The sequence below is a fragment of the Dasypus novemcinctus genome, chromosome 12 (genome assembly GCF_030445035.2).
Source record: "Dasypus novemcinctus isolate mDasNov1 chromosome 12, mDasNov1.1.hap2, whole genome shotgun sequence".
NCBI lineage: Eukaryota > Metazoa > Chordata > Mammalia > Cingulata > Dasypodidae > Dasypus > Dasypus novemcinctus.
Genome location: NC_080684.1, coordinates 26964133 through 27036221, shown reverse-complemented (window position 1 = coordinate 27036221; position 72089 = coordinate 26964133). Strand labels below are relative to the sequence as shown.

The window sequence follows — 72089 nt, the reverse complement described above, 5'->3', positions numbered from 1 at the left end:
TCCTTTATTGATTCTCTGTTGACATGTTCTGCATAATGGTGATAATGTTGTATTAAATTCCTCCATTATACTTGTAGAGGCATGTATTTCTCCAATTAGTTTTTTTTACTGTTTGCCTTGTGTATTTTGAGGAATTTTGGTTAGGTAAAAATGTTTGTGATTGTTTTTCTTCTTGATAGATTACACCTTTTATTAATATATAGTATCCTTTTAATCTCCTCCAGTAGTTTTGCATTTTAAGGCTACTTTGTCCAATATTAGTATAGCTACTCTACATTTTTTGGTTATTATTTGCATGTAAAATTATTTCCAACCATTCACTTCCAGTATCTTTGTCCTTGCATCTAAAATGAGTTTCATGCAGATAGGATTTAGATGGGCTATATTCCCTTATTCATTTTGCCAATCTGTGCCTCTTGATTAGAGAGTTGATTCCATTAATATTCAATATTATTGTCAAAGAATTACTTATGTTAGCCATATTTTCTTTACATTTATATATAGCATATGTTATTTTTATTTCTTTTTTCATTATTTTAGTTGTTCTTGCACTGTCCTCCAACTCTCTCCTGTTTTATTCCTTTCAACATACAGATCTCCCTTTTTTCTTGAAGGGCAAGTTTCTTATTGACAAACTCTCTTAATTTCTGTTTATCTGTGAATATTTTGAACTCTCCCCCATTTTTGAATACCAGCTTAACTGGATGGAGAATTTTTGACTGGAAGGTTTTTCTTTAAACACCTTAACTATGTCATACCACTTTCTTCCTGCTTCCATGATTTCAGATGAGAAATCAGACTTAATCTTATTGAACTTCCCTTGTAAGTGATGGATTTCTTTTCTCTTGCTGATTGAAGTATTTTCTCTTTCTCTTCAGAATTTGACAGCTTGCCAGGATATATGTTGGATTAGGCCTGTTTCATACTGTTTTGATTTATAATGTTTAGGGTGTGCTGTGCTTCCTGGACATGTACATCCATGTCCCTCAATACAGTTGGGAATTTTTCAGCCATTATTTCCTCCAACACCCCTTCTGCCCCCTTTCATTCTCTTCTCCTTCTGGGATCCCTATAGTGCCTATGTTTATTCATTTCATATTGTTATTCAAGTCCCTAAGCCTCTGCTAGATTTGTTCTATCTTTTTATCTATCTGTTCTACTATCTGCCTGATTCCTCAAGTACTGCCTTCCAAATTATGAATTCTTTCATCTGTTTGTTGAAATCTGCTGTTATGTGCTTGCAGTGTAATTTTGATTTTTTGCATTGTGCCATTCATCACAGTCATATCTGTTATCTTTTTATGCATGTTTACAATTTATTTGGTATGTTCTCCCACTGTCTTCTTAACATCCTTGATCTCTTCCTTAACTTCATTAAGTTGATTCATGATAAATGTTTGGACATCTTTAATTAGTTGTTCCATGTTCTGAATCTCCTCCTGTTTTTTTAGTTTGTCTGTTAGACTGGGTCATGTTTTCCTGTTTCTAAGTATGGCTTGTAATTTTTGCTGGTGCCTAGGTCTCTGTTTATCTTCATGGATTTATTATTATTATTTTTCTTAGGTCTTCTTTCTACTCCAGAGTTTTATTTTACTATTGTTTGTGTGTGTGTGTGTTTGGTAAGGTTTCACTTTGACCCCTCATTCCTTTTATTCTCTTTGCTTGTTGTTGTCTATCTTCCCTTGGGAGGGAAAAATGGAATTAGAATAGAGTAAAGGATAGAGATAAAAAGAGAAAAATAAAAATAATAATAAAAAAATGTAGAAGATGATCCACACCAGACCGAAGAAATTAAATATTTAACATGTGTAAAAAATCATAAGGAGTACAGAGAAATAAGAATAAAATAGTGGAAAAGAAAATTTTTTTTTAAATGAGAAGCAAAATAGGGGAAAATATATAGAATGTAATAAAATGCTGGAATCATGAGAAGAGAGGAAAATAAAAAGGAAAATAAAATAAAAACAACAAAAATAGAAAGTATAAAAAAGAAAGAAGAGAAAAAGAGAGAAATAAAAACAAAAGAAAAGAAAACCAAAGAAAAAGAGATGAAATTTCAAATATATATATATAATAATGAAGGAAGGAAAAATGATGTAGGTAGAAAAAATAATTAAAAGATAAAAAGGGGAAACAAAAAAAGGCAAAACACAGCAAATAAAAAAGAAAACAGCAAGAACTGAGAAAAAAATCTTTCCTCTTTAAAAAAAAAAACAGGTCAAATAATACCTAAAATAAAAATAATGTCTATATATTACTTGTCCTGAGGTATCAATGGGAAGCCTGATAACCCATACTGGGCAATCAAACCAGGGGCCTGGTGTATGTGAGGCAGGAATTCCTCCACTGAGCCAAATTGTGAACTTAATTTTATTAAACTTAAGAAAGCTGTCCACCCTCTTTTCTCCCAGGCATTTTAGATTACAGTTTCCTAGAGTCCTGCTAATTAGGCAACTGTCCAGCTCCTTTCTAATCTAGTTCCTTTCTCTCCCTGGGCAGCAGGGCTTGAGCACCTGCCTTAGCAGGTACCCTCCACTCTCCCCATCATGCTGGGGTTCCTTCTGAGATTGAAAGGGGGCTCAGCTGGCCAAACTCAATGCCAAACAAACCACTCTTCACCCACAAATTCTAATAAACAAAAAACAACAGCTTCTTTAGAGCAGGATTTTTGTGGAAAAATCATCAAGAGTGATACAAACAAATAACACAAAGGAGGAAGATGTGTATTGGAAACTAGTAATGACTGGTTGGGCATTAGCTAAGATCACACATGTCATTTCCCTCCCAATATACAATGGAATTTTCATTTACTTCAAAAAGAGACAAGTCTTGGTATCATATGCCTGCTACATTCTTCACATGGTGGTCCCTTAGGGTGTAAATGAAAGGGTTCAAAAATGGGGCAAGAGAAATTTGGGAACATGGTATCAGATTACCAGATAAGGCTCAGCATTCTCACAAAAGCAATGGAGAAAGCCTAAACCTGCCTGAGAGACCTGCTCTGGGATCAGTAGATCAGGACAGGGCTTCACAACTCCCAGCAGGGAGAGCAGCAGAGAGAGGAAGAAGTCAAAACAACAAACTTTAAGTTATTGGACCTCCCAACCACCAGGATAGGCTCCCCTCCCCCACCCCAGAGGTATTCAGTAGCAGTAAAATCCATGGTGCATGAAACTGACTGAAAGGTAGCAGAAAGTCATCCTCCCTGCCATCTGTTACAACTGTTACAAGATAAAAGGGAGTGGGAGTTGGGGGCTTTTCTAAAATAAATTATGGCAGCAGGGCCCACTTTGAATTGCAGCTCTGACCAAAGGAAATCAAGGGACTACTGAGAGAGATACACCTCTGTGGAAAAGTGCACAAACAAGTGCCATCTGCTGGCCAGTCTGGAAATTACATGGACAGAAACTGCTTTTGGAGCTCTCTTTCCCCACCCCTGGGAGAAAGTCTGCATCCATTAGTGAGTCCCTAGCATGGTTTTTGGTAACTTAAGTTAGGCAATTTTAAAGACTTACGATAATTTGAACCAAATACCAAAGAGCTATGAAAAAATGAAACAGGGTCTCAGGGAATGGAATGACAATGTGAAATGCAAAATATACACATTATCTGCATTCTGGCAGTAGAAGATGAAAAAGGAACAGAAAGAATATTTTAGGAAATAATGACTGAAAACTTCCCGCCTTTATGAAATAGATAAATATCAATGTCCAAGAAGGACAATGCACTTCAAATGAAATAAACATGAATAATCCTACCCTAAGACACCTACTATTCAGAATAGCAAATATCAGAGATAAAGAGAAAACTCTGAAAGCAACAAGAGAAAAGCAAAGCATCACATAAAAGAGATACTCGGTAAGATTAAATGCTGATTTCTCATCAGAAACCGTGGAAGAGAGAAAAAATTAGTATGATATATATATGGTATTGAAAGAGAAAAATTGCCAACCAAGAATTCTGTATCCAGCAAAGCTGTCCTTCAAAAATGAAGGGGAGTTCAAAGTCTTCACAGATAAACAAAACCTGATAGAATATGTTACCAAAACACCAGAATTAAAAGAGATACTAAAAGGAGTACTACAGTCTGAATGGAAAAAACAAGGGTGAGAGACTTGGAGAAGAGTTTAGAAATGAAGACTATTGGAAAGGGTTAAAAAAATAAGCTATAGTATGATGTGACAATTGAAAGCCAAAGTACAAAATGTATAAATTAGCAATGCCTTTACAATTATAACATTGAATGTTAATGAGATGAGCTTCCCAATCAAAAGATGCAGACTGTTAGAATGGATTAAAAAATATGAGCCATCTCCATGTTGTGTATAAAAGACTCACCTCAGATATAAGGACACAGCCAGCTTAAAAGTGAAAGGTTAGAAAAAAATATTCCATGTAAATAGTAAACAAGAAAAGAACTGGAGAAGTATACTGATATTGGAAAAAATAGATTTTAAATGCAAAACTATTATAAGGGATGAAGAAGGTCATTATTTATTAATTAAAAAAGGCAATTCAGCATGAGGAAATAATTATTCTAAATATTTATGCACTTAACCTCAGTGTCCCAAGATATTGAGGCACATACTGGCAAAGCTGAAGGGAAAAATCGTTTTCTTTACAATAATAGCTGGAGACTTCAATACATCACTCTCAGTATTGAATACAACATCTGAACAGAGAATAAAGAGAACTTGTAATATGATAAATGAAGTAGAACTAATACACATCTATAGGGCATTGCACTGCAAAACAGCAGGATATACATTCTTCTCAAGTGCTCATGGATCCTTGTCCATGAAAGACCATATGTTGAGTCACAAGACAAATCTAAATAATTTTTAAAAATTGAAGTTATAAAAAACACTTTCTCTGATCATATCAGAAAGAAACCAGGAATCAATCATGGACAGAAAAGTAAAAATTCATGAATATATGGAGATTAGTCAACACACTCTTAAATATCCAGTAGGTCAAAAAAGAAATTGCAAGAGAATTCAGCAAATATCTTGAAATGAAAGAAAATGAGAACACAGCATATCAAAACCTATGGAAACTGCAAAGGCAGTTCTCAGAGGGCAATTTATAGCCCTCAATGCTTACATTAAAAAATCAGAAAGAGCTAAAATTGAAGATCTAACAGCACACTGTTAGCACTAGAAAAAGAACAGCAACTAATTCCAAACCAAGCCAAGGAAAGAAATAGAAAAGATCAGAGCATAAATCAATGAAATCAAGAAAAAAAGAGAGAATCAAAAAAGTGAAAAGTTGGTTCTTTGGGAAGATCAAGAAAATTAAATACCCGTAGGTAGGCTGACAAAGAAAAAGAGAGAAGACAGAAACAAGTAAAATCAGAAATGAGAGTGGGAACATTACAACTGACCCTGTAGAAATAAGAAAGATCATAAGAGAATATCATGAACACGTTACTGTATGCCAAAAAATCCTAGAAAATGTAGATAAGATGGACAAATTCCTGGAAACACATTAACCACTGACCTTTACTTTAGAAGAAACAGAAGACTTCAACAAACCAATCACAAGTGAAGAGATTGAAAGAGTCATCAAAAACCTCCTGAAGATGAAAATCCCAGGACCAGATGTCTTCGCAGGGGAATTCTACAAATCATTGAAGTATGAACTACTACCAATCTTGCTCAAGCTCTTCCCCCCCCAAAAAAAAAAAAAAAATTGAACAGGAAAGAATGCTACCAAACTCAATCTATGAAGCCAGTATCACCCTAATATCAGAACCAGATAGTTACTACAAAAAATGAAAATTACAAACCAATATCTCTAATGAATATAGATGCAAAATTCCTCAACAAAATTCTTACAAACAGAATTCAAAAGCACATAAAAATAATTATATACCATGATCAAGTTGGTTTTATCCCAGGTATTCAAGGATGGTTCAACACAAGAAAATCAATTAATGTAATAAATCCCATTGACAAACTGAAGAAGAAAAATCACATGATCTTCTCCATGGATGCAGAAAAGACTTATGAAAAATTCAGGACATTTTCTTGATAAAAAATATTCCAAAAGCTAAGAATAAATGGAAGCTTTCTCAATATTATAAAGTGCATATATGAAAAACCTCAGCTAGCATTGTACTCAATGTTTAAAGAATGAAAGCTTTTCCTCTGAGGTCAAGAACACTGTCACCATTATTACTCTACATTGTACTAGAAGTTCTAGCTAGAGCAATTAGGCTAGACAAAGAAATAAAAGGCATCCAAATAGGAAAGGAAGAAAAACTTTCACTAATCACTAATGACATGATCCTATGTCAAGAAAATCTACCTCTTATATTTTTTAATGTAACACTTTTTGTGATCTATGTATCTTCAAAAAATACAATTAAAAAAGATGGGGGTGGGGGCATGGGGAGTGGGGTAATGGGAACGTTTTATGTTTTATAATGTAGCATTTTGTATGATCTAATAACTTTAAAAAAGATAATTAAAAAATAAAATAAAAGTTTGACAAGTGTATAATTAAAAAAATAAAATCCTGAAAATTCACAAAAAAAGCTACTAGAATTAATAATTTCAGCAAAGTGGCAGGATACAAGGTTAATATTCAAAAATAGACACCATTTCTATGCACGACTGATGTTCAATCTGAGTAGGAAATCAGAAAAAAAATTCCATTTATAATAATGACTAAAACAATCAAATATTTAGGAATAAACTTAACAAATGACATAAAGGACGTGTATTCAGAAAACTACAAAACATTGCTAAAAGAAACTGAACAAGACTTAAATAAACGGAAGGATATTCTGTGTTTGTGGATTGGAAGACTAAATTTTGTTAAGATGTCCATTCTACCAAAACTTTTTTACAGATTCAATGCAATCCCAATAAAAATTCCAATCACCTTTTTTTGCAGAGATTGAAAAGTCGATAATCAAATTTATTTGGCAGGTTAAAAGACCCTGAATAGCAAAAATTATCTTAAAAAAGAACAAAGTTGGAGGACTCTCACTTCTGACTTGAAAGCATATTACTTAGCTACATTGATAAAAACAGCATGATACTGGCATAAGGACAAACATATTGACCAATGGAACAGAATCAAGAACTTAGAAACTAACCCTCACATCTACAGTCAAGCAATGTTGACAAGGTTGTTAAGCTCACCCAGCTGGGCCAGAACTGTCTATTCTACAAATGGTGCTGGAATAACTGGATAGCCATATCCAAAAGAAATAAATATGACCCCTATCTCATGCCCTATACAAAAATTAACTCAAAATGGATCAAGAACTTAAATATAAAAACATCAATTATTAAAGTCCTAGAAAAAAATATAGTGGTAGAGATCTTCAATATCTTCGTGGTTATGCCCAAAGCAGGTACAACAAAAGAAAAAAGAAAAGGATAAATGGGACCTCCTAAAAATTCAGCACTTTCACATCTCAAAAAACTTTGTCAAAAGGGTGAAAAGGAAGCTGACTCAATGGCAGAAAATATCTGGTAATCACATATCTGATAAGAGTTTAATATGAATGATATATAAAAAGATCGTATAACTCAGCACTGAAATACAAAACTATCTGATTTTAAAAATGGGCAAAAGACTTAAAAAGACAACTGTCCAAAGAAGAAATCCAAATGGCAAAGAAACACATAAAAAAAGATTCAACATCACTAGTGATTATGGAACTGTAAATCAAAACTACCATGAGATATCCTTTTATACCTAATAGCCTGGTCACTTTAAAAAAAATGGGAAAAGTTTAAAGGTTGGAGAGGACATGCAAAGATAGGAATGCTTATTCACTGTTGATGGGAATGTAGAATTGTACAGCCACTGTGGAGAATTGTTTGGCAGTTCTTAATGAATTTGAATACAGACTTGCCATGTGACCCAGCAATACCAGTTCTAGGTATATACCCAGAAAAACTGAGAACAATGACACAAATAGACATCTGCACACCGATGTTCTTAGATGCATTTTACACAATGGCTAAAAGTAACAAACAACCCAGGTGTCCTTCAACTGATGAATGGATGAACAAAATGAGGTGAATACACATGATGGAATATTATGCTTTTGTAAGAAGAAATGAAATTATGAAATATATGACAATATGGATTAACCTGGGGGACATTATGTTGAGTGAAGGAAACCAGACATAAAAGGAAAAATACTGTATGGTTGTGCTTTTATGAACTAAATATATGTAAACTCTAGAATAATTAGAATAATTAGAATATAGGTCTCCAGAAAATAGAATGAAGGGAGAGAATTGAAATCCAAGTGTTAATCTTTGCATTATTAGTTAAGAATTGTTTGCAAATTTTTGGTAATGAATTGAAATTGTGAGTGCATATCATGGTGTTTGTGACTAACACAGCTATTAAATGGGTATGACAGTGGTTGAAAGGGAAAGTCTAAGGACATTTACACACTAAAAGAAAAGTGAAAAAATGTAACAAGGGATTGTATAACATAGTAAAACCTCTTGCAAAATATGAAAATTGGTAATACTGCATACTAACACTGTTTTAGAATATGTAAATGCAAACAAACTGGAAAGAAGGAAAAAGAATAGCAGCTATATATTTTAGGGGAACCAGAGAGTCTGAGAGTTTCATTTCTTTGATTATTTTGTTATTATTACTGTTATTATTATATAATAATATAACATATAGTAATATAGTAATAATATTACTATATATACTAATATAGTAATAATATTACTATTATGCTCTAGTAATATTCAAATATGACTAATAACTATTGAAGTGATGGTTGCACACTATGTGATTATACCAAATAGCATTGATTGTATACTTTGGATGGATTTATGCTTTATTAATATTTATCAGTGTAATTGATTTGTTTAAATAATGGGCAAAGACTTTAAAGACAATTGTCCAAAGAAGAAAAACAAATGTGAAGAAACACATGAAAAAATATTCAACATCACTAGGGAATAGGAAAATGCAAATCAAAATTACAATGAGGGGAGCAGATGTAGCTCAATTGTTGAAACTTGTTTCCATGTACGAATTCCTGGGTTTGATCTCCAGTACCTCCTAACAACAAATCATACAAACAAATGCAAAAATAAAACATAAACCTCTTATTGGAAAGCAGACGGAGTTCAATGGTGAGTGCCTGCTTCCCATTTATGAGGTCCTGAGATCAATCTCCAGTACTTCCTATAAAACAAACAAACAAACAAACAAAAAACAAACAAAAAAACAACAAAATGCTACAATGTGATAACATGTCACTACTATTAGACTGGTCACTATTAAAACATCAGAAAACTAAATGCTGGAGAGGATGTGGAGAGATAAAGATGCTTATTTACTTTGGTGGGAATGTAGAATGGCAGTCACTGTGGAAGACTCTTTAGCAGTTCCTAAGGAAGCTAAATATAGATTTGCCATGGGACCTGGCAATACAATTATTAGTTTTGTTCCCAGAAGAATAGAGAGCAGTGACACAAACAGATATCTGCACACCAGTGTTCACAGCCCCATTATTCACATTTGTCAAAAGCTGGAAACAATCCAGGTGTCCCTCAACTGATGAATGGATATACGAATTGTGGTGTATATGCATTATAGAATACTGTGCAACAGTAAGAAGAAACGAAGTTGTGAAGCATATGACAACATGGAAAACCTGAAGGACATTATGTTGAGTGAAGCAAGTCAGTCAGACACAATTGGCCAAAGGAAATCAGAAAAACAAACATTCACATATAAAACTAAATTAAATGTTAAAGTTTTGGAGCAGCCTGAGCAAAACCCTCCAGCAAAAGAGGGAACCAAGGAAAGGTAAGCCCTGCAGGGCCCCTAGAAAACTTCTAGGCCCCCAGCAATGTGCTTAATGCAAAGGAGGATGGGCATTGGAGATGAGGATGCCCCAGTCTTATAAGGAAAGTAGTCCAAAGACCCCTAACCCCGCAGCCCAATAGCCACAATTTTCAGGGACAAAGAGAGCTATCTAGAGTGTTGGTCCAGGAGTACTTTGTACCAGTCTGGAAAGGACCCTAGTCACCCATATGGAACCTCTGTTCTCTTTCCAAGTGAGTAAGGAATTAGTAACTTTCCTGGTGTATATTGGAAAAATATTTCAAGTTTGAATCAAAAGCTTACTCCTGAACTTCGAGTCTGTTTGTTGGATATACTCCTGAACTTTAAATCTGTCTGTTAAGTGTACAAAAGTAATCCAAAATATATGTGTGTAGTGTCTTCTCTTAAATGGTGTGTTTTACTTAGATATAGTAAATATTCTCTCTATATAAACTGCTAAATTAGTGTTTAACCACATTTATCCTGCTCATGTATTCCTACTTGGTTGATGGTTACTCATAAAAATGTTTCCAAGAACGAGCTTGCAAATTACAAGCAATGCCGATCACAGATGAGATCTTAAAAGCATTAAAGACCAGGGATGTGAAAAGATGGAAAACCTGGAGACAGCCATACCAAATGAGTGAGAATTATGAGTCAAATTTGTGAGTTTTAAGTGTCTGTTCATGTGTTTAACTCTATTTGTGTCTCTCTGTTTGTGCAGTGTATACTTTCATACCTTAGATGGAAATATCAAAATAATAAGTGAAAATTCTTAAAACAGATCTATTCAAATTGCTGCAAATTAAATAAGTGCTTATATATGAAAATAACTATTCCTGGAACCCAAATTAAGAAAGCCAAACAGGATGAAAATGATCATATAAACTGACTAAATAAACTATTTGAAGGAAAAAAACAAACAAATCAAAAATGTTGTCCTAAATTCCTCCACAACCTTTCTAAAACCTATCCTACCCCCAGGTTATTCTCCTAATCTTGACTGAATTCAAGAGACAGATAAAGTATATACAATCCCAGGTATTGGTTCTTCTGAGGGCTACGGAGACCCACACGTTCTATGGTCATGGCAGATGGAGTTCAGTGCCATGTCAGTTGGCCCTACTTTGGAGTTTGTGTTCCTGAGTGTGATGGAGTTGGATTCAGATGTGATCTTTGTTCACAAGCCTCTCCTGTTACTTTTACCAGACCTGTGGTTGGCACTGGGGTTTAGTGTATGCTCAGGGGATCTGAATCTCTGGACTGTCCTTGTGATAGCCAGGCCCTGAGCCACAACAGACTTGCAACTCCTATGCTCTGGTTTATTGGACTTACCCCACTCAGCTAACATGGAGGTGAAGAAGGTCAACCCCCACACCAGGGATCCAAGAGTGCCTACAGCTGAAAGCAGGAGAATTGCAACTATAATACATGTGGAATCTAAGTCCCCTCTTGATATAGATGTGGAGTGGACATAACCATTCCAGGGTCCACAGGATAGAGGAATAGAGCATGGATTAGAGTGGACTTATTGATATTCTATTCATGAACTATTGTGATTAGTAATTGAAGAAAATGTAGCATTGATGTGGAGAAAGTGGCCCCAGTAGTGGCTGAGGGTAGGGAGTGGGAAGAAAAGATATAATGTGGGGCATTTTCAGGACTTGGAGTTGTTCTGGATGGTACTTCAGGGACAGTTACTGGATGTTGTATGTCCTCCCATGACCCACTGGGTGGACTGAGGGAGAATGTAAACTATGATGTGGACCATTGACCCTGTGATGCAGCAGTTCTCAGAGATGTATTCACCAAGTGCAATGAATGTCCCATGATGATGGAGGAGGTTGTTGATATGGGAGAAGTGGGGTGAGGGGGGTGGGGTTTATATGGGGACCTCATTTTTTTAAATGTAACATTAAAAAAATAAATAAAGACAAAAAAATTTAGGTAAGTACAAGCAAAAAAAAAATGTGATTACACTGAATACCATGGATATAAACTTTGGATGGATTTATGCTTTATTAATTTGTATTAATAAAATTGATTAAAAAAATCTGGTGGAGGGAAACTATAGGTGAAAGGCTAGCTGATGGGGTGAGAAGTGAGTTTAGCTTGTGAGTCTGTCTAAAAGGCATAGAAACTAAAAATGACAAGGACAGTTGGAATATTACAAAAGAAACCTTGTTTTGCAATTTGTCTTGTAATTCCCCAAGTAAATTTTAACAGCCTTGAGATGAGAATAACTGATACTTCAATGTCCAAATTTCAGTAAGTAAAGAAAAAATCCTTGAAATCTATGAAAAGGCATTTCTAAATTATGATTAAAACTAATAAAACAATGATAATATATTCTCCAGAGCCTGATAGTTATTGTGTTTGCGAGGTTATTTATAATTTTAAGGTACTATGAAAAAATAAAAATTTTAACCTCCTAAGGGAAAAAAGGAAAAAGGAAAACATTTCTTACATAGTATAATTATCTTAATTTTTTCTGCTTAGTGTAATCTCCCTTGGTTTATGTGGATACTAATAACTTAACATTAAGTCTATCGAATCTGTAAGATGATGAAAATTGTAAGATTTAATTAATGAAATTATTATTATTACAAACATATATTTTTTAAAAACACCAAAAAACAGTAGTTGTTAGTAGTGAAGTTTCCTCAAGTGGTGAGAGAATAAAGGTAATCAGTAGAGTAGTAGATGTAGCCAAAAAGGAGATACATTGGATAATTGTTTACTCTGATTTCAATTGTTTTGAGGTCCAAATACATCTATTCAAGTATCATAATTTAATTTTTCAATTGTCCTTTAGATATTAAGGGCCAGTAGATTTTCTTTTGGCAATATGAGTTCAAGTTGATTTTCTATCATTTGTCACCAAGAGTCTTAACTCATGCAAAACCATTAGAAAAGGAATGGTTCAGTCATTATTCTTTAGCCAATTTGGCAATCCTGGTGCAAAAACGATGAGCTGCCATGGAAGCACATTTATCATGCATTTTTAAAAGTATTAAAAAATATGTATGTAATGGTGATGCCCACTGTGTTTTGATTAAGAGGGGGGCTTAGAGCTAATAGGCAGCCATGAGGTAGATTTATTGTTATTCTAGTACTGGAAGAACTTCTAACATTGATATAAAGAAAATGGTCACCAGAGGTTCTAAGGGGAAGGGGTGGGAAGAATAAGGGTAACATGGGGCAATTTGGGGACATTGATATTGTTCTGCATGACTCTGCAATGATGGATACAGGGCATTATATATTTTGTCAAAAGCTATAACATTATGCTGCACAAATGTAAACCTTAATGTGAAATATAAACCATGGTTAGTAGCAATAAGCTAATATGTGTTCATCAATTGTAACAAATGTACCACACTAATGAAAGATGCTGTTAATGGAGAAAAGTGTGGGAGGGGGAAGATGTGGGATATATGGATATCCCCTATATTTTTTATGTATCATTAGTGTAATCTAAAGCTTCTTTAAAAGTAAAAGAAAATAAATAATTGTTTTGCCTAAAGTAAATGACTGGTTATTCACAGAACAAAATGAGGAATATGAAACAAGACTTAAATGAATGACATGGAAAGAAGTAGAATGTTTATGAAAGCTTGTTTACGTATGTCTTGTCTTAAGAGAAGATGGCTGGTTTTCATATAACCAGGGTAGAAATATGTAGGATAAGACTTGAATGGATATATAAAGTAGTATAAGTGTTGTGGAAGTACATTTCACTAGATTCTGACTGTAATTCATTAAGCTTATTTAAAGGTGAAATTTATCTTAAGGTAAGTAACTAGTCTATGGTTATAAAAAGTTATGAGAGGCTATGGGAAATTATAAGTAGTAATAGCATTTTCTAAACTGAGAGATTTCAATATAAATAGCTAACTCTGGGAAATCATTATCAAGTAGCAATCTAGAAGTTGATATTAAAAAACAAAATATAACTTTATAATAGAAGAGTCATTAGACATCACCTTAATCTATTAAGAGCTTGCCAACTAGGTATGTTGGTTTTACCTTATCTTTAACGGTTTTAAAAAGAGAAAGGTGCTGCTGTTTTGGAAGTTAAATCTTTTCCAAACTATCTTACAAATTTAATCATCACTATGATAAATAGAAGTATTTTAAATATAATCAGACCTGTCTAATTTTAATATTCAGATAATACCCTTAAGGATATCTTTAATTTCAAACTGTTAAAAAAAAGTTCTTCTTTCACCTTGTAAGAAGTGAGGTGCTAAAATATCTACTTTTATAAATATTTAATGTTATCAATATATCTGCATTTTAATTCACAATGGAAATATGTATTTCCAAACAGGAGACTCATAATACCTGTGTAAATTGTGAAAAGTTTAAATGGGGTGCTATTTTGAGAATGTTTTAATAAATTTTAGTCACATTTTATACACATTGGAATTTTTATCAAGATGTTAAACTTCTGTTTTTTGCGGGGGGGGGGGAAATCAGTGTGTCATGAAATACTGTGGATAATCACCGCATTTATTTCTTAAAGCAATTATGAATATATAGACTTATGTTTACAGCTAAGGGAAATATTTATAAATTGTTATCAAATCTGGTATTAACTACCTATATCAGACACTTAATACTTGCAAAGATCCATATTGTGTTTACCACTCTGAAGTGTTAAAGACTCACCCTCATTGTTGAAAGTAATATATTCTTAGAGTGGGGGTTGAAATATTAATGTCCAATAAATATACAGTATTACAGTGGTCACAATTATAATACAAAAATAATCTTGATTCCATTGGAAATCTTAAATTTTCATAAGTTTGCTAGAAAAATAGTTTCTTCCTGTACTGATGAAGCTTCCCTGTGGAAAATAATGTTTTTCTAAAAGAGAAAGCATGAAGGAGAGCCTCCCAGTGCAAAAAAAGTGCAGCCTGCCCATGAATGGCGCCGCACCCACCACAGAGCGCTAACACAGCAAGATGACTCAACAAAAGAGACACAGATTCCCGGTGCCACTGACAAGAATACAAGCAGACACAGAAGAACCACAGAGAATGGACACAGAGAGCAGACAACTGGGTGGGGGGAAGGGGAGAGAAAATTGTTTTTAAAAATCCTTAATGTCCTATGCTATTAAAAATCTGCATTTTAATATTTAATATTGTTTGTTATAGTTTTAGTTATTCCTGGAAATATGTGATGTTATGAAAATAATCAAATTCTATATCAGTTACACTGTTTTTTTCTGATGCTATTCCAAATGACCTTGCAGTCACCCCATCTTCAATAAAGCAACTTCAAAAAAAAAAGCAATACAAGTCCATAAGTTATGTCTTACCTGTTGATTAACATAACCTTGGTAAAAATTGTTAAAGTGAAGCAAAACTCTTACTATGATCTGCAGTTAATGATCTCTAGAAACAATTTTTATGTTTTTAAACAAATCAACTTATTGATACATATTAATTAACCATACAATTCATCCAAAGTTTACAATCAAGGGTATTTGTGTGTGCACTCATCACTTCAATCGTTATTAGAGCATTTTCATTATTTCAATAGTAAACAAACAGACACACAAAAAGCAAACAAGAAAATTCCTCACCTCTCAGTCTCTCAGTTTCTCCTGCTGTAAATAGCTGCTATATCTGGCTATTCTTGTACAATTATTTATTTGTTTTTTAAGCAGTTTTATTGACATAAAATCATATACCATATGATCTATCCAAAGTGTATAATCAATGGCTTTTAATATATTGACAATGTTGTACATTCATCACCTTGAAAATTTTAGAACAATTTCATAACTCCAACAAAAACGACTCCACACCCCTTAGCATTCCTTTTCCAGTCCTACATAACCACTAATCTAATTTCATCTTTATAAATTTATTTATATTTACATTTTAGATATATGGAATCATACATATGTAATACTCAATGTCCAGTCTCTTCCACTTAATATAATGTCTTTTTTGTCTGATATTGACATTTTGTTTTATTAACCCACATTTTTTAGCTTCAAAGAAAGATGGTCTTATATATATGTAATTTTACCCATATTCATATTTCACATAAGGTACTTATGTTTCACATAATATATTTAGTTCAAAATAGTGCAATCATACAGTAATTGTCTTTTTGTGTCTGGCTTTCTTCACCCAACATATGTCCTCTAGATTCATCCATGTTGCTATATGTTTCACAATTTCTTTTCTTCTTACTGCTGCATAATATTCCATGTGTGTATACACCACAATTTGCTTATCCATTCTTCAGTTTATGGACTCCTGGGTTGTTTCCAACTTTTGGCTATCATGAATAACATTGCTGTGAACATCGATGTGTAAATGTCTATATGTGTCACCGCTCTCAGCTCTTTTGTGTATATACCTAGCAATGGATTCTCTTGATTGCTGCTTGCCCACAAAACTGGGAAGAAGTAATTAAATGACTTATGTTTATTAATATTTTGAAACAATTTTAACTAAAATAAACATTACATATATTGAACAGGGACTTTTATTCTTGTACCAGAAAATGTCCAATTTCTTGCACAATATAAGTAGTATGCAATGCCTACAATAAACAGAACATTCACTACATAACCATAAGGCAACCTTCAGTATCAAGACCTTAACATATATTACTTATGTTTAATTCCCCAATTCTATCAACTTTTACCAGTTATCTCAAAATTGTCCTTTGTAATAAAAGGATATTGTTTAGAATTACATGTTTCAATTAAGTGGCATGGCCCTTTAGATTCCCTTAATTTGAAAGATTTAGTCATTCCTTCATTTTCATGAATATCGGGAATACATTTCCAGTGAATATAAACATCCCTCCATTTGTGATGGTCTCACATTTCTGCCTGAATTTATTCACTTTTTTTGGGATTATCATAGATGCCTTGCAGCTTTCTCATTGAGTCCTATCAGGTATCACACTATTTTGTTGTTTTTACAGTTGTTATTAAAAATGTTTCTTTGATCTTGATTCATGTGATGATTGGAGGCTTCTTAACCATAAATCTATTCTATCTTCATAACAAATATTCTGGTTAGGTAGTTTGAATATTGTGTAAATATATCCACCACCAGTGAACTTCAACTTTTTTATTAAATACATTTTATCATTCTAAATTCATGGTTTCCAATTTTACTCATTACTGACATTATTTATTTTGAAGATCAAATTTCCCCAGAGTCAGTCAATATAGATTCTTTCAATTTTCTTCATGTGTCTTTTTGAAATGCTCCCATGAATTTTAGAGGACTTCTTTACTTCCTCACATCACAAAGTTCCCCGGCTCATCTTGTAATTTCTCTTCAACAACGTCAAAATCGACCATTTCTGGAAAGAGTCCTTGTTCTTGATAGTGAAAAAGGGTTTTTCCAGAGCCAAGATCTGGATGTTATATGCGCTCTTTGTTACTAAGATCACAATTTCCATGTCCTGGGCAGTGGGCTGAGATGTATCTACACACACACATTTTCATTTTATTTATATTTATTTTATGTGTGTGGCCTAAGATGACCATATTTCCTCTAGAGTTATTTAAGTTTTAGTTCTTCCAAGCTCCTGAGTCTCTTAGGAGCATCTCAGTGTAGACTCATGCATTAAGCAGATTGGAAGCTGAACCTGCATCAGCCGACCACAGGTTTTCCATTCAAAGTTGGAGGTGTTCACCAAAGCACCTGTGATGGGCCTGCGGCTACAATCTCTGTCTCTTTGGACCCATTAAACAGCCAAAAACCCTGATCACTTCCACTGTTCCTCAGGCAATGTTTCTGAATGAGCAGTTCCCAAAGGAAAAATGGGGCCCAAGTCCAAACTTACTTCCCTTTATGTCTATTCTCCCTTTTCCCTAATTTGATAATCCTTCCCAATCTGTTATTTCTACAATTAAAATCAAGTACATGTTTTACATATGTTTCACCTCATCTGGCTGATTTCCATGTGAGGTTGGCACAGATTTCATTTCTCTGAAATGACTTTCTTCATAGTGATGTTAATTGCAATTTCCAAATTAATAATGAGGTAGAAACGGATTTTTAGATGTTTTTTTCACTGTGAAATAAGCCAATCTTAAGTAGTTATTTATCCATTCCATAGGGTTTCACAGGACATCGTTTGCCTGAAACACATATTAACATTTATGCCTGCAAATAATGTCTCTCAGTTCATGGTTTATAATTTTCCTAATCTACTGGTGTTTCTGAAGAACTGATTCATTTAACTATGTTTCTTTTTACTAAAATTCCTTTAAACTCCAATTCTTAAATTATAAGTTTCCTCCATATTCAAATTTAATTTAGCAATAGTTTTCTCAATATTTTGAGATATCAAAATTTCTGTTGAAAATTCATCTCCTGGATGTATGTAGAATGTTTAATAAATTCAAATGTAAATATGTGATATTGATTGGACATGATGTTAACAGATTATAATGAACATAAAAAAACTGTTGATTTATGGATATGATTGAAACTGAAATGTGGAGGCTAACGAGATTAATTTTAGTTGGAGGACTGCTGAAGGATAATATTGGGAATGATTTGTGTCAGTAGATGAGGATTATGATTAATAATATAAATCTAGGTAAGTTCTTGTCCTGCAGGGCGTTAATATGTGATGATATATGAGAAAAATATAATAACTATAATTTATGGGTTATAGTTAACAATACTATGAAGTTTTTGTATCAAAAGCAAAGTTGGTAACATATTATGCTAATGGTCTAAAAAGAATATGGGGTTTGATTTCTTGAAATATGGATACAATTAAATATGTTTTTCTCTTCAATTTTTTTCATTAGCAAGGAGCTCTCTTTACTAAGCCATTTAACTAATCTGTGTTCATCTGTGTATTTTCCTTTAAAAAAAAAAAAACTCCTTTTGTAACTAATCTATCTTGACCTTCAGTTTGACCATAGGAACTTCTCTTGGTCTTTGAGGTTTCAGCAGTTTCATTATTATATGTTATAAAAGATTGGGAAAAAACCTCCACAACTTTCAAAACTGCTTCCCACACCAACTGCAAATACAGCAGTAATTCAGTCTAATCTAATTCTGATTCTACTCTGTGTTAGGCAGAAGGCAGCAGGTAAGGAGATCGCTCTATAAGACTGCCCTGCAAGCAGCAGTCACAAATTTGGGGACCTAAGCTACCTGCACTTCTGTAAATTTGGAACTTTTCACCATCCCCTTAAGTAAGAAAATTTGCTAGAAAAAGTCACACAATTCACTAGAAGTGCTATACATATAATTATAGCTTTATTATTTTAGAAGGATACCTAAAGAAGTCAAAAGAAGAGAGTCATAGGGTGAGATCTGGGAGAGTCTCAAATGCAACTTGCACATCCTTTGCAATTGAAACCAGAACACCTCACCCTCCCACCACAGGGATTTATCTTATAATCATGGAAGCTTATCAGGATTCCAAGAGTACTGAGTTTAATTGGGGTCTCTTTAGGCAAGCATGATTGATAGAATAAATGTCCACATGGCTGATTGCAATCTGCAGCTCCTCTCCCCTGCCAGAGGTCAGGCATTTAGGTTAATATGACTTGGCTCAAAGCCCCAATCGCCTAAGCACCTGAGTGATCTTCCTAGTTAGGACAGTCCTACCCTAAAACTGAAGGTTGGTGGCCTTTCCATGTGGTCGTATTATCATATGAACTATCAGGTGTAGTCTTGTTCCCACTATGAAAAACAAAGAACACTTCTATTTGCTGTTTGTCCATTTGTTGTTGAGTTGTAAAATTTCTTAATATATTGTAGATATTGAAATCTTATTAGATATGTGGATACCAAATATTTTTGTCATTCTTTTTACTTTCATGATAGGTCCTTTGATGCATGAAAATTTTTAATTATTATGAAATCACATTCATTTATTCATTCTTTTTTTGCTTGTGTTTTTTGTGTAATGTCTAAGAAACCATTGCCAAACACAAGGTCCTGAAAATGCTTCACTATGCTTTCTTCTAGGAGTTGTATAGTATTAATTCTTTTCTTTAGGTCTTTAATCCATCTTGTGTAAATTTTTTGTAAATGGTGTAAGGTGAGGACATTACTCATTCTTTTTCATATGAATATCCAGTTTTCAGAGACTACTTGTTAGATAGGCTATTCTTCCCCAATTGAGTAAACTGGGCACACCTATCAAAAATCTATAAGCTGTAAGTATGAGAGTTCATTTCTGAACTTTCAATTCACTTGCATTTTCTATGTATCAGTCCATATCCCAGTACCATGCTGTTTTGACCCCATGGCTTTTTAATAAATTTTGAAATCAGAAATGTGAATACTCCTATTTTGTTATTTTTCAATATGGTTTTGGATATTTTGGGTACCCTTATCTATTCATATAAATTTGATGACTGGTTTTATCATTTCTACAAAGAAAAGTGTTAGAATTTTTATTGGAATTGTGTTAAATCTTTAAGTCATTTTGGGTAGAATTGACATCTTAACAAAATTTAATCTTCTAAACCATAAACATGGAATGTTCTGCCAATTTATAAAAGTCTTTGATTTATTTTACAAATTTAGTAATGGTCAGTGTATATTTTCTTTACAACCTTGGTTAATTTATCCTAGGTATTTGATTTTATTGTTGCTCCTATAAATGGAATTTTTTTCTTGAACTCATCTTCATACTGTTCATTACTATTATATAGAAACAATACTCTTTTGCATGCTGATTGTACCACACTATGTTCTGGAACTTGTTTATGAGCTCTCATAGCTTTGTTGTGTATCTTTTTCAGGATTTTCTGTATATAGGAACATGTCATCTTCAAACAGGGAAACTTTTATTTCATCCTTTCCAATTTTGATGACTTTTATTTCTTTTACTTGATTAATTGCTCTGGCTAGGACTTCCAGCACAAGATTGAATACTAATAAAGTAACCACATGAAGTTGATGAGCACTTGAAATGTGGCTAGTGTAAACATGGAATTATTTATTTAGTTTTAGTTATTTTAAATTTATATTGTCTTTGGTAATCAGTGGAAATCAAATGGAGAGCACAGATGTAAGTAATCTTACCAACAGTCTACTAAAAGGGGGCAAGTTATTAATACATCCAAATAATTTTGATGTAGAAATTATTGAGGTAAATTTAAGTACAGGAAGTTCACACTTTTGGGACATATAATTTATGAGCATTGGCAAACATGCGTCATGCAACCACCACCATAATAAAATGTAAAATGTTTGCATCAATCTAAAATATTCCCACATCACACTTTGCATTCAATCCCTTCTCTTTATCCTCAGTCCCTGGTCAAATTTCTGTCCCTATAGTTTTAGATTATTTTATTCACCAGACATTGGATTGGTGTTCTTTACCATTTGGCCATTAATACAAAAATTAATGTAATAGATAAAACTCAATGCACTTGAAGAATCAAACAGTTCTCACCAACAAGCCATTCAAAGTCTGACTTTAAAGTAGATTACAATAAAATTTAAGCTGCTTCTGTTGCTTATGTGAGCCCCGACAATGGTGCCAAGTGGGTCATCCCTGGGAGTCATGTCCAATATTCAGGGGATAGATATAGAGTTTATTTGCAGACTTTAGCTTAAAGAAAGGCTACCTTTGAGTAACAAGGAAGTTTTCAGGGAGCAAATCTCATGCATTAATTATACTTAGGCTTAAATTCACATTACAGGAATAAGTTTCGTAAATGAAAACCTTAAGATCAAAGACTTCATTTATTGCCCTGTTTTTGGTTATTAGGCATGGTGTATATAATCCAGAGCTTTTAGACATTTTATTTGAGAAAGAAGCATAACTTTACCAGGAGGGAAGTTTAATATTATGCTAGTTAGAGTGGGGGCCTTTATCTTTCCAGCTCTTGCAGAAATAAGAAATCTAAACATCACTTTTATATGTAAAGGTAGACAAAGACATCTTGAATAAGAATAATGAGGTTGTAAGACTCACACTTCTTGACTTAAAAGTAATCACAAAGCCATAGTAATCATAACAACATGGAACTGTCATAAGTATACATAGAGAACAATGGACTCAACTTGAAACCTCAGAAATCAACTCTCAAATTTTGACCTACTGATTTTTGACAAGGGACCAAAGACCACTCAATTGGGACAGAATATCCTCTTCAAGAAATGGTGCTGGGAAACCTGGATCTCCATTTGAAGGAATCTGTTCTGCTGAGAAATGACATGGCAGAGGAGAGAGTTGTATTTTTTTGATGATGGAGCCACAGGGAGTAAATGCACAGGAGAAGAACAAAGAAGAATAGAGATGGCTTTATAGACCTGGCAGAGGCCCTGCGAAGAGAGAGATCCTGATAGTCTACAGCTGACATTGTGGAGAGAACAGAGCATCTGATCCTGGAAAGGAATGTTCCCTGGGAGAGAGATGAGACTTATCCCAGCCTACAGCTGACAATGAAGAATCTGGGACCTTGGAGCCTCAAGAGAAAGAGGGAGGCTGAACCCTTGCAGATGTCAGCAGTCATCTTGCTCCATCATGTGGCAACAGAATTTGGTGAGGGAAATATCTTAGGCTTTATGGCCTGGTAAGTGTAAGCTTCTACCACAAATAAATACCCTTTATAAAAACGAACAGATTTCTGGTATTTTGCATCAGCACCCCTTTGGCTGACTAATACAAAACCCTACCTCACAACTTATAAAAGAGAACATAAATGTAAGATCCAAATATAAATATAATATCAAAAACCTTAATATAAAAGTAGAACCAGCAAACTCTTAGAAGAAAATATAAGGCAGCATCTACAGGAGTTTGTGTTACACAATGATTTCTTAGATTTTACTCCCAAAGGACAAGCAACAAGAGAAAAAAGCAGATAAACTGACCTCATAAAAAATAATAAAAAAAAAATACTTTGTGACCAAAGGACTGTATCATGATAATGAAACATCAACCTATACAATGGGTAAAAATGTTTGGGAACCACATGTAGTGGTTTGATATTATTGATAAAATCCAAAAAGAAATATTGGATTATCATTGTAAATTGGTCTTTTCCTCTGGGTGTATTAGAGTGTATTGGATTCAGAGGTTTTACTTTTAATGGATTAAATAATTATTAATGCTTTGACTGGGTCATGTAAGTAGGACATTGAGTTTCTGCCCCTTGGTGGGCAGGTACTCATAGAGAAACTGCACTGCAGAAAAGGAAGCTTGAAGCCTTGAGCTGGAGCCCCAGGAAGTAAGCACATGGAAGAGCTTGGTTGTTAGGGAAGAAAAGGAAGCCCTGGGAAGAGAGGAATCCTGAGCCTGGAGAGTAGCAAGCCCTGAGGAACACTGAACCTGGAGAGAAGCAAGCCCCAGGAAGAGAGGAACTCTGGGAAGCCTGAACCCTGGAACACATCAGCAGCAGTTTTGTTCCAACATGTGGCAAAAGACTTCGGAGGGGGAAGTAACTTATGCTATAAGCCTGGCAATTGTAAGCTCCTACCCCAAATAAATGGCCATTATAAAAGCCAACAGATTTCTGATATTCTGTATCAGTGCTCCTTTGACTAATATATCACATATCCAATAAAGGTTTAATGTCCAGCATATGAAAAGAAATCCTTCACCTTGACAACATAGAGAAAAACAACCCAATTTAAAAAATGGACAGAATCTTTGTGTAGAAATCTCTCCAAAGAAGTACATAATTGCCCAGGAAACACTAGAAAAGATTCTCAATGTCATTAACCATCATGGAAATGCAAACTATAACCACAACATACCATTTCACAACTTTTAGAGTGACTACTATTAAAAAATGGAAAATTATAGCTGTTTGGAGAGAATGCAGAGAAATAGGAACGCTCATTCATTGCTGGTGGCAATGTAAAATGGTGCAACTGCTTGAAGAGTTCAGTGGTTCCTCAGAAATAGAATTACCATATGACCCAGATAACCCACTAGTAGGTACATACTCAAAAGAATTTGAAACAGGGAAGCAAACATATTTGCACATAGATGTTCATAGCTGCATTAGTCACAATTGCCAAATGATGAAAGCTGCCCAAGTATCCATTAGTCAAAGAATGAATAAACATAATGTAGTATATACTGAATATTATTCAGTTGAAAAAGGTAATGAAGTTCTGTTACATGTGACACAATGAATGAACCTTGGAAACATCATGTTTGGTATAATAAATCAAACACAAAAGATCAAATATTGTATGACCTCACTGATATGAAGAAATTAGGATAAGCAAATTCGTAGAGTAAGAATCTAAATATAGGTTACCAGGGCATGGGCTATGGAGAGGAAATGGGAAATTAAGGCTTCAAATATACAGGCTGACTATGTGTAACAATGCAATTCTTTTGATAATGAATGTTGGTTATGGTAATACACATTGTGAGTACTTAATAGCACTGAAAATATATCTGTGTGGTTAAAGGCAACTGTTACATTGTATGAATATAACAGAATAAAAAATATTTTAAAAAAGACCATGGAACAGTACTACACATCACTAAACACTGAGATAATCCATGGACTATAGTACTAGAAAAATTATAAAAATGTTCTTTCATCAATTGTAACAAATGATCCGTATCAATGCAGATTGTAAATAAAAGGGTGGTACCTGAGAATCTTGAATTTTATGCATGATTGTTCTGCAAACCCATTAATTCCCTAATAAAAACAATAAATAACATAAAAATGGGAGAGTATAATAGTATACATTTCCATTTGTTTTTATTGTTAGTTTTCTCATTCTTCATCTCTGTTGCCAATCATTACAGACACCACTTTCTATTTAAACACACATGCATTATGCATGGGTGTTGGAGCTGATATTGAGAGCAAAATACGATATTTCTTCTGCTTGTTAAGATTTTTAAAAAGACAGGATCAAGCAGAGTGAACGTGAAGATAAAGGGAAATAAAAGCAGATACATATAAAAACAATTTTAGGAACGGTTATGAGTCTGAATAATTAAAGTGAAGGAAAAGTTAAAGGGATATGGAAACCTGCAGAGAAATAAAATAGTATTTTCAGATTGTGATAGATTATTAGGGGAGTAACTTCAAGGAAAAATAAAAATATTTTAATTATTTTAGAAAATAATAAGAGGGAAATGTTTAATATGGAATATATTATACACTTATTAAATACCAACTGACTCATTTTCTAAAACAGACTATAAAACCACGACTAAATTTAAAATTGGCAAGATATAAATGAAGAAAAAGAAAGAGTTTTGGTAACTGTCAGACTCATAATGAATGGTAGGACTGGTGTTAAGATAAATTTTAGATGGAATAAATATCTATTGCAATAAGGACATCAAAATGCTAAATGAACAAGTAATTTCAAAGTTGTGATCTTAAAATTACCAATTTTTTTTACAAGAAGTCAGGTCCAAATTACCTGGATTTCTTCTTTGAAAGAAAAAGGTAGAGTGATACCTCTAGGGGAAAATTCTCTTGTGTTTTTGTCATCAAAACAAAGTCAAAGTGATTAGACCCGTTTTTATTAAAGGTCTCTGAGTAGGACCATTTGTTTGCATCAAGGATATAATCAGAATCCCTTCCATGGTATAAAATGTAAATTATCATTCAGAAGGCAAAGCATGTGCAAAAATAAACATACAAAATGCAAAGCTAATTGATAAATGAAACGTTGAGTCCAATATTATCTGGTGAAATTCACTGGCGTAGCTATCTGAGAATTTGGATTCTAAGATGGTGACTAGAGATAGATGAGAGAAGAGGCAAGATATTCCAGGAAGACAAAGCAGCAGAAGCAGAAGGAAAGGGAAAGGCACATGAATGATTTAGTTGAAACTAATAATCAAAGCTTTCCTATCCAGTCATTTGTGATAAATATGGAATCACAGTCAAGAGCAAAGAGAGTCCTCCCCACTCCCCATGACAGTTCTTTAATACAGCACATTTGTAATTACAATGCAATTACAATTATATAATATAAAAATTTCCCAGTAACACAATCCCCAATGGTAACATTGGTACAAATGCATAATTATAATATGTCTAAACCAGAATTTCATCCTATCAAACCTTGCTTTATCCAACTTCAACAATCACATATACCAACTATAGTCTCCTAGAAAACAACAAAAATCATTTAATGAAATCATTAGAACACAGGTAATAAATGAATTTATAATTAGTTTTGTTACATATTCTTTATATGAGATAAACATTAAACATATCAATCTTTCAGTAATAAACCTTTATTGAATCACACATAAAGTTTTTCCTAGGTAACTCCATGTTTAACTGTAAAAAATGCAAGAAAGCCTACTTACTGGCTTAAAAAGATTAAAATTGGGCCAAAATATATCTACTGGGAAAATTATCTGTAACTTTAGGAATATTGTTATTTTCAACATTTGTAGACATAAAGCAGTGTCAAAGTATTGACAAAATTCAAATGATTTATTTAATGTACCAATGTATATAGTATTGTAAGGTAATTTCATGAATCCTATATAAAGAAGACATGGTTTTGTGCTTTACCTATGTAATTGTGATTGATAATTTAATGTGAATAATTATCTTACTAATATTAGGAAAACTATTTTATAATTTAAAAATAAGTTTGGAACAATTTTTAAATCTTAAACAAGGGAATAAAGGTGATGCAGAAGTAAGTTATGATACAGAATCGAGTATATCTACTGGAACAGCAAAAAAAAATAAGAGAATAGAAGGTATTTCACAAATTTCATGATTATTGGGAAATAAAGCATTTATTATGTTCAAATAATTTAAAGATAGTAAAATTTAAAGACAACTTTCTCCAGAGTTTCAGGTACAAATATTAGAATTCAGGACATGTCAGACAGAGGGATTTAGGTGATGACATAAAAATCTTGGCTGAAAACATTGTTATAGGTAGAATGAACAAGATATTTTGAGCTTTACCAGGATTGCAATAATAGCCTTGATGTTGCACAGACTCTGATAGGATGAAGATAATCAGTTACCATTCTATTTACCAAGCACAAAAAGTGACAGACATTCAATAGAGCTGTTAAAGTTTACATTAAATATATCTATCATTCATTACAAAGACTCAAGTCAGAACAAAATACCAGACCACATGCTCAAGAACCAATAAAAAAAAATAATACAAACAGACCCAAGGGTTGCTTAGATTTTAAGGAGGCTAGAAAGGTCTTTTACAATCTTATGAATAGTATCTTCTTATAAATATATGAAAGGTGAGCAAAATATACATAAAATTGAAATATTTTCCGCAGATTTACAATTGCAACAAAATTTTTAATTTTATAAACAGCTAGTTTTAATAGAAAATTGGCCACAAGTAGAAGATAATAAAAATTAATTAGGCATAAGTTGCATGGGAAATACATACCAGGAAAGCACAAAAGGAAATATTTTTTAAGTCCAAAGGAGTGTTTGAGAAATATGGGAGAGTGAAAACACCTAAAGTATGTTTACATGAAATTCCACAACACTGAATTATATAGGTGAATGTGGTTAAAAAGGGACACTATAAATCATATACATTGCTAGAATAAAAATCAAAGGATAAAACAAAGAACTCTACAACACAGTGGACTCTGTTGTAGATGATGAACTTTCACTAATAGTACAAGAGTTAGGATGCACGTTCATGAAGTTTAACAAATATATATGACACTAATTCAAGCTATTAATTATAGGGTGATATATGGGGGAAAATAAATCTAATATAAACTATTGAGGATACTTAATCATACTATTTTGATAATCTTTTATCAATTTTAACAAAGCTAACTACTGTTTTAAAAAATAGTACACTTTTTTTAAGTGTTATTATGAATTGTGGCAAATGTTCTACACCAATGCCTTGGTGGTGGGTGGTATAATGAAATCCTGTGTTTTATTCAAGATTTTCTGAAACCCTACATCTTCTCTAATAAAAACGTGTTTTTGAAAAAAGCAATAGTAAACTACCTGGAGATTCAAAATTCAGGCACCAGTATTTCTAATAGACATAAGGTGACATCAGATGTCTTACACCCAGGGAAGTTTTATAGAGAACAGATATGAAACTTTAATAATGACTTTGGTTGGGCAAGTCTTAATGTAAAAGTGTAATACCCTACTGAGAATTACAGAACATCCTCTCTTGTAAATAACTTGTAGAAATAGACACTTTAAAATGTATAAATAAACAATTTCAAAATAACTTGATGATAAATTGATTGTTTAATTTGGGCAATATATTGAATGGGAACTCATCCTGAATGTCATATCACAGAATCCAACCTACTAGAATATTGATAGCATCTTGTTTTTATTTTTAATATTTGTCTCAAAATGTTCTAATTTTTAACTATTTTATATTTTATGAATTTACAATATGAGAGTTGGTTGATGGGATGGGATTATTTATTCTACATTGCCTTCCTAAAAGATCTGGGAAAAATTAAGTAATCATTTAAATAATATGTTTTCTTTTCTGAAATTATTTTGCTCACCCATATTTTCAAGATCCAGTTTATGGTACAGATAACACAGAAAAATTATCTGACCTACTACATGTTCCTGAACTGTGCACAAACATATGGCTATGTTTTATTCTCAGCCTCTTAAAAAAGTATTTTTATTTAACTCGATGCGTAGTTTAAAAGAAAAGAAAAGATAAGAAAAAGAACATTGTGGCCTTACATACTTATACATTTAATAACAATTTCATGAATTACTCTGTGTCTATGTGAAAATATTTTCTATTAATTCCATTGCTTATTTTTCTTGTTCTGATGAGGATTTTTATTCCAGAGACCCAAATATACTTTAACTTACAGTTATATAAAACTTGAAAGAAGATGAAGGGCTTGAAACAATTTTGATTTTCCCTTGTTTGGAATGGCTATATTAGGCTTAAAAATTTCTGAGAAAAAAATGAATTAAGTTACAGTTGTTTCCGTATTTAACATTTTCAAGGTTACCATAAAGTTTCCAGTTAGCTTAAAGAGTATCCAAAATGAATGAAGGTTATTTCCTGGTATTGTTTCAGCAATTGTCATACATGTATTTGTTGATTTAAGAACAGGAATGCAAGCTTTTATTATATTAGAAATTACTCATAAGTTCATTTTATATAATCTTTCATATAGAAACAAAATATGCTTACTTTCTATAAATATACTCTTAAAAAATCATAAACTTTTAATAAATATCTTCCAAGATAGCAACAGTAATCGCTATACGCTATAAAAAGCTTTTAGTACTTTGAATGGAATATGCATCTAGTATAGTCGTATTACACAAAGTGTATAGAATACTATCTGAAATGAGATTAGAAGGAGATAAAAATATTATTTCTTATTTATAAAGGAATATAAGCTCTGAATTATATATTGCATTAAATATAATGATAAGAAGTAATATTTTACAGTCCTAAGAAACTGGAATATTTAATAGACAAACCTGCACATTTGAAAAATTTAATGGCACTTCATTCTGATATCCAAAATATATGAAAAGAAAAAAATTCCCTAATGAAAATATAAATAAACTGAGCATTTTAGTAATGAAAACTTGAATCTACAAATAAAGTTTAACAATAAGGATGACAGCACTACATTTGAATTCAGCAATGAATTATGTACATGAATGTGGTTAAAAGGGAAAAATTTACCTGGTATGAATGTTATTAGAATAAAAATACTTTTAAATGTAAAATTGAAAAATTAAGGTATAATTAAATGAATGTGATAAAAGTTGAAAAAGTTTATAGATTATTTTAATGGATAATATGAAAGTATTCCGCTGGCTTTCAATAACAAAATTATATATTCAATTTTTTGATAAAGAGACAACCTTGTACATCACATTCATGAAGGCTTTCTTCACCTGTTGATTCCTTAGAGTATAGATGAAAGGGTTCAAAAGTGGGGCAACTGAGGTATAGAGCAACGCAACTCCCTTGGAAAAAGAAATTCTTTGTTTGACTGAGGGTTTAACGTACATGAAGATGCAGCTGCCATAAGAAAAGGAGATGACAATCATGTGGGAAGAACAAGTGGAAAATGCCTTTTTCCTCTGATTAGTTGAAGGGAGTTTCAGAATTGTCAATGTAATATAAGTGTAAGATATTATCACCATGACCAACGTGACCACGAGTGTTACTGAAGCTGAGATGAAGCCTATCGTCTCAATTAGTCGTGTTTCTGAGCAGGAGATCTGCAGGAGGGGAGTAGTATCACAGAAGAAATGATCAACAATGTTGGAAGCACAGAAATCAAGGTTTAGACCCAAGGCGAGTGGTGGAAAGATGGTAAAGAACCCAGCAAGCCAACAACTGAGGACCAGCTGTGTGCAGACTTTGCTGTTCATGATGGTTGTGTAGTGCAGGGGCTTACAGATGGCAACATAGCGGTCATAGGACATGGCTGCCAGCAAGTAAAACTCAGATGCTCCAAGAAGGATGGCAAAAAACAATTGAGTGACACAACAATTGTAAGAAATGGTTTTGTCCTCAGTAGCCAGCATAACCAGCAATTTAGGCATACATGTAGTAGTAAAAGAGATTTCTAAGAGGGAAAAATTCCGAAGAAAAAAATACATAGGAGTCTTCAGGTGAGCATCCAGCAGGGTAAGTGTGATGATGATTAAATTGCCAGTGATACTGAGCCAGTAAGTGAGGAGCAGGACGATAAATAGCACAACTTTCAATTGTGGATCATCAGTCAAACCTGCCAGGATAAACACAGTCACTCTTGTATGGTTTCCCATTACTGTCCTCTGAGTTTCTTGATCCTAAAATGAAATAAAACGCTTTTTTAGATAATCACCTTATGTCAACTTGTGGAATTAACAATTAGAATACAGATTTCCAGAAAATAGAATAAGGGCAAAGAATGGAAACCTGAGGGTTAAAGTTTGCAGAAGTGGTTAAAACTTTGTAAATTTTTGGAAATGAATGGAAATGGTGATTGTAAATCATGGTGTTTGTGACTAACAGAGCAATTATATGGGTATGACAGTGGTTGAAAAAGGAAGTGTAAAGACATGAATATTAATAGAAGGAAAGCTAAAAGAATGCAAAATGGGTCTGTTAAACATAGTGCAACTTTATATAAAATATAAATATGTGTGATATTGCATATGTAAAACTTCTAACAGAATATAAATACAAATAAACTAGAGAAAGGAAGCAGAATAGCAGCTATGTACTGCAGGGAAAGCATAGAGGCATTGAGAGGTCATGAGTTTTGTTTAGTTGGTTTTTGTTTTGTATTATTGTTATTAATATTATTACTAGAATAATGAAAATCCTCTAAAATGATTGAAGTGATGAGTGCACTACCATGTGATTATACCAAATTCCATTGTACACTAAGGATGAATTTATGCTCTATTGATATGTATCAGAAAATGGATTTGTTAAAAAATGTTTTTTAGAGAGTTTTGGGATTAAGTTTAAGGAAAAACAAAAAGAAAACAAAATTATGTAAATAAGTAAGGAAGGCAAAAAGATTATTAATGGGGAAAATGTTCTACAATGAACATGTTTTTATTACTAATACATATTTTTGCTCTTTATAAAGCAAACTAAAAAGCATGCTCAATTTTGAGTAAGAATAGTCTAAATCAGAGGAAATATAATTTAATAAATTTCAAAGATATAATGTGTGCTAAGAGCTATGATGATAGATCTGTGTTTCAGATCTTATCAAAATGATAATATTCAAATATACAGAGAATTGCTAACTAAAGTTATCACAATCATAGATACATTGAATATATTGATCACAAAACATTTGCAAACATTATTCTCAAATCTTCATGCATATGATATGAGTCACTGTGAAATATATTACAATATGCAAAGTGTATTCAGGTTTGCAAACTAGTAAGCTTCAGAGTAAATATACAGATTGAGAGTTTAATTTCAGAAAGTATGACTTTAAATTATAAAGTTATATATAAGCAGTTAGAGCCTAATTGTAGTACATATCTCTTCAAAACAGAGTGGTGCCTCACACATGGAAAGCTGATGCAGCAAGATGACGCAAAAAAAAAAAAAGATGCACTTTCCCAGTGCCATGTGACAATGCAAGCAGACACGGAAGAACACACAGCAAATTGGACCTAGAGAGAAGACAATGGGAGGGGGAGGGAAAAGAAATAAATAAAAAATAAATTTTTAAAAACAAACAAAAAACAATATCATTGTTATCTCTAGGTTAAAATTCCTTCATAAGTATGTGTCATCATAAAACCATAAAGTAATATAGTTTATTTTTAATGGTCCCTTTATAAGACAGTGCTTTTACTTTGAGATTTATTTCTAACTTCGAATTCATCAATTACAACACATAAGTAAAATGGACCATATGATGTAGTAAAAGCTAATTGACAGAGGAGAAGTCTCCAGTATTATCTATATATGTTTATAGAAGGATGTGTTAGAGAAGTTGCATTCTAAGCTGGATTTTAGAGGAAGTAAAAATAGAGATAAGCTATAACAGGCAGAAGAAACTCTTTAAGCAGAAGCAAATTCATATCTGATAAAATGTAAACAAATACTGAAGAAAAGAAATGCTTCCTGCTTTCTCCACTCATCCTTCAGGGTTACTTATTTTAGGACGTCCAGATAATTGAAAGGGAAACATTTAAAATTATTTTTCTGATTTACACATTACCCAGTGGCGACAGTGATAGGAATGCATAAATAAATAACTTCTAAGTAAGTATTTCATTATATCAAACAATTCCTTTTTTCCAACTTTAATCCTCTCATATACTAATTATTAACCCAAAACATACTGTAAAGAAAAATAACAAAAGCAAAATTATGAAATCATTAGAACTTGGAAGAAAACTTGAAATTATAGTAGTTTTGTTAGATATTGTGAATATCAGTTAAATACATTAGAACTTGCAAGAAAACTTGAAATTATAGTAGTTTTGTTAGATATTGTGAATATCAGTTAAATAAGAAAAAATGAAATATTTTCAATTCTAAATCATCATTGAATTCTATTTTCCACCTCTGATTTTATCCAGAAACCAAAATGCAAAAGGTAGAATAAAAGAAGATGAATCCTATAATAGTTAAGATAAGAAAGAGAACTAAATTTAGTTATAAATATATGTAATGGGAAATAATAATCTTTACATTTAAAATTTACTATTATTTTTAATTAAGTCATTGAACTACTAAACAAATACATTTAATATACTAAAAAGATTTCTGTAATAAGGTCTATATACTAACTTACTCAGAAAAAAAACTCCTACCAGACCTGCTGTGACATCATCAGTGTTAAACATGTCCCACCAAGACCACCCTAAAGATGTCATGAGAACATCACACACCACCTGCTTTAGTTTGCCAAAGGGCTACTGGGGCAAAGTACCAGAAATGGGTTGGCTTTTATAAAGGGGTTTTTATTTAGGGTTAAAGCTTACAGAACCACGTCCATGTCCAAAATCCAAATTGAGTCACCATAAGAAGTGCTTCCTCACCAAATTCAGCTACTTTTTGATCCTGCTGTCCAGACACTTGGCAAAGGAAGATGATCACCAATGTTAGCTGAGGTCAACCTTTCCCTCAGGGCTCACCATATCTCAGAACCCAGCTCCCAGAGATAAACTGTGAGCAACCAGACATAGGGTTTGTCTCTTTCCTGGCCTCCTTTACTGTCTTGGCTGCTCTGCTTTCTTCTTAAATTCAACTGTAAGCTATAGAAATATGGCAGCTTTCATCTCCTCTTGAACTGATTCATTGACCCTGCTTCTTGAAGACTTGATGCTTAAGGGATCTTCTAATCCTCTCTCACATGGCAGGATCAAAAACGGTGGCTTCTTTTTTCTGTGTCTCTGCCTGTCTCTATGTCCCTGTTTATATCAGACTCAGTCAGAGGGCAGAGACGCAAGCTGGCTCATTTTCCAATCAAAAGCATTAAATAGATCTTATCAAGTAATCTAATCAAAGGCCCCACAACTGAATTTAATTTAATCACAGATATCAAACACATAGGAATAGAATAGTTTAAAAACAAAATATTTCTCTTTTTAGGATTCAAAATAATTTCAAACTACCACACCACCTAATAAGGCAAGTGGACAAAATTTTTTTTTTTTAATTTGAAATCCCAGATACATAGAAAAGAATTCAGAAGCAGGAAGAGGTAAAGTAGCTTAAGTGTTTATATAAGCCAGAGAATATAACTTGTCATAAACAAAATCGTATTCAGGAGAAATGTGTCATTACCAGTGCTCCAGAAGATCTTACACTATTTGAATCTTATTTAACCATCACAAACAGTGTTGTTGTCAACTTTGATCATTTGGTTATGAAGAGGCCAGCCAAATTTCAACATCGCAAATTTACTAATCTTTTCCCTTTAAAATAAATAAGTTATCTCATGTGGAGATATTTTCAGGCTATATAAAATCCTATCACTCCTCAAACATAAATTCACTAATATCAGCATCCACTGATGATTCTTACAAGAATCAATTAATATTATTATTATGACTGCATAATGGTAAATTCCAATAGTCATTCATTTTTCCAATATTTGTTAGTTGGCTTTCAACCATAAAGATGAGTATATTTGTATATTAGTATGTAAGAGTGGGCTCATTGATTCCTAGTTTATCCAATGGTTTACAATCCTAAATTGTCACTCTTTATGTTCATCCTAACATTGTCTCAGACTTGAGTCAATTTGAGGCCAGTGAGCAAACATTTTAAGTGAGTCCTGTGCCTTTTACTGTCTTCAGCCTCCTGTGAGCACTTCCTTATTTTTTAAGGCAAAAAGATTTTCTAGGTTTAACTTTCACTATCCTTGTGTTAATATCCTTGTATTGTCCTAAAATGAGCCATTTCTCTAAGAACGTTTCCTAGAAATGAAGAATGAAATTGGAAAACCAAGATAGACTGAGTTCCTTCCTACTGAGGTGTCTGTTCCCTGGGCTCTCTCAGTTAAAATAATTTTAAAATGATATATGTGGAGACGGGGCAACATATCTTCACACCAATCCCTGTTTAATTCTTTGTCCATACTTCCATATCAGAAACATTCTTCATACTGATAGCTCCCATTCAAACCCACACAAGATCTATTCAATCTCTCTACTTTCGTCTTTATAATTTTTATCACTGACAGTGAGAAAACTGGCTTCCATTATTATTTTATATTTAACTATTTACTGAATCATAGAAAAAATATATGAAATGGAGTTTCAAATTGCTGCTCATATCTTTGTTCAAGTGAAGGCTAGTGATTGGAGTTAAACGTTTTAGAGCTTTTTTCATCATGAACTTAAAATAATTTGGTCCATACCATGGTAAAAAGTTGTTTGGATTAGTTCTTTTTATTTTCCTTCTTTAGGTTCAGCATATTATTTATATGAAATATTGTTTGGTCTATATGTATCATTATATTAAATATTAGGAATATTTTGTCTTTTTTTTAATGTTGCATTAAAAAAATATGAGGTCCCCATATACCCCCCATGTCCCTCACCCCAGTCCTTCCATATCAACAATCATGGGACATTCATTGCATTTGGTGAATACATTTTTGAGCACTGATGCACTACAATAATGGTTTACATTATAGTTTACACTTTCCCCCAGTCCACCCAGTGGGCCAAGGCAGGATATACATTGTCAGGCAACTGTCCCTGCAGTACCACCCAGGAAAACTCCAAGTCCTGAAAGCACCCCCACATCATACCTTTTCTTCCCTCTCCCTACCCTCAGCAGCTACCGTGGCCACTTTCTCCACATCAATGCTACATTTTCTTCCAATTACTAATCACAATAGTTTCAGAATAGAATATCAGTAAATCCACTCTAATCTGTACTCTATTCCTCCATACCGTGGACCCTGGGATGGTTATGTCCTCTTCACCTCTATATCGAGAAGGGGCTTAGATTCCACATGGATGATGGATGCAATTCTCCTGCTTGCAGTTGTAGGCACTCTTGCCTCCCTGGTGTGGTGGTTGACCTTCCTCACCTCCTGTTAGCTGGCTGGAGTTTCTTCCAACCTATTGGCTAATTTTATTTTTTGAGCATATGAAGCATTAACATGTGTCTTAATTCAGGAAAAGATGTACTCGTGTTCAGGTCTACTCCCTACTCCATCTTCAGGATGTTTGCTTATGTTCTAATGTCTGCCCCCACTGTAATTGTACATTATTAGTGCTTGAATCTTCCTTCATTTATTCTTTGCAGCCATGAATAGATAACTTTTTCCTTATTCTCTCTCTCTCTGTATCCAATCAATCTATCTCTCTCTCTAAGAAACCTAAGAATTACATATTGGTAAGTTCCCTAAATTTCCCTAGGTTTTCTTTTCATCTTATACAACCCATACAACCCACAAGCTGAACAGCCTGGACAGGAACATGAGGAAACAGAAAAAAGAAAAAACAAAAACAAAACTCACCAAGGCTTGCTATCTCTAGCCAAGGAATAAGAAAAAGGCCAGCCTGGCAAGTACATTAATTTTTATATATAACCTCTTTAATTTATCCAGGAAAGGCTGTGTGGATGCCCTAAACTTTCAAATGTCACAAGCTGCTGTAATAAGGCACCCAGTGCCCACACAAGCTTGGTCTCAGAGAGTGCCAAGTAAGGAGCTGAGATTTCCATTCTCACTAGGAAATAGCAAAGTCTTCCTCACTGAAGTGACAGTGGAGACCATATGAGGAAGCAGGACTTCCAAAAACACCCAGCAATAATGAGCTACTCTTCTCCTTCAGGTGTGGTATGGCAGAGAAGACCAAGTAGAGGCTTTTATAATCACCAGGGGTAAGAAAGCCTCACCCCACTGTGATGTCAGTGGAGGCCATTAGGAGAGCAGGGACTAGCTGACAGAGCAGTATAAATTAAATTCTTGGGGTACCCAAATTAACCACCTCCTTCCAGTAGTATTGAGAAGCCCACTCCACATTGGGGGAAGAAGAGGGGAAAATGGGCTACCCATGGGCTTTCAAAGTTTTTGACAGACCTTCATAGTAAATTCTTAAAATGACAATGAAATATAACTACCATGTCTAAAAACAGTGACAACATGGAATGCTGGCAAGGACATAGAAAAACTGTGTCACTTGTCCATCACTGGTGGAGATGTGAAATGATATAGCCACCCTTGAACACAGTAAGCTAAATTTTTCCCCAGGGAAATATAAACTTATGTTCATGAAAACACTTGTACATAAATGTTGATGAAATTGTATTGAAAGTAAAAAAATTGGGAGCAATCCAAGTGCCTATTTTTGTGTGAATGATTAAAATAATTGTAGCACATCCATATCATGGAATATGAATCATCAAAGAGAAATAAACTGCTTATACATGCAAAAAGCTGGATAAATCTAAAAAAAAATTGTACTAAGTGATTACAAACCAGTCCAAAAAGGTTGCATACTGTATAACAGCATTTATATAATATTCTTGAAAAGAAAAAATCATAGTATTGAAGACAAATTCATGGTTGCCAGGGATTAAGGAGGGACTGAGATAAGAGGGAGATGATGTAGTTATAAAAGAGCAACATGAAGGATCCTTGTGCTGGTGTGTAAGTTCTATGCCTCGGCTCTATTCTGGTTACGGTGTTACTTTTGACAATAGCAGGTGAATCTTCGATTTTCTCAAGTTATGAAATATTAATTTAAATAAAAACTGCACATAGGAGCCTATATTTGACAGAATAAAAAAATAAACATTTATGAAAGGAAGTAGCATACTATAAATGCACTGTTTCATTTGGCCTCTTCATTTAACATTATATCCTGTTAAATACTCATATCAATTTTAGATATATTCCAAATTTGTTTTCAACTACATAGTCATTTTTTGTGAGGATGTACCATAGTTTATTAGACCACTCTCCTATATATCAGCCAATAAATGGATTCCAATATTGGCAATTTAAGGAATATAGCAAAGAATAACATCTCATATATGAATTTTCACGAAGTTGTGGCAGATCTTCATGGTATATTCTTAAAATTATAATTGCTGAATCAAAAGCAAATCATACATATTTTTTGCAAACCATTGTTATGTCTTCTACATGAATTCAACCAATTTGCATTCCAATCAGCAAAATAAGAAGGTATCTGTTTCCTTACAACCTTACTAACAGAATGGGTTGCCATACATTTTAACTTTTCTATTATTTTTTTTTTTCTTTTACAAACCCTTGTGTTGAGGGCTGACTTTCAATAGATCACAGTGAGGGAGCTGCTCTGCTACATACGAAACCGCGACACAGAATCAGGTCTTATACCAGTGGTTTAGCACCAGGTTCCCCAAAACGTGCGGTGCATGACGGGCAAGGGGCGGCCCCCTTTCTGGCCGCGCCCCATTTCCCTGGACAAGGGGCACTCTGCACTGGCCTCTGGTCCCGACGCACAGCGGCTCGCCGTTGAGGACGGCGGGGGAACCGGCTTTCCGAGGCCAACTGAGGCCCTCCCTGCTGCTGTATCTTTTCACCTGGGTGGGATTCTGATTTAGAGGCGTTCAATCATAATCCCACAGATGGTAGCTTCGCCCCATTGGCTCCTCAGCCAAGCACATACATCAAATATCTGAACCTGCGGTCATTTTAAATTCTGTCAATCTGATGGATGAAAAATAGTAAGTGAATGTGACTTTGATGTGCATTTTTCTAATTATGTGTGTGGTTGCATATGTTTTCATAAATTGAATGGTCATTTTATACAAAAAGGTACGTATGTATATATGTATTTTAAATTTTTAAATAAGAATTATTAATTTAAATTATTGTAAATTACATAAATATTACATAAAAATATAGAGGATTCACATATAACCCACCTCTCCTCCAACAGTTTCTCATATTAACAACATCCTTTAAGTGTGCCACATTTGTTAAAATTGAGGAACATATATTGAAGCATTGCTACTAACTGGACTATAGTTTACATTATAGCTAACACTCTGCTCCACTCAATTGTATAGATTACTACACAATATATAATGGCCTGTATCTGCCATTGCATATAATGCAGCACATTTCCAATGTCCCAAAAATGTCACCTCATTATACCTATTTTTCTCTCTCCCTCATTCAGAACCTCTGGTGGCCACTGCTTTTATATCAGTGATAAACGTTCTCCCATTGCTAAAATAATATTAAGTCTATAATGAATAAATAATCTACTTTAGTGCATTGTTCATTCTCTAATCTTGAATATTTTGGGATGATGATGCCTACTCTGTTTCTAGTTGAGAGGAGGCTTAGATTCCATGAGGCACATGGATGGAACTATTTTGCTTGCAGTTGCAGACACTTTCTGTTCCTTGGGATTGGTGTTGTCTGTCATCATCTCCTTGTTAGGTGTCCTGGGTGAGTCCAGTGAACAGGAGAGTAGGTGCTGCAACTCTGCTAAGATTCAGGGTCACCTGGCACATGAACGGACCAAAGGTTTAAGCATCTGGGACAAATATATAATACATTCAGTGCTAATTATAGGTTCAAATAAAAGGGACAGAAAAGTCACGTATAGGGAAACTATAAATGAATCTAACTTTACAGTGGGGAACATAAATTCCAAGCAAAGCCCACCAACAAGGTACCGAATTCCTGAGTTTGTCTGCCTTGCTTACAGTTTCTAGGTGTCTCTAGAGCCCTCAGGAGCTCCGCTGTTTGAGGTAATGTTTATTGTAGCAGAAAATAAAATCCTGTTCAGACTTGCATAAGCATAACATCTGGAATGCCCTCCTAACTTCCTCTGAAATCTCTTGGCAATAAAAACTCATTTCTATTTAATATTTCCCCCTCTTGGTCAAGGTCTTTTCCCAGTTGCATTGCTAGTTCGTGCTTGGTAATAATCCCTTGGTGATAAGGGGGCCCCTCCCTGGGAGTCACACACCACACGGGGGAAGGTAGTGTGTTTATATGCCGACTTTGGCTTAGAGAAAGGTCACATTTGAGCAACAACAGGGCTTTCAGAAGGAAACTCTTAGGCAGTAAATAATACTAGGCTAAGTTTCAATTTTATAAGAAAACGTTCATAAATACAATCTTCTATATCAAGTGCCTGCCATAATATTTTTTCTTCCTTATCTATACATTGCCTTGTACTATGGGAATTCTTGCCATCCAATTAGAGAATGTAGCAGAACTTCCCAGGATGAGAATTCAATATTTTTTTGGTTATTGTGTTAGTCTCCACCTACTGAGACAATGCCTCACGAACATTTGAGAATAATGATATGCCTTAGAGACATGCCCTAGATGTGCCTCTCCCCATACATCCCCCAAGGCTGACACTCCACACCAGTGGACCTCCCCTGCCACAGTTGTGACCATTCTGTGATCCAAAACCTCTCCAAAAATGAAGTCAACAAAATAAACAAATAAAATTAATAAGAAAATGAAATAATAATTTTAAAAATAAATAAAATACAAAGAATTTTAAAAATTTGAAATAATATAAAAATTTGGGGGGTATTGTATCTTTCATCACTGTAAGATCTATTGTCTTGTATTAACAATGATATTTTCTTCTGCATATTCTCCCACTGACTTATTTTTATCAGTCTATCTTCACAGAACCATTAGGTTAAAAGAAAACTCACATAGAAAATACATATTTTTATGTTACTTATTGTTTCATTTATGAACTGTCTATACATGTCTTGTTTCTCTCATGTATTTGCCTATTGACTCACCTTTTAAAGGGTTGTTTATATGTCAATGTTACTGAACTTTCCTCTCTGATATATGCCGTGAATATATCCCTCTAACATGAAAGTATCCTTTTATTTTTTTATGAGGACATGTGTCTCTTTGTGAATACCATGAAACTATATTGCATTTTATTTTTACATTGTCAAATGTGTCAGTTTTCTTTTTCCCTCTTTGGATTTTGAATCATCATTTTATAGCCCTTCCTAATATCCAAGTAAAAGAGGTATTTTCACCCACATTTCCGTTTAGGATTTCAAAGTTTCAAAAAAATTTTTTTTATGTCTCAATCTGATATGTTTGCAGTTGGGTTTTTATGTGTGGTATAAGGTATGAATCTTATATCAAATGTATTTCACTAATAGATTGAAAATCATTTATCTGTGAACAAATAAGGAATGCCAGAAGAGAAAGAGACAGCATAAAAATAGAACGGAAACAGATTCTAGAACAAAAAGAAAAAAAAAAAAAAAAAGAAAATCCATTAAGGCAGATTGGGGAAAGCAGAAGAAAAAATAAATTTTTCAGGACAGATAAATAGCAAATTTCAATCTAATAAACAGAAAGAAAGAAACAATGAAGAAAAATGAGGATGTCTCAAGGAATTCAGGGGTAGCTTAAACATTCTAAAATAACTGTTACTGGGATACAAGAAATAAAAAAAAGTATATTGGGGTTGAAATATATTTTAGAAGTAATTACTGGAAAGTTTTCCAAATTACAAAGTGCTCTATCATCCAAGAAGCTCAGCCAAATTCTTTACACACACACACACACAAACCACAGCTAAACTAAGCACATAATAGACAAACTACTAAAAAACAGTAAGGAAAGAATTATCCTGAAAGTAGTCTGAAAATTATACATACTACCTACAAAGTAATAAAACAGTAATTAAAACTGACTTTTCATCAGAAACAATTGGGAAAAGTTTTATAAGGGATAAAAAGAAAATAAAGGGCAACTCAGAATTCTATTTGGGTAAAAATTTATTCATAAATGAGATTAAAATAAGGAAATTTTGTTCAAATAACATACTAATACAACAGGAAATTGTCAAGTGGAATTATATTTTTAAAATTTATTTCCTTCATAAGTAGGAAGCATACAGTATATAGACTAAATTTACAACAAGAAGTAAAAAATACAAAGGTGATTGTGTAAAGTATGAAGGTTCATAATATTAATCCTAAATTGACTCTGTTAAGAATGCATACAACTGACTTAAAGAAACTACTTAAATAAGAATAAAGAGAGTGCTTTTAATTGGCCATTTTACATGTCATGTACAGTCCATTTTATTTAATGCATTTTTCAATATAATTGGGTTTAAATGCAGCATCTATCATAAGTAAAATGATGTACACAAAAAACTTACATACATCTCAGGCACAGTACAGAGTGAAGGATTCTGGACTTTAAAAATGTAAATAATGTATTATTCCATTAATAGTAAAATCTTGAACAGACTTTACTAGTCTATTTTGAAGGAAAACAAGTCTGTAGTTTGTTTTGATAGTACTAATCAAATGCCTGATTTCAAAATGCCACAATGGACTTTATGGAAAGATGGAAATAAATCTTAAAAGAGATAAGGTATTAGACAATACATACATTTGTCATATTGATGAGTCTTCAAATTTCAAATATATGCATTTATTATATGCAAATTATAACTTGAGTGTTTACATAAAATTATAGTATTAATTATTCAATGTTTATTCATATGACAAATTATTTGTGAATATTCCCTCTGTGCCAATTTCTTTTCTAGGCAAAATGGATAAACAATAAAATAAACTATAAACCACCTCTTTTAATGGGACTTCCTATTGACGGAAATGAAGTAAGTAATAAATAAACAAAAATTTCTCAAAATGTTATTTGTTATTAGAATTAAATAATGGAGAAATGATGGAGAGAAACACTAGATTTTGTATTTGATAGGTAAGGATCACCTTTTTCTGTCTGAGACCACTTTTCTTGTTTGTAAGACAAAGATGTGTGTGCATATATATACACATACATATATATACGATATATATATGTATATATACACATGTATAACACACACATATATATACATACCTATATATTCATATACATGATTTGGAGTTAGATGTTCATTGTAAGTAAATTTGGTGGAGTGTAAAAAAGAAGGTATTCATTTGGAATCTTGAAAATTCTATTATTTTGAAATCAATCAGAGGAAAACCAGCAAAAGAAATTAAAATTTACATGCCAAAAGGTTTCAGAGAAAAGAATAAAACAATGTCTCATTGAGCCAAGGAAAAGATGTTACACTATATAGGAGGCTGTGATCAATCACACTAAATATTACTGGGATTCATTATAATGATGATGTTAACACAGATCTTGGATTTGAAAGTGTGGACTCCGAAAAAGAATGATAATGAATTGGTGAATGTGATATAAATAAGCCAAAGATGACTTCTCTATAATGGCTCTGTGTGTTGTTTCTTAAGTTACAGCAATCTTGCTCCTTTGGGAAAGCTTGTTGCCCCAAACTCAATATTCATATATCTGATTATATTATAGCTAGCCAAAATAAGCCACTTTTCATCATTTAGAATTCAATTCACCCAGTTTCTGCTATCAATTGATAAATAACTGAACTCGTAAAGATCTTTGTTATTTCAGCCCTTCAGAACTCTCTGGTCTGGGGCTGAGCATGCACTATTGTCTAGACATGGAAGCTACCCACTTCCTTTCTGCTCTCCCCTAGGAGGTGGGAAGTTTTCCCTTGCATTAATTCCCTACTGCTGGCTTTCAGGTTCCACTGTCTTCTGGAAATTTTCTGCTGTGAGGGAATTCCCCTCTCATGCAAACTTGTCAAAACATTGCCTCTAATAAATAAATAGCTTAAGTATTCTTGTCATCTAGTGTCATATATATATAGGACAACTCCAAAATTACCCCAGGTGAACTCACTACAGTGAGCTATAGACCAATAATTGAAGAGTAAGAAAATAATATGAAATTAAAATGTAACAATGGAAAAAGTAGCCAAATGCAGACTATGGTTGATATATTTCAAATTCAGACTAAAAACCAAGTAGAGACATAATTGTTAAGAATAGAATATTTCAAATATTTTGATCAAAGTGGACAATCCAATTCAATTTTTAGTAAATATGTCATGAGGAAAATATAAAAATAATCAAAATTTAAGAGTAATTTTAAAAGGGAAAAAGGGGGCACCTTTTTGACAAAATGTTTTATGACATAACAATTAAAAACAAAGAAAAATTTATTATAATATCTAAATATAGTGATTATGACATATAAGAAATAATGGCATTTATTCTATATAATTTAGAACAGTTCATTTTACAATGCTCACATGAGGGCTAGATGTCAGTATGGAATTTATTCTAATGGGAGAATGACCTAGACCTTTTAGAGATTCTAATCATAGAACAATGCCAATTTGGTTTAACCTCTAATTATGTATTAGCTTAATTATAACAATAAAGTTGTACTTTTAAAAAAATTAGAAAAACTATTTTTGATTAGAGAAGAGATTTCTGTATTACTGTGTAATTGATCAAAATTTGAGATAGGTTTCCTCAGATAAAACACAGGAGTTTCAAAATACCTTTTTGAATAAAAAATAAAAGTCTTTCAATCTTAAGTATATTATTTAAATTTTAGAAGACTAACTTAGATAAAGAATGTGTATACCCATGAATTGACAGAGAAGTATATGTCTTTAGAATTTAGTTTGAGAAAAAATAATTCAGAAGAGCAAATTTTATGGGTATTCAACTGGAAAGTTAGAATGAGTTTTGAATGATATGTGTCATGGAGTTATTTTATAAAGTAAGTGATAGACATGCATTTCCACAGAAAATAGAGGGACTAACTGCCTTAACAAGACAGGTAATATTATTAAGAGAGGTAATATTTAAATTTGGTACTTAGAGGGTTTGGGATACATTTATTAAACTCGTAACAAGAATGCATAAGGAAGGAGAATAGAGCAATATAGTGCTTCAGGTAAGAAAGATTGAATAAAATTATAAAGCAGTACTATTCAAAGCCTCTCGGCTTTCAATTTAGTGTGCTTAGAAAGGAAAGAAAGGAGGAAGGGAGGAAAGCAGGAAGGGAGGAAAAGAGGGAAGAAAGAAGAAATGTCTTCTACCATGCAATTCAAAAAATACTGGAGTCTAGGCTTAAGATAAAAGTTTAAAAGATATCCTGTCTCCTATCGAAGTAATTGAAACTAAACTTCCTGGGTTTAAAGTTGACTCTTAATTTTGGCTTTTTGTCTTTTGAAACTTTCTTAACTTCTCTGAGCTCCCTTTTCCTCCCAAGCATAATGATAGCAATTTGTATTTTGCACTGAGGTTTCAGGAATTACATGATTTATATAAAACATTTAACTGTGCTTGGAATTTAGTCATATTGGACAAATTACAGTTCTTATTTTAATATCACAATTGCCCACCCTAACTCTCAAGGTAGAAAAACATTAAGCATTTCAGCATAAAGCATTTGAGCATTTTAGGTAGAATTTCCTCAGATGTAAACATGTACAACATTCCTCAGATGTTGTAAAAATATTGAAGAAGCTTTGTTGCATGTTAAAGACCCTATTGTAAAAATGTAAACAAAAAGCAATATTAAACTACTTGGGCAATTATAACTCAGAGATCCACCATCCTGAATCTAATAAATAGAAATGTGCAATGATATGTCATAGAAAAAGTGAAATACCAGAGAGAACAGATGATGGAACTTTAATACTATCTGGGAATGAAGACAAATTTAGTGTAAATGTCTAAACTATGACTGAGAGCTACAGAACATCTTCCAGGGCAAATAACCTGTAGATGACAGGCATTTAAAAATCCATAAAAAAAAAACATTTCAGAATAGTTCAATATTAAATTCATAGTTTCAATTGAGCAATATATTTTTAGAAAATTAATTCTGATTGGCACATAACAGAAAAAAACCTACTCAAAATATTGATAGGAACTATAGCTTTAGTCTATTCATTTTCTTAAAATGATATATAGGTTTTTGTTTTCATTTCTGTACATCTAAAATTTCTAAATTTAGATAATGCTCTAAGATTATTAGGTTAATTTCTCAAAATGGAAAAAAGAATATATACCAGAATAATAAGAGGAAAAACATAACCATCTACTTAAATAACCATTTTTTCTTAAAATCATATTATAAACCTAAATATAATTTACAATACAATTCACTGTACATATTCTAGAGGAACCCACACTCTTGTCCAGTCAATATTTTATAAAATGCATTTTGTTCACTACTTATGTTCTGTTTTTTTAAGATAGTATCTTTAATACATTTTTTTAACAAATCTAGACACATAGTGAAAAGTTTAAAAAAAGAAGAAATGAGAAATAATATTATAGTCTCATATGTGTACACTGCTGAATCAAAAAAAATCATGAAATAGTATGAATCTATCTGAAAATGCTTTGTTATTTTTCGTTTTGTGAAATTCTGGTGATAACACCAAAGTTGACTTCAGAGTCACCTAATGGATTGTGGGTTTACATTAGAAATCCTTTCCTTTAAAGCAGGGTAGGGATTCCAGGAAGATGGCATCAGAATAGGCAGACAGGTCTCAACTCTGTCATGAAAACAATGGAGAAAGGGAAAAAGAAATGTCTGAGGGACCTGCTTTAGGGATCAGCTGACAAGGACAATGATGCACAATGTCCAAAAGGAGAGGAACAGAGAGATGAAGAGCCCAAAATAAAAAGAGTGAGTTACTAACCCCAATGGCAACTGGTAATGATACCCAACACCCATCTTCAATGCACAAGCCTGGATAATACCCATGACTTCCTGCAGTCAACTGAGAGGGGAACAGATGTCTTTCTCCCTGGGAAGAAGGAGGGTGTGGCAAGGACAGAGAATGGTTTCTTTTCAGTAATTTGACCCAGGTCATTCTGCTTTGACTCTCAGCTCTAGTCAGACCAGAAACACTTGCAAATGGAGTTGAAAGAGACACCTTCTCTGTGAAAGGGTTCACTGAGGAGTGCAATCTGATAGCCAGCCAGGACACTGCAATGAGAAAAAACATGTTTAGGTCTTTCCTGTTCGAAACCCCTGTGAGAACATCTAAGTGCCATTAGTGAGTCCCTGGCCCAATTTTGATACTGTAATCTGGGCAATTTTAAAGGCTCAGAAGATGTTGGACCAAAAATCCAAGAACAGTAAAACAAACCCACTAGACAAGAGACAGAAAATGACTGTCAGAGTAAATTCACCAAAATATTCAGATACTTAGCTATCAGAAAAACATTATAAGCCAAACTAAGAAAAAGGACAACATGACCAAGCAAAATGAATAAACAAAATATCCAGAAAAATACAAAATTTAAAACAACTAATAAGCGATAATTGTACAAATCTCCAAAATAGATTAAAGGAGTTGAAGGAAAATATAACCACAGAGATAAAAGATATTAAATAGATACTACATGAGTGCAAGGTACAGTTAAAAAGCCTGCATAAAAAAGTAACAGAGCTTAAAGGATGAAAGACACATAGAGCGAAATTAAGTTTACATTAGAGGCATGTAACAGCAGAGCTGAATTGATGGAAGACAGAATTAGTGATATTGAAGACAAATCATCTGACCTTGAACAAAAAGAGAAAAGAATGGAATAAAAGAAACAGAGTCTCAATGATTTGAAAGACAACATGAAATGTACAGTCCTATGTGTTATTGGTGTCCTATAAGAAGAAGAGAACAGAAAATAGGCAGAAAGAATACTTGAGGAACGAATGACAGAAAACTTCCCAAATCTTATGAAGGACATAAATATCAATATCCAAGAAGGAAAATACACCCCTACCAAACAAAATAAATCAAAATAGACCTACACTGAGACACCTACTATTCAGAATGACAAATATAAGAGATGGAGGAGTCTAAAAGCAGGAAGAGAAAAGCAAGGCATCACATAAAAGGGAACCTCATTAAAATTAAGTGCTGACCTCTCATCAGGAACCATGGAAGTGAGAAGAATATTGTACAATGTATTTAATATACTGAAGAGAAAAACTAACACCAAGCAATTCTGCATATGGTAAAACTATCCTTAAAAATGAGGGTGAGTTTAAAGTCTTTATGGACACACAAAAATTGAGAGAGTATATTACCAAAAGCCTAATATTCAAGAGATCATGAAGGAAGTGCTGCAGATGGAAAGGAAAGAACAAGGTGAGAGACTTGGAGAAGAGTGTAGAAATGAAGATAATTAGGATCAGTAACTATATATGTAAAAAGACAGACAGAAATAAAATCAGGCAACAGAAATCCAAAGGATAAAATTGATGAAATAATATCTTTACAGTAGTAACATTCAAAGTTAATGGATTTAATTCCCCAATCAAAAGACACAAACTGAAAGAATAGATAGAATATTTATATGAGGCATCTACATGCTGCCTACAAGAGATTCCTCTCAGAAGTAAGGACAGTACTAGGTTTAAAGTGAAACGTTGGAAAAAATTATTCCACACAAATTATGACCAAAAAATATCTGGAGTATAGAAACTAATACCAGACAAAATAGATTTAAAAACCAAAACTGTTAGAAGACATGAAGAAGGTCATTTTATTAAGAAAAAGGATCAATTCACCAAGAAGAAGTGACTATAATAAAACTTTATATACCTAACCTGGGACCCCAAGATACATGAGACACACACTGACAAAACTGAAGGGAGAAATAGACATCTCTATAATACTAGCTGGAGACTTCAATACTACATTCTCAGCATTGGATAAAACAGCTGGACAAATGATCAATAAAGAAACATAGAGATTGAATACTATGATAAATGATCTGGACCTAACAAGACATTTATAGAATATTACACCACAAAAAATTAGTATATACATTCTTTTCACATTCTTTTGAAGTACTCATGGAGCCTTCTCCAAGATAAACCATATGTTGGGTCACAAGACAAGTCTCAATAAATTTAAAAAGGTAGCAATTATACAAAACCCTTCCTCTGATCATAATGGAATGAAGCTGAAAATCAATAATGGGTGGAAAAAGGGAAATTTCATTAATACCTGGAGATTAAATAACACACTCTTACATAATCAATGGGTCAAAGAAAACTTGCAAGAGAATTCAGTATATACCTTGAGACAAAAGAAAATAAGAAGACAACTTATCAAAACCTTTGAGACAAAGCAAAAACAGTGCTGAAAGGGACATTTATAAACTCAGTGTTCACATTAGAAAAGAGTAAAGAGCTGAAATTGAATATCTAACTGCACACCTGGTGAAACTAGAAAAGGATTAATTAATCCAAATTAATTAATTTAATTAATCCAAAACCAAGTGGGAGGAAAGAAATAGTAATGATCAAAGCAAAAATAAATGAAACTGAGAACAAAAAAATTATAGAGAGATCAACAAAAGTATATTTTGTTTCTTAGAGAAGATAAACAAATCAACAAATCCTTAGCAAGCCTGACAAAGGAAAAAAGAGGGAAGATACAAGTAAGTAAAATGAGAAATGAGAGGGGGAAGATTACCACTGACCTTGCAGAAATAAGATGATATAATAAAGAACTGTACCCCCCAAAACTAGAACACATTAACAAAATGGACAAATTCCTAGCAACACATGAAGAAACTACCCTGACACTAGAAGAAATAAAAGACTTAAACAAATCACAGGTGAAGAGATCAAAACAGTTACAAAAAAAAAAAAACAAAAAACTATCAAAGATGAAAAGCCCAGGGCCAGATGGCTTCATAGGTCAATTTTACCAATCATTCAAAGATGATCTAATACAAACCTTGCTCAAGCTTTTCTAAAATTGACCAGAAGGAGAACTACCAAACAAGACAAGGTGTCCACTGTCACCATTGTTATTTGATATTTTGCTAAAATTTCTAGTTAAATCAATTACTAGATTTTTTTAAAATGGCATCCAAATAGCAAAGAAGTATATCTTTTCTATTTGTTGATGTTATGACCCTATATCTAGAAAATCCTGAAAAATCCACCAAAAACCTGCTAGACTAATAGACAAATTCAACAAAATGGCAGAAAACAAGATTAATATGGAAAAAAGAGTGAGCTACTGGAGAGCAGTTTGAGGAGGAGTTCTTAAAATTCCATTTATAATAGTGACTTAAAAATCAGATATTTAGGAAAAAACTGAACCGAGGAAATAGAAGTCCTTTATTCAGAAAACTACAAAACATTGCTAAAATAAATCAAAGAAAACTTTAATAAATGGAGGGGCATTCTGTATTCATAGGCTAAAAGACTAAATATCATTAAGATATAAATTCTAATCATACTCATTTATAGATTCAATGGAATCCCAATAAAAATTCCAATAGCTTCTTTTTGGAAAAATGGAAAAGTCAGTTATCAAATTTATTTGGAAGGGTAAGGGCCCTGAATAGCCAAAAATGTCTTTAAAACGAACAAACTTGGAGGACTCTCACTTCCTAACTTTAAAACATTTTACTTAGCTACATCATAAAACACATGGCACTAGGAAAAAGATCACTGTATCTATAATGGAAATAAATAGATACCTCAGAAACAACCTCTCACATCTCCAGTCAAGTGATTTTTGACATGGTGATCAAGCCCACAGAACTGGGCCAGAGTGGTCTAATCAACACGTGATGCTAGAACTAGATACCATATCCATTATAAAGAAACAGGACACTTAACTCACACCTTACAAAAAGTTATCTCAAAATGGATCAGGTACCTTACCATAAATGCTATAAACATAAAACACCAAGAAGAAAATGTAGGAAAATATCTTCATGATATTGTGGTAAGCATTAATTTCTTAAACCTTGCTCCCAAACATGAGCAATGAAAGAAAAATAGATAAATGGTAACTCCTCAAAATTAAGCAATTTTGTTCTTCAAAAAAACTTTATCAAGAAAGTAAAATGGAAACCTATTAAATGGAACACAGTATTTAGAAAACATATGTATTAGTTAGCCAAAGGGGTGCTGATGCAAAGTTGGCATTTATAAAGGAAATTTATTGGGATTTGGGATTGAAGTTTACAGCCGCAAGGACATAAAGTATATGTTATTTCCCACACCAAAGTCTGTTGCCATGTGTTTGAGCAAGATGGCTGGTGATGTCTGGGAGGGTTCAGCCTTCCTCTTAAAGCTCTGTGGTCCCAACTTCTTCTGATCTTAGCTATATAGGTTGGCATAATGCTTGTCTTTCTCCTGTGGCTCATTTCTTTCTTGGTACAGCTATACTTCCACAAGCTGTGGGATATCAGGCTCATCTCTCTTCCCAGGGCCACTGGATCCTCTGTGTATCTTCTCTGTGTCTGCTTCTCTGTGTATTTACTTCCATGTGAGAGTCTCTCTTATCCCCACCATAGTGGTAGGACTCATCACTTCACTTACTAATGACATGGTCAAATAAAGCCCTAATCTTGATTTAATAAAATAAAAGTGAAACCTCTGAATCTAATATAATCTAATATACCCAGAGGACCAGACCAGTTTACAAACACAATCCATTATGTATTTTGGGAATTCACAAGTAATATCAAACCGTTATATCATAGATAAGAGCTTGAGTTCCATGCTATATAAAGAGATCATACAACTCAATAATAAAAAAGATCAGGAACCAATTTAAAAATGGGCAAAGAACTTGAATAGATAATTCTCCAAAGAGGAATTAGAAATGGCCAAAAACATGAAAAAATGTTCATCATCACTAGCAGTTAGGGAAATGAGGTTCAAAACTACAATGTCATACCACTTAATACCTTACTGAATGGCCAGTATTAAACACACACACACACACACAGAAAACTTCAAGTGCTGGAAAATATGTGGTGATACAGGAACACTCATTCACTGTGGAGGGAATGTAAAATGGGGCAGCCTCTTAGGAAGACAGTTTGGTAGTACCTCAAAGAGCCAAATATAGAGCTGCCATATGATCCAGCAATACCATGACTAGGAACACATTCAGGAGAACTGAAAGCAAGGACACAAACTGACATTTGCAAGTTGAAGTTCACAGCAGCATTATTCACAATTGCTAAAATTTGGAACCAGCCCAAGTGCCCATCAAGTGTTGAATGGAAAAATAAAATATGGTATATACATACAATGGCATACTATTCATCTGTAAGAAGAAATGAATTTGGGATGCATATGACAACATGGATGAACCTAGGGATATTTTGTTGAGTGAAATAAGACAAACACAAAAGGACAAATACAGTGTGGCTTCACTAATATGAACTAAATACAGTGAGTAAACCCACAGAGTTAAACTCTAGTGTATAAGCTACTAAGAAATATAATGTAAATTGAGAATGGGATCTGAAGATTAAAGTATGATACATTATTATTCAGGTAATTTGTAAAAGTGTGGAAATGAATAGAGTGGTAGTAACATACTGAGTATAACTAACACTGCTGATTTATAAATGTGATTGTGACTGAAAGGAATAGTCTGTGGACATAAACGTCAATTGAAAGGAAACTAAAGAATAATTTAAGGAATGTATAACAGCAATTTTTGTTGTAGATGAATAATAGTAAAATTATAAGAATACTCTTCTTTTACAAAGTGCTTCCAACATTGTGATATATAGGAAAATTACAACCAATGTAACTTATGGACAATAGTTAACAGTAATATTGTAATATTTTACAGAATGGCAAGAAGATATTATTTCAATTCTTAGGGACAAAAATGTGGGAATTATAAGAGGATATGGAATTTTTACTTTTGGAGTAGAGTAAACATTCTGAAATTGAGATAATGACAGTACAATTGTGTGATAAAAATGAAAACCATTGAGTGTACACTTTGAATGGATTATACAAAGGATGGGACTGTATAACACAGGGAAACCAGTGATAGAAGATGGATTGCAGTTAACAGGCAAAAAGGAGACTGGTCATAAACAAAAATATATATATAAAACTAATATAGGGTGTGTTGGTGGAAAATATATCAAATATAAGATATGGATTATACATAGTAGTAACTTCTTTACTATGCTCTCTGATGGTTTGTAACAAAAGTTTCACAAGGCAAGGGTTTGGTGGTCGGAGATATATGGGAGCACTGAGTGATATGCAAATTTACTTTATAATTTCAAAACTTTTACTATACACTTATCCTTAGATTTATGTATGAATTATATACTTCAAGAAAATTTTATATAAAGCATGATTCTACTATAATTTTAATTTCACTATGAGGTATATATACATATATTTCTATATCCCCTATTATACATACATATCATATAAATAATAACTGAGTACACAGGAAGCATTATTTCCTCATTTGAAACAGTCATATACTAAATTTTCAAGTAAGTTTCAGAAATGTCCTAAATCCCAAATTATCTGGTATGGAAACACCAATATATATTGGATTTCATTATTAATTGTAAATAACCAAGTTAGAAATTTTCTCTCAACTATACTTCAAATATTGTAAATGTACATTTCTCTCATATATGACAAAACAAAATAAGTTTCTATAGGCTGTACTTTAGAACATTTATAGATTTTTTAAGTAACAAACATTTCCAAAGATAATTATCAACAATTTTGGATAATATCTGCTACACTTTATAAAGAAATTCTTTAAGTGTAATATGCATCAATAAATTGGTAATAGGTCAAAGATAGAGAAAAAATAGGCTAAGTATGAATTTAATAGTTTAATAAGCACAGTTTGGAGTCATAAAGTTTGCATTGTGTGACATATTAAATATTATTTAAATGAAACAATATCTTACAATTTTGATTAACCAAAATAGCTATTTTTGTCAAAGGGAACAAATTAAAAGACTTGGCTTCATTTCTTCCAGATATCTAAGGGATATCTTGATAACTCAAATAAATGAAAGAGTATGTTCATTTCTTTGAGAAAGAGATTATCCTTTGTATCAAACACATGAAGGCTTTTTTCACTTTTTGGTTCCTTAGGGTATAGATGAGAGGGTTCAAAAGTGGAGCAACTGAGATACTGAGCACTGCAATTCCCTTGGATAAAGAAATTCTTTCCTTGAATGAGGATTTGACATACAAGAAGATGCAGCTGCCGTAAGAGAGGAAGATGACAATCATGTGAGAAGAACATATAGAAAATGCCTTTTTCCTCTGATTAGATGAAGGGAACTTTAGAATTGTCAATGCAATGCAGGTGGATGATATTTTCACCATTACCAAAGTGACTATGGGGGTCACCAAAGCTGAGATGAAACGCATTGTCTCAATGAGCCCTGTGTCTGAACAGGAGATCTGCAGGAGATTAGTGTCACAATAGAAATGATCAACGATGTTCTTGCACAGAAGTCAAGGTTTAGACCTAAGGCAAGTGGGTGGTAAAAAACCCAGCAAGCCAACAACTGAGGACCAGCTGTGTGCAGACTTTGCTATTCATGATGGTTGTGTAGTGCAGGGGCTTACAGATGGCAACATAGTGGTCATAGGACATGGCCGCCAGCAGGTAAAATTCAGAAGCTCCAAGGAGGAAAGTAAAAAACAACTGAGTGACACAACTGTTATAGGGAATGGTTTTGTCCCCAGCTGACATAATAACCATCAATTTAGGGATTCATGTAGTAATAAAAGAGATTTCTAAGAGGGAAAAATTCTGAAGGAAAAAATACATGAGGGTCTTGAAGTGGGCATCCATCAGGGTGAGTGTGATGATGATTAGATTGCCAGTGATATTGGGCAATTAGGTGAGCAGCAGGAAGATAAATAACACAACTTTCAATTGTGGGTCATCAGTCAATCCTGTTAGGATAAACACCGTCACTCTTGTGTGGTTTCCCATTACTGTCCTATGACTTCTATCAAGTCTGAGTGAAAAAATTAAAAATAAAATACTTGATCTCTATGTAAATATCAATGTTTATGCTAGTTTCCCATGGTTTTTTCAGATACAGCAGTACAGTACTGATGTTTAATTGGACAGATATTTATGATGGTAAGAAAAAATAGATTGCATTTCAAGAGTACCCAAATTAAAACTTAAATTGCATTTTGACCAGGGAATAAACCATATATCAGTAGTGATTGTTGCATATTTTTAAGTGAGTAAATTAGAGGGTCTTATGGAGCAAAGAAAATGCTTTTTCTATATTGATAATACACAATAGTTGGGATTTTATTCCATTTATTGATCAGTAAAAGAACTTTTCATACTAGAACCAAAATTATAGGCATCCTCACAAGTATATCTGGCCGCATTTTGCATTGAAGACATGCACACATATGCAAATACACACTTGCCCTGGTCAATAACAAAGGATGAAACACATTTACCATTTTGCTCAACTAATCAAACTCAAATTCCTGATTGCTCTGGCAATAACTTTCATGGCCAATGACAGATAATTTCAAAAATCTGAATGTGAGACATAGGGAATAATCGTTATTTTCTCATATCTCTTGTTACTTACATTCCTTTCCATTTCATGCCCCATTTTTACATCAGCAGCAACAGTGTGATAATGTTGATGTGGATTACAACAAAATGCAGGTCTCCTCTGCAGGTTTTGGCTCTGATAATGGACAGAGAAAAGTAATGAAAAATAAGGCAAAATGATACAGAAGCAAATATAAATATATCAGCATGAGTTCAGAAAGTAGTATGTGATGGCCAATGTAAAGAGAAGGGAAAGTAAAGAAAATGTTCTATGGAAGCCTAGAGGAAAAAAGACTCTTTTGAAGAGAGAGAATATGAGTTTTAGGAAAAAATTAAAAGATTAATATTGTGTACATTGGTAAGTCAAAAAAAAAATGAGGGTATATGATTGACACTGAATTGCTCTCCATCTGCTTCTATTCCTTAAATTATCTTTTGCCTTTTGTCTAAAATACAGACTGAAAATGTGAAGAATTTGTTGAAAAACCCAGCCTAAACGACAAGAGAAAATTCCTGGCTAACTTAAAATTCATAATGAATTACTGAGAGCAGTTTGAGACACATTCTAGAAGGCAAACATTTGTGTACCATAATAAGTATATTCAGATGTCCAGCTATTAGGAAATTAGGGATATCAATAATAAATGTTCTCAATATTTGACACATTAAATGAGAAACTGTGATAAAAAGAAACATCATTGAAAGTTCCTCTTTATTCAATTTACTTAATTACATGTTAAATACTTTCCCAATTATTAAACATAGTGCCATTTAAAATTAATCACCTCCTGATCCTATGGAATATTTATGCTTTCTGCACCCTGCAGGAAAATAACTAAAGACTATAAGGAATTCTCAGAAGGATCTGAACACCATTTCCCCATGAATCACTAATTTGTTTGTCATATAAATATTCTCTGCAGGTATTAAATTTTTTAAAAAAAATTATATGTATAACTACTTAGTTTAATTAGGTCTACAGAGAATAGATTGCCCTAACACATGTGTGGCCTCCCACAAGCCTGTTATGAAATCTTAGATATATATAAGGATTTAGAAGCAGAAAGAGGAAAGATTATTTCAAGTAGGAAGAAAAAGTGAGACTATAAGATGGAGAATGCATTCTGTCAAAGAAAAAACTGTACTTTAAGTGATGTGCTATTATTAATTCTCCATTCCCACTTTACATTTCACAGCATCCATGGCCTCCATTTACTTTTCTGCAAACTGCCTTTGTAATGTTGTTTGGTGGATCAAAAAATAATATTGCATAATAATTAAGTATTCTCAAATTCTGATGTATTAATAGAATGTTCATCTATGTAAAAGACTAACCAGAATGAAAATCCATTTCCCTAGCCTTCCTTGCAACTTGTTTTGGCCATGTGACTTGTTCTCACCAAGGATGTCAATGGATATAACTTTCATTGATTACCCTTTGATGAAAGGGGTTTGTCCTCCTCTTCTTCCTTATTCCTCTTACTGTTGTAATGGAGATATGCAGGTATACTATCCTGAGCCATGAAAATGAACAAATACACTAGGGATGTCTATTCAACAGGATAGAATACACTCATGTTCCTGACTCTATAGAATACCATACAAGTAAAAAGATGCAATGAATTGATGGAACAGTCCAAACCATTAGCCTGAATATTTAAATAAGACTTAATAAAAAAGAAAACATTTATCTTATTCAAACTACTGTATATTTGTCTTTCTGATATATTCTATTATCAGAAACTGAGAGGGTCTGAAATTTTACCCTACTCATAGTATAACAGATTAACTGCCCTAAATTCTATGGATACTGAAGACACAAGAGACAAAGGATATTATTACTCCCTGCATAGCAGGCAGCAGGAACTTGATAGTCTCTTCAGTTCCCTTTCTCCCTCAAATCCTGAGGCACACCAGATGGGTGGTGGACCTAGTGGATGTTGTACATGTGATGAGCCTGAGTCACAGATATGGAACTCCAAGTTTAACGAATTCCTTATCTTTTAAAAGGACTGCCTGAAAACTTGCCTCATTTTGTCACTGGGAGACATTTCTTTATTATTATCTTGGGCAACAAACAATTCTGTCTTCTGCCAAAGAGAGAGATACTATTTCTATCTTTCAAAGCTGTCCAGGACAAAAGCTGGCTCAAGATGGGGAGAAATGCTGTGCATAATTGCCTCTGGAAATCTACCTTTCCTTTCTAAACCTACATAGTTTTGGTAAATGTTCCCATAAATACTATACTTTTTGATTGCTGATTAAGTTGAAGCTCTTGCTTACCACCCCTATTTACAAGTCAGAGTGCTCCAAGAGGGAGGCAAGCTAATGCCTGGGCTTCCCACAAGCATAACACCAAGGTTGCATGAGGTCTCATGAAAAGGAATTGGTTACAATTTTCGGAGGCTGCCCACATAAGACTGTTAACCTATACAATAATCAGAGCATAGCCTACCAACTGGCTGATAAACTATGGCCTTTCTCATTCAGTGCTTTGATTTTGGTAGTGTTGCTTGACTGCAGTTAATTCAATCTGTGCTATTTGCCCATTACTCCTGTTCCTGCACACCCTTACTCTATAACACTTCAGAACACCTTCCTTATCTCTCATTTTCCGTCATTGTTTCATTTGTAGCAATTTAATCTATAAAGTCTCTGGAGTAATATTTTTGACTGCCCCATTGTACATTATCTGGGTGGCAGGACCCAACTTACCAGCCTCCTCAGTACTGGCTGGGAGGTGTAATAGCATAGCTTGATTCTTCATGGCAACAGTAAAACACAGTGTTCTGCCACAGGTACACCAAAGAATGACATATTCTTTCTACTGTAGAGGGGTTGAAGTTACAGTTCTATTCCATGCATAGAAGACTGAAGTTCCATAAGTAGGAAGATGTTGACTGCCAATAGGGAAAGTTTTATTTCTTCCTTTCCAATTTGGATGATTTTTCTCCTTTTTGCCTAAATGCTCTTGCAAGTACAATACAACTTTGAATAATAGTGATGTCAGTGGGCATCCTTGTCTTGTTCCTAATTTTAGCAGGAAAGTTTTCATTTTTCATGATTAAGTAGGATGTTAGCTACGGGTTTTTCAAAGAAGCTCTGTTTCTTTCTTTTCCTAGTGTTCTAAGTGCTTTTTTCAATAAGAGATGCTGGATTATATATCAAATGCTTTTTCTTCATCAATTGAGGTGATCATGTGTTTTTTTTTCATTATATTATGTGGTATATTATATTAATTGATATTTTTAAGTAACATTTATGTAATCTAAAGTTTCTTTTAAAAATGAATAAAATTTTAAAAAGGAGGAAATGAAGTCATGAAGTATATGACACCATGGATGAAACTGGGTGGTATTATGTGAAGGGAAGCAAGCTAGATACAAAAGGACAAATATTGTATGAGTGTACTATTATGAACTAAATCTATTATGTAAAACCTAGGAATTAATAATTAGAATATAGGTCACCAAAAAAGAAAATGAGGTAAGAGAATAGAAAGCAGAGGGTTAATCTGTGCAGTAGTGGTTAAAAGATTGTTTGTAAATCCTTGGAAATGAATGAAAATAGTGATAGCACATCGTGTTGTTTGTGAGTAGCAGAGCTTTTATATGGGTATGACAGTGGTTGAAAGGAAAAGTCTAAGTACATATATATTACTAGAAGGAAAGCTAAAAAATGTAACAAGGGACATTATAACAGAGAAATCTCATGTAAAATACAAGTAAATATGTTTGGTATAGCATATATAAGAGTGGTTTACAAAATATAAATTCAAATATACGATAGAGAAGGAAACAGTAATAGCTACACATGGAAGGGAAAGCACAGAGAGTTTAAAAGGTGATGAGTTTTATTAGTTTATTTGTTTTTTTTTGTTTTCATTATTGCTATTATTATTATGACTGGAATAATGACAATTCTCTAGAAATGGTTGAAGTGATGAATACACAGCTATGTGATTAAAATGAATACCATTTATTGTAAACTTTGGATATATTCATGTTTTATTAGTACGTATCAATAAAATTTATTTGTTAAATTAAAAAAATCCATTTGAAGATGTTGAGAGTTGAAAAGGGCATTGCTACCAACCATATATCAAAAAATAACCTGAATAAGAAAAAAACACAAGATGATCCCTATGGAAAGATAACAGTGATATATTTAAGCTGAAGTAAAAAAAGCAACATTTCAGCTAGTCTAATAAAGTGCTAACTTTCTGTTTTGTAGATGTTAATGGGCACAAAGAAAAAAAATTGCATTTTCATAGTAATTGTACAGATTTAAAACTTTACTACAGGGAGTGGATGTACTTCAGTGGTTGAGATCATGTTTCCCATTTGTGAAGTCCCTGGTTCAATCCTCTATGCTGCCTAAGTAAAAGAAAGAAAAAAGCTTGGAAAAAAACACACAAACACATACATTATCATGTATATTCTAACAAGAGAATTATGTTTAAGATTAGAAAATGTATATTATTATATGGGAAAAATTTAGAATGCCTATAAATCTTTGAAAACACAGCTTCTACTTGAAGATAGGTAAGCATTGGAATGATGGGCCATTTACTGGTCAGTTAGAGACATAGTAAATTAGTACCAAAGTTATATTTGATTACAAACATCTTTGGAGCAGTTTTCTTTTGGCATTTAAAACATACATCGATACATAAAAACCTTACGCTTCTCAAAAACTAGAGTTTGGAAACCTTTACTAGTTTACTCAGTGAATATGAAGTTTCAGAAAAACGCAATATAGTTTAAAAATTAAGACATTGTACTGAAAGTTTGTAACCAAATGTTAAAAAATTAAAAATAATTATGAATACTAAATCATCACATGGACGCCTTTTTCCAGTAAATTATAAAATAGCCAAAGGTTGGTATCATAAATCCCTGAAACTGCCTAGACTGATTTCACCCTTGAATGTGGCCGTTTCCCACTAAAACCCTGCCTTTGTAATAAATATTCCCAGCTGATCATCCCTTTGCATATGAATATTTCTATTGAAAGGGTAACCACATCAACTTCTGCTGTTTCATATTCATATGAAAACCCTTGTAGTTGATCTTTATTTTCAGTATACCATTTCCCAGATGCCTTGATCTCTAATGAGTATAACTTTTTGACTAACCCTGATTCAGTACCCATGGCATCCTCTTGAGCCCGTTAAAGTTTATTAAAGACAGAACCAGCTCAAACGCCACGCCAATTATTCATTAACATCCTAAGATTATAAAATATTTGAATTTCTGCAGATGGGAGAGGTTGTTTTGAGATTGTGCATCTCTGGTCTCCTGCAGGTGATTTAACCCTCTTTTCTTTCCTAGCCTAGTTCAGTGTGCCTTTGTATTCTGATGTGCTGAGTGAATGAACCCAGGCATGGACCACCCAAGCCCCTCTTCAGTTTGGCATCCAATGTGGAGGGAGCTGGAGTCCTTGTGAAAACAACATTGCTGAGTGGAATCCTGGATCCCTAGAACACTGGCTCTATAGCCACTGGAGTGCTTTACTGCAAGAGTCAGATGGGAATCTCTTGCCTTGGGCATTCAAGATCCCTAAAGGTGGCAGGTTATGAAGGAAAACAAGTTCAGTTTAGTGTGTTGTGTGTGTGTGTATGTGTGTGTGTGTGTTATTTTCTGAATCCTCAGAAGCATATTAGTTCCTGCCAAAACTGTAAGTGCTATTTCCCCTACTCGTTTCTTTTTGTGGTTTGTCTTTGGAACAGGGAAGGGAGCAGCCCCTGGTGTAAGGAAGTGTTCCTCAGTTTGGTGGCCTAGGTCTTGGTTTCTTTACTTGTTTAACTATAATAGTATGAGAAGTAAATGGAGTTTGGAAATTATAAGAAAAAGCAACCCCCTAGGTTGGATCATTAAACACTGGGAATAATGTGGGTATAGATCTATTACTAAAAAGAAATTGATCTGTTTTGTAAGGAAGTCTGGCCTCAATATGCCTTACACGGTTAGCAGAAATGGCCAGCACAAGAACCACCTTTAATGTATCATTCTATTCTGCAATTAGACTGGTTCAGTCTAAATAAATGTTAAAATAAATGGGATGAAATTCCTTGCATCCAATGCTTTATGGCATTAGCCCAAATTGAGAAACTTCAGAGAGAATGTTTTGGACATGATGCACCATCAATTAGTCAGGCCCCGGTTTTGCAGCACAATAAAATTAGAAAAAATGATGACTTGTCATCCGGGCTAACTAAGGAAATAGATCAACCGTCTGTACAAAAGCCAGAATTAAGTAATTACAAAGAAGGGGAATAGAAACCAGAAAAACCCCTCCTAAGCTCTAAATCGTCTGATGAGACTTACATAGTATTATTGGCTCAAGTACCTTGAGAATTGAGAACGCTACTGCTCCTTTACCTCCTCCTCCTCCATATTAGGGGGATGAAAACATATCTAAACTGCCATTAGATCCTTCAGAAATGGCATCCCCATCCCACACTTGAAGTGGTGTATCTTCAGAGCAAGGCACCTCTACCTCAGAAGGGCAAAACCAAGGCCAATTCCCTCTCTGGCAAGTACCCTCATGAATAGATGACAAAGGACAAAATAGGGCCTGTTTTTATTTATATACTCTGCTTTCAGCATTGGGTCCCTATAGCTGGAAATAACAAATACCCGGTTACAGAGAGGACCCCAGAAAGATGAAGAATCTTTTTGATTCTATATTTGCAACTCATAATCCAAATTGGGCAGATATTCAATCTTTACTGAACATTCTTCTAACTTAGAAGAAAATTGAGTTGTTGAATTTCTGGCCAATAGCAACTCTAACAATCCCATAAATATTCTGGAATCAATCAGTTCCAATAACTAATCCCAACTGGAACACAAATGAACAGGGAGACCAAATATAACTGGATCATTACAAAGCATGTATAATTGTTGGGCTTACAAATGGGGTCCTGAAGCAAATTAATCTAAGCAACAATCAGAAAATTGTCCAAAAGCCAGAAGAAAATCCAACTGTATTCCTTGAGAGAATCCTTGAGGCATATCTTCAGTTACTGACTTAGACACAGAAGATATTATTAACTGGAGAAATGCTAATCAATGTTTTATTTGTTGCAAATTGAAAAAGTAGAAGTACAGCTAAAACTGCCAATTTTAGCCCTTGTACAAATTGCTTTCAAGGTGTTCTATAACTGAGAAGGAGCCCGAGGAAAACATCAGAGGAAAATTTTCACATATAAAGCTATTAAATGCTAATCTTTTAGGAGTGCATGAGCAAAACTCCCTAGCAGCAGAGGCAACCAAGGAAATGCAAGACATCCAAGGTCCCTAGAAAGCCTCCAGGTCCCCAGCAATATGCTTACTGCAAGGAGAATGGGAATTGGGAACAAGAATGTCCCAATCTCTTAAGGAAAAGAGAACCAAAGACTCCTAACTTTGCAGAGGAACACCCACAATTTTAGGGGGACCAAGAAGGCAATCTAGATTAATTGGGCCTGGGGCACTTTCCATTGGTCAGGAAAGGCTCCTAATTACCCACAAGGAACCTCAGGTCTCTTTCCAAGTGGCTAAGGAATTAGTAAATTATTTGATGGCTACTAGAACAACTTTTTTATTTTGAATCGAAAACTTGAGTCTGTTGGATATACTCCTGAACTTTAAATCTATCTGACAAGAGTACTCTAAAAGTTATCCAGAATATATATGTGTGTAGTGTCTCTTTGTTAAATGGTGTGTGTTACTTAGGTATAGAAAATGTTCTGTGTCCATCTCACTGCTAAATTAGTGTTTAACTACATTTATACTTCTCATGAATTCAAAATTGGTTGCTAGTTACTGATAAAAGTGTTTCCAAGAATGAGCTTGTCAGTGCAGGCATCACCATCCCCAAATCCCCAAGACTGGGGAATGAACGATGGGCTAAAGTAGACATATTACATAATTCTAATATAGACATTATTATTCTAGCAATGGAAAACCTTATATCAATAATAAAAGGCAGTGGCCACCAAAGATTCTGAGGGGAGGGAGAGAGAAGAATAGGTATAATATGGAGACATTTTCAGGACATTGGAATTTTTCCTGCATGACATTGCAAAAAATATACAGGCTATTATAAATTTTGTCATAAACTACAAAATTGTGCAGGACAGAGTATAAACTTTAATTAAACTATAGCCTATGGTTAGTAGCAATACTTCAATATATGCTCATCAAGAAATGTAACACACTAATGAAGCTGTTGCTAATGTGGGAAAGTGTGTGAGAGGAGGGTGTGGGACATATGGGAATCCCCTATATTTTTTATGTAACATTTATGTAATCTAAGGTTTCTTTAAAAACAAAATATACTTATAAAAAAGAATGAGTTTGTATATTACAGGCATTACTGATCCCACAGGAGATCTTAAAAGCAGTAAGACAAGAGATGTGGAGTGATGAAAAACCTGGAGACAGCCACAACAAAGATCTGAGAATTATGAGAGAAATTTGTAAGTTTTAAGTTTCTCTTCATGTGTCTAACTCTATTTGTGTCTCTCTTTTTGTTCAGTGTATTTTCACATGTCCAGATGGTGATATCAAAGTAACAAATGAAAATTCTTTAAAGAGCTCTACTCAAATTGCTAAAAATTAAATAAGTGCTTATATATGAAAATGAGAATTCCTGGAGCCCACATTAGGAAAGCCAAACAAGATGAAAATGGTCATATGAAATCTGGCTAAAGAAACTATTTGAAGGAAGAAAAAAATAAAGAAATTAAAAAGGCTGTCCTAAATTCCTCCATAATCTTTCTATAACCTATACTATACTCCAGTGCATTATCTTAACCTTGACTGAATTTAAGGTGCTACTTAAAATGGTTGCGGGAAACAATGGCTTAAGATCTGGGTGCAGAAAGATGGGGTAAGATGTGAGTTGAGCTTAGAATTATTTCTACTAGACGTGGAAATTAAAAATGACAGGGACAGTGGGGATATTACAAAATAACATTGTTTTGCATAATTTGTTTTATAATTCCTGAATTAAAGGTAAATAACTGTGAGATAAGAGTACTTGAGAATCCATAGGTAAATTTCAGTAATTAAAGAAAAAGTCCCTGAATACTATGAAAATGTTTTTCTAAATTATACTTAAATCAAATAAAATAATTACATTCTCCAGAGTCTGATAGTCAGTATGCTTTTGAGGTTATTTATACTTTTAAGGAATTATGAAAATAGAGATTTTTTTCATTAATTTTTTTCATGCATTTTTCTTATTTTTTAAAGATATTTTAGATTACATAAATGTTACATAAAAAATATAAGGAATTCCCATATCTGCCATTCCCTACCCCTCCCACTCTTTCCTATATTAACTACACACTTCATTAGTATGATACATTTGTTACAATTGATGAACACGTATTGCAGCATTGCACTAACCATGGATGATAGTTTACGTTATAGTTTAAACTCTGTCCCACACAGTTACATAAGTTATTACAAAATATATAATGGCCTGTATTCATCATTGAAACATCATCTAGAACAATACCAATGTCCTGAAAATGTCCCCATATTACAACTATCCTTCCTTCTCCCTCCGTTCAGAACCTCTGGTGGCCATTGTCTCCACATTGGTGATAAAAGTTTTTCCATTGCTAGAATAACAGTAAATCTATAATAGAATAACAATATTCTAGTCTATTCTAGTTCATTGTTCATTCCCCAGTTCTGAGGATTCTGGGATGGAGATGCCCACTCTGCCTCTAATTGAGAGAGGACTTGGATCCCATGGGACAGATGAATAGGACTATCTTTCTTGCAGTTGCAGACTTTCTTTTCCTTGGGATGGACATTGTCCATCATCATCTCCTTGTTAGTTGTCCTGGAGGTGTCCTATGAACTGGAGAGTAAGGGTTGCAACACTGGTGAGATTCAGAGTCCAACTGGCACCTGGACAGACAAAAGATTTAAGTCTCTTGGTCATATATGTATCAGAGATAGTACTAAATATAGATAGGTAGGGCAGAAGAGCCATGTGTAGGAAAATCACAAATGATTCCAACTCTTTCATACTGGGGATCACAAATTCCAAACTAAGACTCACTGGCAGGGCATGAAACTACTGAACTGTCTGTCCTGTCTATAATATTTGGATGTCTCTAGAACCCTTATGAATGCTACCATTAGAGGCAATATTTACTGTGGCATTCAATGAGATCCTGCTGAGACATGCATAAGCATAACCTCTGGAATGAACTCTGAACTCACTTTGAAGTCTCTTAGTCCTAAAAACTATAAAAGCTCATTTGTGTTTACCCTTTCCCCATTTTGGTCAAGGTCTTTTTCCAGGTGCATTGCTCTTTGGAGCTTTGTAATAATCCTGGGAGTCATGTCCCATGTCTGTGGGGGGCTATGGAAGGTAATGCATTTATATGCTGAATTTGGCTTAGAGAAAGGCCACATTTGAATAACAAAGAGGCCCTCAGGAGATAACTCTTAGGCAACATATCCTATTAGGCTAAGGCTAAGATTCAACTTCATAACAAAAGGTATGTAAGTACAATCATCCTTATCAAAGGCCCATCACAAAGGTCTGTCCTCCTTCACTAGGCACTGACCCTGTACTCAAGAGATTCTTGCTGTTCCATTAGAAAATCCAGCAGAGCTCCCCAGGATAGGAATTCAATGTTCTTTCACTTTTGTGTGGATATCCCCCCACTATGACAATGCCGCATGAACACTTGAACACATTCATATGCCTTAGAGGCATGCCCCATGTGGACCCCCTCACATGCATCACCCTATCACTGACACTCTGCACAAATGATCCCCCTGCCACAGTTGTGATCCATCAATGACCCAGAACCTCTCCAAAAATGAATCCAACAAAATAACCAGATAAAATTAACAAGAAAATAAGATAATAATGATAGTTTAAAAAATAACAAAATAATATATAAAAATATTTAAAAATTGAAATGATAAAAGTTTTTTTAGATGTTATGTCTTTCATAGTTGTAAGATCTGTTGTTTTATTTACAATGACATTTTTTTCCATGTATTTCCCCAGTGTCTTATTTTTTTTTAAACTTTATCTTCAAGGAAGCTTCCGGTTATTAAAAAAAAAAAAGTCATGCACAGAATATAGTGGATTCTCATATACTCAGTGACTTTTCCCTTTTCCCCTCTCCCCTATTAATAACATTTTACATGTGTTTGGTATACATGTCGCAAGTGATGTACAAATATTGAAATATTATTACAAACCATGGTTAATTTTTTACATTATGATATACATTTTGTTCCATACACTTTTATAAATTTTGATGAAATTTAATTAGACCTGTGCCCATTATTACAAGATCATTCAGAACATTTCTAATGCACTAGAAATGCCCCAAGTTCCATCTACTTCATTCTTCACTTCCCCTCTCTTCAGAACCTACGATAACCACTATGTTTCAATTTTTGAAGAAAAAGATTCATAGTTACATGTAATAACAGAAATATTGGTCTGTTTTTTTTTTTGATTAGGCCCTGCTTTTTTCTCAAGACACTCTTGCCCCTCTAGTTGATAACATAGCACAACTCTCCAGGGCAGAATTTTAATATTTTATTGTTTTTTGTCTGCGTCTCCACTCACTAATAAAACACCATGACAAGATGAACACTTAAATATTCCATAGACGCCTGCCCCAGGTGAGAGCTCTCCTATATGACCTCTATATCCAACAACCCTACACCAGTAATGCTCCCCTGCCATATGTGCCAAAAGAACATTCCCAGCATTGTAGTTTTAACCACAGACCTGGAAATCTCCACAGTTCTCCTATTCCTTAACTCAAACCTCCCCCCTCAGTTCCATGGATAGTCCAAACCTCCCCCTCACTCCCTCACAGACCAGAACTACAGACCTCAATAGCATCACTGCACCACGGTCATGCCCACCCACTGCAAACTGCAACCTTCCACTACTCATAGGTTTTTTCCAGTGTGGGCCCTGGCTCACAATCTTCTACTCCTTTTCTTTCTCCCATAAACTTATCTTTTAGACTCTAGCTCTGTGAGTCTACTCAATTTCCGTAATTCATATCAGCAAGGTCATGTAATATTTGTCTTCCAGTACCTGCCATACTTCACTCAACATAAGGTCTTCAAGATTCATCCATGTTATCCCATGTGTTACTATGGCATTACTTCTTACAGCTAAGTAAAGTTCCATTGTACGTATATACCACAATTTATTTATACATTCATTTTTTGATTGATATTTATGTTGCTTCTACCTTTTGGCAATAGTGAATAATGCCACTATGAACATTGGTGAGCATATATCTGTTGTGTTTCTGCTTTAAATTCTTTGGGGCATATACCCAGCAGTGGGATTCCTGGATCATAAGGTAGATCTATATTTAGTTTCCTGAGGATCTGTTAAACTATCCTCCACAATGGTTGCACCATTCTACATTCCCACCAGTAGTGGATAACTGTTTCCTTTCCTCTGTATCTTCTCCAACACTTGTCATCCTTTGGGTGTAAGATGATATCTCACTGTAGTTTTGATTTGCATTCCCCTAAGAGCTAGTGATGTTGAGTATCTTTTCATGTGCTTTTTAGCAATTTTTATTTTTTCTTTGGAAAAGTGTCTATTCAAATAACTTGCCCACTTTTTAAATGGGTGGTTTGGCTTTTTTTTTTTCCCCTGAGATGTAAGGTTTCTTTATGTATGCTGGATATCAGGCCCTTATGTGATAGATGGTTACCAAATATTTTCTCCCATTGAATAGGCTGCCTTTTCAATTTCTTGACAAACTCCTTGGAAGTGCAAAAGTGTTGAATTTTGAGGAGGTCCCATATATCTATGTTTTTCTTTTGTTGCTTGTGCTTTTGGTGTAAAGTTTATGAAACCATTTAAACTATAATATCTTGTAGATTCTTCCTACAATATCTTCCAGGATCTTTATTGTCTTGGCTCATATATTTATATCTTTGATGTATCTTAAGTGAATTTTTATATAGGGTATGAGATAGTGTTCCTCTCTCATCCTTTTGGATATGGATATCCAGTTTGCTAGGCATCATATGTTGAAAAGGCTATTCTCTCCCAGTTGAGTAGACTTGGTGGCCTTGTCAAATATCAGTTGACCATATATGTGAAGATATATATCAGAACTCTCAATTCTGTTGAATTGGTCAGTGTGTCTCTCCTTGTGCCAATACCATACAGTTTTACCTCTGTAGCTTGCAGTATGTTTTAAAGTCAAGTAGTGCAATTCCTCCAATTTCATTTTTCTTTTCCATATATCATTGGCTATTTGGGCCCCTTGCCCTTCCAAATAAAGTTCATAGATACATTTTTCAATTCAGTAAAAAAATGTTGTGGTAATTTTTATTGGGATTGTGCTAAATCTCAAAATCAGTCTAGTCTTCCTATGCATGAACAGGGAATATTCTTCCATTCTTAGATCTTCTTTGGTTTTCTTTAACAATGTTGTGTAGTTTTCCGTATTTAAGTCCTTTACAACTTCACTTAAGATAATTTCTAGATACTTGATTTTTTTAGTTGCTATTGTAAATGGAATTTTTTTCTTGATTTCCTCCTCATATTGCTCATTATTGGTGTACAGAAATACTACTGATTTTTGCACATTGATCTTATATCCTGTCACTTTATTGAACTTATTTATTATCTCTAGAAGCTTTATTGTAGATTTCTCAGGGTTTTCTATATATAGGATCATGTCATGCACAAACAGTGAAATTTTTACTTCTTACTTTCCTATTTGGATATGTTTTATATCTTTTTCTTGTTTATGTACTTGAGCAAATATTTCTAACCCAATGTTAAATAAGAGTGGTGGCAGTGGGCATTCTTGTCTTGTTTGAGATCTTAGAAGGAAAGCTTTTAGCAATTCACCACTGAATATGATGTTAGCTGTGGGTTTTTCCTATACACCTTTTATCATGTTGAGGAAGTTTCCTTCTATTTCTATTTTTTAAAATGTTTTTATCAGAAAATAGTGCTGTGTTTTGTCAAGTGCTTTATCTTCATCAATAAAGATGAGCATGCAATTTTTTTTTTCTTTCAATCTGTTAATGTGGTGGTGTACTACATTGGTTGATTTTCTTTCAGCGAAACATCCTTGCAAAGCAGGGATGACAGCCACTTGGTGATGGTTTATAATTAATTTGGTGTATTGTTGAATATGATTAGCAAGTATTTTATTGAGGATTTTAGGGCCTTGGTTCACTAGAATGATTGGTCGGTAGTTTTCTTGTGGCATATTTATATGACTTTGTTATTAGAGTGATGCTGGCATCATAGAATGAGATAGTCAATGTTCCTTCCACTTCTATTTTTTGGAGGAGTTTAAGTAGGATTGGCATTATTTCTTTTGAGAATTTATGGTAGAATTCACCTGTGAAGTCATCTGGTCCTGGGCTCTTCTTAGTTTAGAGGGTTTTGATAACAAATTGGTTTGTTGACTTCATCAATTACTTCTTTCACCAATGTAGGCTGCTAATGTGTTTCTAGGAATTTGTCCATTTCATCTAAGTTATCCATCTTGCTGGCGTACAGTTTTTAAAATATTCTCTAATAATACTTTTTATTTCTGTGGACTCAGTGACGATATACTCTTCCTCATTTCATCCTTCATGTATTTGCACCTTCTCTCTTTTTTTTCCTTGTTAGTCTAACTAAAGGTTTGCTAATTTTTATTAATCTTGTCAAAGAACCAGCCTTTGGTTTTCTTAAAATATTCTAGTGCTTTCTTGTTTTCAGCTTCATTTACCTCTGCTCCAATCTTTGTTATTTCCTTCTTTCAACTTGCTTTGGGATTAACTTGTTGTTCTTTTACTAATTCTTCCAGGGGTGCAATTAGGTCTTCGATTTTAGCTTTCTTCTTTTTTAATATAGGCATTTATGGATATAAATTTCCCTCTCAGCACTGCTTTTGCTGCATCTCATAGGTTTCGATATGCTATGCTGTCATTTTCAGTCATTTCAATGTAGTTACTGATTTCTTTTGCAATTAACTCCATGACCCACTGATTGTGTAAGAATGTATTGTTTAACTTTCATATCTTTGCACCTAATCTTATTCTCTGTCCCTTACTGATTTCCAGCTTCATTGCATTGTGGTCAGAGAAATTACTTTGTATAATTTCAATCTTTCTGAATTCATTGAATGTTGTTCTGTGGCCTAGTATGTGTCTTTCCCAGAGTATGAAACTTGTGCCCTCAAAGAAGGTATATCCAGTTGTATTTGAGTGTAATGTTCCGTATATTAGGTCTAGAAACCTCTCTTTCTTTATTGATCCTTTGTCAAGATGTTCTGTCTAATGGTGATAATGTTATATTAAAGTCCCCCACTATAATCATAGTGACATGTATTTCTCCACCCAGTTTTTCCAAAGTTTGCCAAGGGTATTTTGAGGCACCTAGTTTGGCACATAAATGTTTATGTTTTTTTTTTCTTGATGGATTACCCTTTTATTAATATACAGTGTTCCTATTTTTATCTTTTTAATTATTCTTATAATTATTTTATTTCTTACATTTTGCTCCAACTCTCTCTCCTGTTTTTCTTTTCCTTTCAACCCTCAGATCTCCCTTTAGTATTTCTTTAAGTCAGGTTTCTTATTGACACACTCTCTTAATTTCTGTTTATTTGTGAATATTTTGAACTCTCCCTCATTTTTTGGATGGCAGTTTTGCTGGATAGAGAATTTTTGCCTAGAAGGATTTTTTTCTTTTCTTTTCTTTTACCACCTTAACTATGTCATACCACTGCTTCTTGCCTCCTTCCCTCATGGTTTCAGATGAAAAATCAGCACTTAATATTGTCGAGCTTCCCCTGTATGTGACGGCTCTCTCTTCTCTCTCTGCCTTCAGTATTCTTTTTTTTTATTCTGGCATTGGACAACTTGACAAGTATAAGTCTTGGGGTAGGTCTGTTAGGATTTATACTGTTTGGTGTGCAGTGTGTTTCCTGGACTTGTATGTTTATGTTCCTCAAAAGAATTGGGAAATTTTCAGCCATTATTGCTTCCAACACTCCTTCTGTCCATCTTTCCCTTCTCTTCTCCCTCTGGGATTCCTACAATGCATATGAATTTGTGGGATTTTTATTGTCTTTCAAATCCCTAAATTACTGTGGGATTTTTTTTTCTATCTTTTTATCTATCTATTCTACTATCTGTCTGATTTCACATGTACTGTCTATGACATCACTGAATCTTTCCTCTGCCTGTTGAAATCTGTTATTATGTGCTTCCAGTGTATTTTTCATTTCTTGCATTGTGACATTCATCACCATCATGCCCGTTATCTTTTATGTATGTTTCAAATTTCTTCTGAATGTTTTCTCTATGTCTTCTTTGTATTCTCTATCTTTTCTTTCACTTCATTAAGTTGATTCATGATATTTGTTTTGACATCCCTGATTAGTTGTTCTGAGTTCTGCATCTCCTCCAGTTTTTTAGTTTGTTTGTTAGACTGGGCTATGTCTTCCTGTTTCTTATTATGGCTTGTAATTTTTTGTTTGTTATTAGGCCCCTGTTTATCTTGATGGGCTTATTCAGTTGGTTAGCTTTTTTTTTTTAATATAGAGTTTTATTTTGTTGTTATTTTGTGGTATGGTAAGGCTCCCCTTTGACACTTGGTTCTCTTATTATAGTATATATTTTTTTGCAATTTTCTATGTTCCCATGAAAAAAATTAAGACCAGAGTAAAGGAAAGAGATAAGAAGAGAAAGAGAATAATTATAATAATAACAAAATGGTGAAAAATAAAACATATAAAAGTAGGAAATAAGTGAAAATTCATAGAAAGCACAAAGGAATAAGAATTAAAAAGTGCAATAGAAAAAATGAAAAAAGCATCAAAATAGGTAAAAAATGGAATAAATTATAAAGCTGGAATGTTGAGAAGAGAGGAAAAGAAAAAAGAGAGAGAAATAAAAAAATAAATTAAGGGCAAAAAAGATGTGGGATGAAAGAAAAACAATGGAAAACAGAAGACAGAAAAAAATGAAGGAAAGAAAATAAATAAAGAAGGTAGAAAAAATAAGTAAAAGAAAAAAGGAAACAAAAAAGAGGAAGCACAACAAACAAAAAGCAAAACAGCAAAAACTAAACAAAAATACAACCT

The 72089-nt window shown here is 33.6% G+C and overlaps 1 protein-coding gene across 1 annotated transcript; it reads right to left on the bottom strand.

The window, feature by feature from the left end:
- Nucleotides 1–29620: 29620 nt before the first annotated feature.
- Nucleotides 29621–53802, bottom strand: LOC101423823 (olfactory receptor 6C74-like). The gene is made up of 2 exons (XM_004469722.2): nucleotides 53761–53802; nucleotides 29621–30583 (listed from the first exon to the last, which is right to left on the bottom strand). The coding sequence occupies exons 1-2, from the start codon at nucleotides 53800–53802 to the stop codon at nucleotides 29621–29623; spliced, it is 1005 nt and encodes a 334-aa protein (XP_004469779.2).
- Between the last annotated feature and the right edge of the window lie 18287 nt (nucleotides 53803–72089).

What these genes read in the sequence shown, in the direction of transcription:
- LOC101423823 (XM_004469722.2), bottom strand. Translation starts at nt 53,802, where the DNA reads ATGCGTTTCATCTCAGCTTTGGTGACCCCCATAGTCACTTTG. An exon ending in TGACCCCCATAGTCACTTTG is followed by an intron (nt 30,584 to 53,760) that starts GTAATGGTGAAA and finishes ATTTCATTTTAG; the next exon opens with GATCAAGAAACTCAGAGGAC.